The sequence below is a fragment of the Pleuronectes platessa genome, chromosome 1, assembly GCF_947347685.1.
Source record: "Pleuronectes platessa chromosome 1, fPlePla1.1, whole genome shotgun sequence".
NCBI lineage: Eukaryota > Metazoa > Chordata > Actinopteri > Pleuronectiformes > Pleuronectidae > Pleuronectes > Pleuronectes platessa.
The window spans coordinates 10,319,154-10,391,242 of NC_070626.1; the positions used below are offsets into that span (position 1 = coordinate 10,319,154).

Genomic DNA, 72,089 nt, shown 5'->3' on the forward strand with positions numbered 1-72,089 from the left:
TACTTTGGGGATTTAATAAAAATGTATATTTGGCAAATTATATAAAATGTTTTTTCTGGTATGTAACTTAAAAGTACCTCTTTAATGGTAGGATCATTTCTCTCCCTCATCTTCCTCGTGGTACGTGGATGATGGTAGTGGGCTCAACCCGGCTTCTCTTTCTCTCCAGGCTGCCCTTCCTGCTCTTCATCAAGCAAAACAAACTGTTCGGTCCAAGTTGTTGACGTTAATGAAACTCCTGTAGCTTCACTTTGATCCTCCTTGATTAAAAAACAGAACATAGCAATTGTTTTATAAAATGAATCGCAACTCCATAACATGAAAATATTGTCATATTGCATACTATACATTAAACCAAATTGATCTGATATTGTGGAGTAATGGTAGACAAATACACTCCTTATTAATCTAAAGCATTCATAAATCAAATTCATGTTTATATTTATATTGTAGCGTCCCTCAATGATGAGCTAAGCGTCTTGAACTGGTTTTCAACAACCATGTATTCACCTCCCAGGTAGCACAGGCTAATGTGGGCTGAAGCATGTGGCTAACAATGGCGTATTAGCTGATGAACAGCGTCCATAGTGTGGATTGACGGACTCTCTCCGCACTCGGACTGTAAACCTAGATCGTAACGATCTTTAAAAACAATAAACTACTTACCTGACAGAAGGAAGATGACATCGTGGTCTTCCAAGCGCTCCGTGTTTATGACGCAGCCCCGAGTTAAAAGGACTGGTTGTTTACAAATAGGGTTTTTACGACAGCCACACGTCATGTCCGCTCGCGCACTCGGTCCGGTCGCGCACTCGGTCCGGTCCGGTCCGCTCGCGCACTCGGTCCGCTCGCGCACTCGGTCCGGCCTCGGTATGAGCAGACTCGCAGGATCCTTCTCATTAGAGATCTAATCTAGCCTCAAATATTACTATTATATAACAAGAATAACATTCACGATCACTGAAGGACACCACGCAGGGACTGTGATTTAAACACCAAGCCGTGGTGGCATGGCAACCGTCATAGCAACGATAAAAACATGCGTGATAACTATTAAAATATTTATCATAAGCACGAACTGGCTGAAGACTGTGGAAGCAAAGAGCACATTTCTCGCTAGAAATGGTGTCAGAATGTATTTTTATGCCCAAACTAAGTTACAAAATTATATTTTATCTGAAAAAACAGGGAATCTCCGCCATCTTTTCCTCTCCGCAGACGGGAGCTTGAGAGTCACGTGACCTGAGAACACGCCAATGCAAAACAATGGGAGGACTAAATGTTACCATCTCACAATCTGAGAGGCCAGATTGTGAGATGGTAACGTCGTTCCAAGTGGACCAACGTTGCCATTGAACGTTTTCTGATGAGACTGGGTTGTTGGTTATGTGACTGGCGTAGTTTAACTGTGGTCGATCAGTGATGAATGCAACAGTGAAAGATGAGGCATAAAATTACACAGTGTATACTGAGGCAGGCAGCCAGCTGTGGGTTTCGTACAAAAGGTTGGAAAATGTCATGAGCTGTGTCTTGGTGTAGCAATAACAGGCAGTAGCATGGCACAAACAGAAGCATGAATAATGTATTTACATGTGCACATCACCCCCACCCTGCACAAGCACACACATGCATGCGCAAACAAACACGCACGCAAAACAAATCACGTCAAATAAATGCTTGATTATAATGTATGAAATGTTTCTGATCAGTCAGCTGAAAAACTAATTTCATTTTCTCATTAGAGGTCTCTGCCTGAGGCTCGTTCTCATGTCAGTGTTTATTACTCTGAAAACAGAAAATTAAAATCATCAGCTTGGTCAGTATCAGCGCCGTGAATCACTATTTACGACTGAGAGGGAGAAAGAGGGAGAGACAGAGAGAGGGAGAAAAAAATATTAAAGACTGGACAACAATTGGAGGAATACATCTCATTTTACTGCGGCGGGGGATTTATAGCCCACATGACCTTTCCCTCTCCAGAGATTTGTTGCAATGCAGTCATCCATCATGTTTCTAATTTGGCATAAGGTACAGTAGGTTAGTGAACAGTTTCCATTAGGTTAGTGAGTAGGTTTTGGCAGTTTAATGAATGGGTTTCAGTGGAGAAGTGATAATATAATATGGAGGATCAGAGTTTTCCTTTTATGGCTTGAAGTGATGTTAAATATGTTTAAATCTGTTCATTATAACATAATAATCATAATACATACAGAGTTTAACTTCAGTCATTGACAATGTAACCAAACCACATTATATTTATCACAAAGCAAGAGCAGCACACACTAGATGCATTTAAACTAATATTTTACTATATTTTTCCAGAATAATATATAAAATAATCAAGGAGAATACATTGGTCTGTTGTATAAGATTTACATATATATATATCTACTTCAATCAATCTATTGATTTTAATACTGTATCAAAGGATTACATGTTAACTAACAGACAAACCAACAAATGGCAGCCGTGCACACATCAACCCAACAGTCCCTTACATTCAGTAAAGCTGCACTACACATGTTACACACTTGTATCAGCTCCCTAAATGTGCCTGAACCTATTTATCAAGATCCACTAATTATTTATCTGGAAAAACTGGAAAAATTTTGAAAAACGCTCCAAAGAGAGGGGGGAAAACGTAATCTTGTTTAAGGACGTAATTATCAACTGACTCTGCACCTCTCAGCTCTGGGTGACGTTTAAGCATTGTTCAGCTCACTGATTTGGTTTTGTAGCCAACTACTATGGTTCAATTTCTCCGCTGAGCTGTTTCAAGCAAGATAGATCCAGATATTTCCTGAGGGAAACACAGTTGTGAGTTGGTGGAGTCCGAACAAAGCTAGAAGAAGAGAGAGTATTGAATTTAGATTTGCCAGGTGGATGGAAACACTCTCACTGTTACAGATTTATTCACAGATTCACCGAAGCTAACAAACCTTGGCTGGTGTTTTCCTTCCTTCATTACTACTGGAGCACTTTATCACAATAAAAAACCAAGTCAGTTAAACTTCAGGGATATCAATCTGTCCATTTAGGAAGCACAAGTATTTGTGAATCATTTTCACCTGCTTTGGTGCAAATGAAAGTGACAACAGGTTCAATGGAGAGACAAAGCAAGACAACCCCCAAAAAGGGAACCGTTTTGCTTCTGGTGGCCTCAGACAATTTCTCTGTCCTTATCCGTCCTGACTGATTCTTCTCTAGTCTTGCATTCTGCTACTGTCCTTGTCACTACTGCTAGCATGAAAAGGTACCTACAGCCCAATCAGGTTGCACAGGTAGTCCAGGTTCTCCAGGATTGCACATACATACGTGTGGTCACAAGCAGGTTTGCTGTGTCTCCCAGCACAATCTCAAGAGCATGGAGGAGTATCCAAGAAGCCGGTTGTTACACAAGGAGAGTTGAACAGGGCCGTAGACGGGCATCAACCCAGCAGCAGGACCTGTATCTGCTGCTTGGTTAATGCCAGAGCCCTACAAAATGACCTCCAGCAGATTAGGGTGTGCAGGTTTCTGACCAACTGTCAGAAACAGATTCCATGAGGGTGGCATGAGGCCCGATGTCCTCTAGTGGGACCTGTGCTCACAACCCAGCACCGTGCAGCTCGATTGGCATTTGCCAGAGAACACCAGAATTGACAGGTCCCCCATTGGCCCCCTGTTCTCTTCACAGATGAGAGCAGGTTCCCACTGAGCACATGTGACAGGCGTGAAAGGGTCTGGAGAAGCTGTGGTGAATTTTATGCTGCTTGTAACATCAACCGGCATGACCGGTTCGGTGATGGGTCAGTGATGGTTTGCACAGACCTCCATGTCTTAGCCAACGGGACCTTGACTGCTGTTAGGTACCTGGATGAAATGCGAGACCTTACATTGCAGTACCCGGGTTCCTCCTGGTGCAGGACAATGCCCGGCCTCATGTAGCCAGAGTGTGTAGACATAGGCATTGATGCCATTTAATGACCCTCACATTCCCCTGACCTTAATCCAATTGAGCACCTGTGGGACTTTATGTATCGGTGCATCCGACGCCACCAAGTTCCTCCACACAGACTGTGCAGGAGCTCTCTGATGCCCTGATCCAGGTCTGAGAGGAGATCCCCCAGGACACCACCGACTCATCGGGAGCATGCCCAGATGTTGTTGGGAGAGCCTACAGGCACACGGACGCCATACACACCTGATGAAATTCATGCAAGTATGATCAGCCTGTGATTTCATTATTTTACTTTGACTTTCGGTGTGGTTTTGAATCCAGTCTTCAATGGGTTGATGATTTTAGATTCTATTGACCATTGTGACGTAATTTAGTTCTCAACAAATTATCCAATGTTCATCAGTAAAGATTTTCAACTGGAATGATTTATCCATCAAGATCTGATGTGTGATTTAGGTGTTACCTTAATTTTTTTGAGCAGTGTCCATAACACCAATAGTTACAACATAGACCCACATCTCACAGGCACATGGCTCCCTCTGTCTGGATATTTTTTGGTACAGTTATTGCAAATCCCCTTCAGTGTGAAATGATTTCTGATATGATTAAATAAAGATCAAACCATTTGCTTCTCTCTTGAGGGTTAGGCCATACTCACTATTTGTTTTTAATAAGGTTCAATTGACTTCACACACCTGTGTCTCATGACTATTTTAAAGTCTAGGATGAAAATAGTTAGCATCATTATCATTTGTGAGAAACTGAATATTATGGAGCAAATACTGTGTTAGAGAATTTAAGAAATACCCCAGCACATTTAAACAACACTGTTATTTATTTTGCTCGGTAGAGATTTAGCCCTGACTGCCAGGCTGCAAAATTAACATTTATAAATAAATGAATCAAATGAGCCACTTCTAAATCATTTGAGTTAGAGAATTTAAAAGAATCCTGCTTCTCTGTACTGAGGGATGCATCTGCAATGTGCTACCCAGAATACACTGGGGGCCTGATGTACAATCATTACTGGTAGTTTGGTTTCTTAATGTGAATTCAAAAAATCAAACTCAATCAGTTTCTTCTGCTGAACGTATATGTTGAACAGTGCTCGGGATAATGGTGTTATTATTGGAAAAATATTATTATAAAATATTTAACATGAGATTAGTTACATATGAAATTAACTATTAATCAAATTTATACTGTATATGTCTGGATTATAACATGAGGTAGAAAAAGAAAGAAGTTCCTAATTGTACGATTTGTACCTTTGACCACTAGGGTTCTACCAATCAAAACAATAACATAAGGCCTAGTTTGTTCACGTTGTGAAGCAGCTTGGGATCATGGGAGTTGTTGTCTACTGTAAATCTTACACTAATCAGGTGCAAATCATGATCAAGTATTAATGTTTTATTCATATTATGCAGCAAACGCAATGAACAATCACGATTCATTACGAGCGACCAATACGAACATTAGAAGGAAAAAAAACAAGCATGTGGCTAACTGGCTAGCAGTGTGATTTTACTTCGTCATGCATTGTTTGTCCCGTAAGCTAAAGAAGATATGACGCAATTAAAAAGGGACCATAATGAAATGTCCTGCTACCTTGAAGAAAAGTTGTTTGAAGATTGTCAGAAACATTTAGGATAATGTAAGTACATATGTCACCACACTATATAACATATGTTGTGTTGTTTTCAGCCATTTTAAGGATGACTTATTACATATTATTTATTTAACGTGATCATAGCATCTCTTTATTTCACTGCCTCATAACTTGGTGAATCTGCAGCCTCCTCTACGACGACACAATATCCATTTTCACATTACGTTTCCTCTTTATAGCAGCAGAGTTCAACTCTGATTAGGCCAACATCTGGTCGGAGCACATCTGCTCTAACTGTTGTCTACAGGGATACATCAACGTTTTTTTCCTCATCTCATAAACTAAAAAAAACAATGGGAATTGAAATTGAAACATTCACAGGTATAACCAAGTGCAATGTCACAGTCGTCCTGCCAACGCTGATTATTATGAATCCACTGATGTTGGTAAAATAAAGACAAGACTTAAAATACCTCTCTTATGCATGTCAAGGGTTTAAGCTTTAACTTGTTTTACAAATTCCTCCGACGTGATCATTACAACACACGCAGAAAGTATTTCACTGAGACTCAATAAGCCTGTGATTTGTAGGGGTCTTTGTGTATGGAGGTGCAGTCAGCCAAACCTGTCTATAAACAGACTTTATTCCACATCACAGAAACATGTGTCCTGACCTTTCCGCCAAGACCTTTCATTTATTTTCTAATACACTTCCCCTTGTGAGTTACTCTGTTCTCATAGTCATAGAAAAGGTCAAAGCAAGAACTCATGTCAGATGTCTGCCTGCTGAATAAGCTGTGTCACCTTTAATTTCTCCAGAATCAGATCTCACCACATTGCCAAACCTCATTTGATTATACTATGTGTTCAGTGGCCATGCTGTATTAGGGTATAGTGATTGTGCTGTATGAATATGAAATTAGGAGGGTAATAACAAATGTGCATTCATTTTCTATTTACAGGTCTCCATATCTTGTAAATGCAACTGTAGGATTCTCCTGTATAAGTGGTATTGTATTTTGAGCATTAAGAGTGTTCACCTTGATAAATTAATAAAACCTCAAAAATATAATTAATATAATGTATGATATTTAACAGACTTTATAACTGTATCATTGCAATAAGAAGGCACTAAATATTGTGTGTGTGTCAGTCTCCATGTCTTTCAGTGTGTGAAACATAAAAGAACTGCCGAGTGGTGCATCTTTCCTGCAGACCCCTTTCATCCAAACACACAGACGTTCCTTTAATAACCAAAAAAGAATGAGGGGACGTGATTACCCATTAATCAACAGTGTCACCGCAGCCTCATTTATATTGTTACGGAGTGAAATTCTGAATTTAGGACATTGTGAAGAAGTGACCCCCTTGTGCATGTGAGCAGCCTCTGAGAGGGGAGGTCGGTGGGCGGAGCACGTCACGGCGATGTTGATCGATGATGCTGCCTTGGATTATGAACACAGAATTAGCACATTAGTACTTGTATGATAAATAGACCAACCTCTGGCTAGTCCCCAAATCACCTCAAAGAGCAGTGAGACAAATTGACTGAACCCACAAGCTTAAGCTAAATTTCAGCTGGCCGGCGATGTGTGTGCTCAGCTCGTCCTGGTTACCCAACCGTCCACAGCGTCTAGTTAAGCAGTAACAGAGCCTAAAAGCGAGGATTGATCTAACTACATAAACAGCAGTTAAATCAGCAACTTTAACAATTAATTTAGCTGTAAGTGGATGGGGTCATGACTGGTTCAACATTGGTAGAATGTGACCTTTATTGTTTCACTGTTAACCAACAAGTCACTTTGAGATCTTAAGGAATGGATTTAAATGCTTCCACAGCTTATTTGCTGCATGTGTTGCAACGGTCACTTTTGTTCAAAATACATACAACATGTGTTGGAGTCATGGTAACCTCATGTCGTTCTGTACCAGCTGCTGAGGGAGGAGCTTTATCAAGCTAGCTAGCTAATAATATACCAATCAACATATTACAAAGCAAAATACTGCTTCAAAACTCACTCAACATCCAGTCAGTGTATTAACAAAACACAGATAAAAGGACAAAGTGAACATTTCCAAAAGTTAAAGCGCTGACATGCTCTTAACGTAGCGCCCCCTTCTGGACTCTGCATCACTGATCAATTACGAGCAAAGGCTGAACAAATAAATCACATATTAAAAGTGATTATAGGGAACAGGTGTTCTATTTTTTATTTTAACCCTGATAATCCATTTCTAACAATTTGGCATTGTATCATTTTTATGATAGATTTTACAGTCACATAATTCATCACTTGTTTATGATGAATTGCATTTCCTCCCAATGACTGTTTCTAATAACTGTTGAAAATAAAATCAATCGGTCTCGCGGACATTTTTTTATCCAAACAATCTCCAGCTGCGTTCTTCACATGTGAAAGGCAAACTCTGTCCAGACCCAATTTTCCAGAGTTCATGTCTGAAACCAGCTTTAGTCTGAAACCTGACTGCAGTAGACCATGTAGGATGATTTATTTACTTTCCAGAATTTTACATGTATATTTTATAGAGACAGGTGAGTCTATTTTTTTAAACTCCTCCATATTCTTCAGCCAGGGAGAAAAACCCCAGATAGCTGTTCTTCATTCTCTTACCTGCCTGCACACTCGCAAAGTTTATGCATAGAAATATCTGACCTGTAGCGTGTGTATGTTACACAACACTGGTGCACATAATAAACATTTGGCTGTGCTGCCTTTTTAGGACTAAAAAGGCCGTAGGTGAGAACGTGCAGAGGGTAAGTGCAGACCCCTTGCACCCGGCAAGACCCCGGCCCAGCTCCTTCCCTCCCCTTTAGCTGGCCCCTTCACTCTCTGCAGGCGAGCGAACAAAGAGAGGACCCAAACAATGGATCACTCTGAGAACTGAATGGCTTTGCGGGTCAAGCACTACCCCCCCAGCCCCCCCAACCCCCACCCCCCAGCTCTTTGACAGAAACACAACCCACACTTGTTCTGCTGAGGAGAGGCTGACCCTCCCGGCTAAGAAATAATGAACGCTGCCTGGGCATTAAACTGATAAAACTACTGGGACTGGAATCATTTTGGCAGACAAATCACCTATAATGGCGCGAGGCTGGAGCCTGTCTTCTGTCCTGTCTGTCTCTCAACCCCTGCTTCATTACATGTCCACTGTACACTGTCCAGGCATCCACGCCACCGTGTTGAGCTTCTCGGTGGAGGCTGCCGCTCAGGACGTGACGTAGGGGGAGCAGCTGTCTAGGCAACGCTCATCTATAACTTCAATTTATGTTTGTTTTTATGTGCGAGGCTTCTCGATATCCCGTTGCCAACACAGAGGCCACGGATGAACAGCCAACTGAAAACATGTTGGAGAGTAATTTGTTAGTCAAATTGACTCATCAACTGCCATAGAAGCTTCTGTTTATAAATACAACCAGTATACACCTCACACAGCATCAGGGTCAGACCCAAGGATTTGCATGATTCACAGGCAAATTGCTTTTAAAAATCTTCTGCATCATTCATTATCCTCCTCATTCCTCTAATGTACCAACATCTGGAACATCAGATAATGCCACCTATAAGTCACTTCATTCAAGAGATGAATGTAATCGTAATTCCTGTAGTTGTCTGAAACTTCCTGTGCTCGCTCGCTCGTTTTACGGCAGAGAAAACACACCCAACCATCTGGCAGTTTGAGGTTAAGGAATTATTTTAATGTTATGAATTATGTGAAAATGCAATTAGATCCAGGTCTGCTTGTAGTCAGCATAAGGAACGATAAGATAAAACTTAATTATCCCCATGGGGACAGTGCAGGGTAAAATCATCATCATTTACTAGTCCCTCCCTCCTCTGCCTCCTCTTCTTCCTCTTCTCTAGCTTTGATGCCTCTCAGGTCGTCGTTTAACCGTCATGTTGTTGTATCAGGTGCGTTCCAGTCAGTTTTGTGTATATTGCTGCCGTGACATGGCTCAAACGGTGGTTTTGAGCAGCTGAAGTCTGGAGGCATCCAAGCTGTTCGGTCTTTCACCTTCGCTCGCCGACCCTCCCCCAGGTCAGCAGCCATACATTAGATCAAGCTAGGCCTCACGGGGTCGAGGACCGGTGCCAATCACGCCACAATGCAGCATAAAGAAGGGGAGGGTGAAAACGATAAAGCCTGCTGACGCAAGAACACATTTATTCTTCTATCCCTTATATTCCAGTTCATGTTTGTTTGGGTTTTTAAACTGGCTGTAGGTTGTCATAAAGAATTGTGTAGCTGTCGTAACGAGTCCGTTCATTGATGTTAGAAAATTGAGTAGCAACAAAGTTGTTTTTAGTCAAATTTATTTAAGTAATGTACATAACTATTTGTTTTTTACTTGAACATTTCTATTTCAAAGTATGTTGCTTAATTTATTTGACTGACACTTTGCTCATCAATATTTTACACACAGAAAACATGGTACCTTTTATGTTTTATTTTCTTAATGTAAATGTTGTTAATGTAAATAAATACATCATTAATAATGCTAATGTGTCATGTTTGATCAGGTTTTGGTAGAACAAGCAATAAATCAAAAATTCTTCACTATATTCTGCATCTGCATGAACAAACGTAAACTTCAAAATGATTAGTTACAGCATCAGAATCAGAATCACAATCAGGTTTATCAACATAATAATATTTTGATGCCAAAAGGTATTTACAGTAAAAGTATATAGTTCCTGTCTTTGTATTACCTGCAGTAGCCATACACTATGAACAGACTCTATGGCTCAATTTATCTGTATAAAATATATTTATTCCGTCAGATTTCACTTTTCTAGTTACATTTAATTATTTCCTGAGTTTGTTTGAAGTATGATATTACCAGATGTCCTTAGTCAGTACTTCTACATCTGTATGTAAATTAATATGTTTTGGGCAAAACATGCAATTCCAACAAGTGTGATGGGCACTATTTCCCCCACAATTTTTTTGCAGCCACATAACAATCCAGAAATCAGTCCTCAGGTTGATAATCTCAAGAGCCTCAACATGATAACCTTTTAATACCAACAGGTATTTACAGTATATAGCACAGTAGCAGTATATAGTCTGTGGGTGACCTGTGTATTACCTGCAGCAGCTGAACAGATTGTATGGCTCATATACTGGTGCCTCTGAGAGGTGACTGTGTAAAAGAATCATCCTCAGCTTGAATCTATTATCACCTGATCCTGCACTGGTTTCTCGTCTTCCAGCCCCACACACTCAATCGCCTCACGTTTAACCCTTTCCTCCTCACCTCTAGAGTAAATGTTTTCCTTCGCCCCCACTCAAATGAGTAATTTTCAGTGGGAAACTTGTCTCTAACCTTTTCCGACTCCCTTTTGTTTGGCTTTTGTTTGGCAACAGCTGTTATCATGGATTTCTTTCTTTCTTTTTTTTCTTTTTTTTTTGGTCAGCTGTGATTGCTCCGGGCAAAACAGGAGCAGATGGTGTTTTGCTATGCATGAATGGAGCGTTAGAGGAGTTGGACTGAATAGGCCAAGTTTTGAATGGTGTCTACACAGCACCTGCCTCTTGTAGCAGCAGGGACATCCTAGTGGCATGATCTGTCTTGGCTTCGCTGGCATCGTCGGGGATGAAAGAAAGGAACGAAGGGGGGACCTCGTTGGGCTCCGTCCATATTTATTGATTTTCCTGCAAGTAGTGGCATAATGTGGTGTACAGTCAGTTTGAGTTAATTGGATGTGACACAGCGTGCACGTGTAATCTATCACTCTGGTCTCCCGGTACACTTTATCAGTTTGGTTGCCATAGAAACATGTTGGCTCTGTAATAGCCTATATTAACAGGCTAAGTGAGTTGCAATAAAAGACAATTTCGGAGTCGGGATCCTCTGCCGAACACGAAGCCTATAAAATAAATCGGAAAAGTGGCGGCGGGGGGGAAGAGCGAGCTGCGGTTTACACTCTCAAACCAAACAAAGTCCTAAATAAAAAGAAACTGCTTTCGTTTCCATGCAACGCAGCGACATCTGTCAACCTCTGGGGCATGATGATCTGTCACAATAAAGAAAGCTTGCACAAATCACTGACAGCTTTTTCCCCTTCAAATCGACTGTATAACTCATCAGAGAGTAAATGCTCCAGATGCATTTGTTCTGCTAAACACTGACAATGCACAATAACAGACTGAGCTAGCCGCAACAATCTGAAAAAAACCAGCGCCTCATATGCTCCCTGATGTTATTGTGATGGTGATAAACTGTTTTTCTTTGGGCTTCAGATGTTTATGCCACAACCTTTATGACGCTGACAGCAGAATTATGGGGGTTTGCTTATTGTCCCTCAGTTTAGCCTGTGCTCGACTGTTTGTTACATAATACATTCAAGAAAATCTGTGCTATCAGCATGAATCTAATGATCCATCAAGATAATGGTTGGTAAGTTGTTTCTGAAAAGCTTTTTAATTCTTATTTGTTAAACTTAAACACTGGTTTTAGATGTTATTATTTATATATTCTTTTACTTTTAAGGACTCAGATTTTACTATGTGTTTCATACTCTATGATGTATTTGGATTGTGTGTGTGTGTGTATTTTCTTAGTCCATGTTTAGGTGAGCTCGCCAAGACAAATTCTAATTAACTCGTAATGTTGACAAGACTATAAAGTATTAAATTAATTAAAGTTAAGTTGAAATCCTCTTCTAGTCCCGATAGCCTTTAATAAATAGAGTCTGAAAAGAAAAGAAAAAAGCTTGTGTCTGGCCCCTCGCAGGACTGTACCAAACATCATTGGCTGCCTGAAGCATTGACGATAGTCAGAAGTTAGAGAGCAGGTCACTGCTTCTAGCAGTTGTCAGTCAGTGCACGTTAATTTGTTTTTGTGGGCGTAGCTTTGAGAGGACTGATGGGAGGGGGCGGGATGTATCAGTTGCAAGTGTAGCCTGCTCTTGCTAACTTTTCCAGGATTACCAACCCGAGCTTTAAGCACCTTTAAAATCATTAAAATGCTGACACCTCAATGTGACATCGTCAACTTCGCAGCAGTTTCTTCTGAAGGTGTGAGATTCAAACTTGGATCTAAAACATGAGGCAACAGCAGATCTTTGTTCGTTTCTATACTGATTATGAGAACATATTATTATTCATTGTCATAAACATCTGCCTGCACCTCTCCCTCTGGCTGTGTTTTATACGTGTATGTGGCGTATATATGAGAAGAAGATTGTATCAGAGTTGATTTAGCCGAGTGGTGCACAGGTCAAAAGACAGACCGGACTCACCATATAACAGCATTCAACCAGAGGGGGATAAGCCAAAGGGCTGAATCAGTGTCACCAAGGCAACCTCACTGCACGGGTATCCAAGGTAAAGGCCAAAAAGACGAAGAGGAAACATGTGATTATTTCCACTGGAGCTCATCATTTCTGTGGAAAAGCCTTATCATCGTAGTCATTTCCACCCTCTTTAATTAAGAGCCATTTTAACGTCCCAACTCACAGGTTTAGATAAGATTATCAGAGCACTTGTGAAAGGGTATAATAATATTTATACTAGTCCCCTGAATATGCCATTGACTTTTGCTCAGAGGCATCGTCTGTGGCACCGCTTTAGTCTGGTGGGTCAAAAGTTCTCTAAACAAGCGTTACCATTGGTCAGGGATGTCAACGGTCCAACCAGCCCTACAGCCCCCAAACAAAGTTCACCATTCATCTCAGGGGTCAATAGTTCCCCCTCATGAAGCTCATCATGGCAAGGTCAGGAATTCCTTAAAACGCGTTTGACTAGAGGCCTGTAAACAGGGCTTGGCATTGGACTTGTAGGTTCAGCTGTCTCTGCCCTGGACCAGGTCTTATCACAGAAAAAAGGCCTGTTGTGAATTTTTTTTATTCTTTCTCTCTTAAGGGAGACAGAGTTTAGTGTCGGAGCAGAGTGGCAGCTCCTGCATCTGTGAGCTGAGAGTCCAGACTGTGAGATTGGCCGCGGCGTGGGTCTGATGGTCAGATGGTCAGTGTCAGCAGGGCCTTTGTTAGACTCACATTGTATCTGTGCACCGGACGGGAAAACAACAAAAGAGCCAAATAAATCATTAGAAAAAAAAAAAGTAGCGAATCCCCCATAGCCTCCAGATCTGACTCCTTAGTCATCGTTGGCACGGCGCCGAGTGACTGACCTCGGTTGGGAGGAGGGAGGACAATTAGGTCACCTCGTGATTGCATTACTCAAATGACATATTAATGTCATAGTGCCCTTCATGCATTTCATCAGCGCTACTTAATGATGAGGACAGAGAGAAAGAAAGACGAGCATGGCTCATATTGATTGCTTCATGCCTCTATGATCATATTGCACTGTGGAAAAAAAATATTTATATTGCTGATACAAGTGTACAGCAGCAAGCAGGTGAAATTTATTTATTCACCTATTCAAATTAAACTTCACTCCATTATAGACGCTGCAGTGTATTATCTTAGTGAATTGTGTGTGTGTGTACAGCAATGTTTTGAAAATATCCGTAACCTTTTTATTGCGGAGTCCCATAACTCCAACCCTGGCTGAGAGATATTTGTACACACAGTGACCGCAGTACTGAGGGGTTATGGAATAACAAGGAGCTCCATGCATTATTAATGGGCTCTGCTGTGAATCTGTTCAGAATAATAACAGCCATTTCCCAGAGCCTCATTACTGTGTGTTTTTAAAGCATGTGTTTGGTATCCATGGACACCCCGCTCTCACATTCTCCTCTTCTCCCCTCGTATTGAGATTCAGGTCATGCGCGGCACTTGCTGTTTTTAATTTTCATTTCATCATAAGCACTTTAAGACTGTTGCCAGCACTTATTTGCAGTTTTTCCTGCAGACCTCTTCACTCGGGCTACTGACAGGACAGATGCTGCAATTAATCAAGGCAGAGAAATGGGCATGCTTTCCACACCCGGAGCTGATGAGCCAATTGCAGCAGCGGCGTCGGCATCAGGCCTGGGCCCTGAATTACCAAATGCTTATTCGAGAAATGGACTAATTGAAAACAAACTAAAATTTAAAAATTCTATCAAGCTGCTATCACAGAAGCGCAGGAGCAGATTCTCGGTGCTAATTTGTAACTAACATTAACTCATGTCTCAGCTGCATGGGGAAAAAGGGGAAAAAAGAAACTAAGGCCCTTCTTTGGCCAGTGGATTCACAGCCTATTGTGAAGATATGATAATTATTGTTTGCTTGCCTTCCCTCCCCCGCTCACCATATTATTCAAGGGAGCTCAGCAAACCCCTGGGGACGTCTTGGAAATGAAGCGATTTTAAAGGGAGTAAGAAAGAAGCAGAATCCAGTGCACTGGTGTGTGAGAAGGGGACTGTTATTGAGACAAGTACCAGTTACACGCTGACCTTGTCCAGTATCAACACTGTTTCCTTTTCTTTTACACAAGTTTTAATGGACTTCCATTCAAATCACTGATAAACAGCACACATGAGAATAATGCCAACATTAATGCTCTTATGTCCCTGCAAAGTATTTCCTTCTACACTCTTAGATTTACTCCAATGAAACACACATTTTATTTTGTGTATGTCTGAAAGAACCGAGTGGTATGAATATTTATCAGTTTGATTTTCAATAGCTTAACAAGGAGATGTCGAAACCTTTTAAAAGAATATGGCTTCAATATCTTTTGAAATAAACTGATTCCTTCAAATAAATATTTGTGATTGATAGTTTAATTTTGAACAGCGACACAAAGAAATATATACTTCATACAAAATTATGGCTACTATCATATTAGAGATGGAACGTCTCTGGATTCCACTTCATGGCCCAGCAAAAAATAAAACCCCTAAACATTTAGTGAATTTTTCCCCCGACGTTGGCGGAAAAAACACATTTTCTAGAGCTCTGTACCAATAAGCATTTATTCTATGGACATTTTCCAGAAGCAGTTGGGTTTGTAAGCAAAAGTACAAAGAAAATGAATCGCTGCTATTGTAACTCATAAAAAAGTATAAAAGAGCAGAAATGCACTATGTGATATAGCAATCCACAGGTCGTTTAACAATGTTTTAATTAAAGCCTCACATATTAAAACTTTACAACAGGTGATATGAAAAATGTACAACATTTTCAGTTTTTTTTTCAGGGACTTCTGTACAGCTGGCAAAAATACCTCCGATGCCTCTTTAGTTGGCTTTGGCAGTGCAACAAACTGGCTCTGCTAGTTTTTTCTTTTTTAAACAATGACAGTATCAAGGAGCAGAGTAAAAATACATCAATCCCCAAACCATCTTCCTTGATCCAGAAATTTGTATTTACCATAAAATATCCCCTTTTTTACACAAAATAAAAACATAACTTAATTGTTAAACATCTGAAGTAAAAACAAATAGATTAAAGATGTTTTTTTTTTATGGGGGGGTGCCAGTTATACGCTTTGGGGCAAATCACCTGCAGGGTAGATTACTGGATAAAGGAGGTCTCGTCTCTCCCCACTCTACAAAACATGTACAGCAGATTACAGCTACAGTTTGATGATGTGATTACATAAATGATTTATGGCAGTCTCTGACTCAGTCTGTTCAGTCCTTCATATTTTCAGTTCCCCTTTTTCTTCACAACACTGTCTGTGTGTGCATCATTCGTCTGAATGTGTTCTAACACCACCGGGTCCCGACGCCTGACTATTTTGATGATTTCCTCTATGCTGTTGTTGCTCAGTTACGTCTGTAAGAGTTGATTGTTAAGAGAGGAAGGTTGGAGTGAAGAAAGTCTCATTATATACTGGCCAGTGTGGGGACAAAGACGTGATGTGTGGGTTCACTGGTTTCCACCTGTGAGTCACTAAGTCCAGGCGACAGCTGATAAAAATCCTTTTGTGTAAACGCATGCAAAATGTACTTTTGCTGCGATGAGCTGACGACTCTGGCCTCATAAATAAAGCTTTATTGTTAAATAAAACAGCGAAAGACGCACGTCTTCCAACATATTGTGTGCCTAGTCAGTTTAAATTGACAACTGAGAGACCTCACAAACAAACAAATAAACAATCGCTGGGCGCTCGCCCCAAACAAGCTTCTGTCACAGCTCAGCCTATTTTATAGACAAAACCCCAGCTAACATGTTTTACTTCCTGTACACGCATGTGCATATCCGTCTATAACAATGGACAAGTTCTTTGTATAACATTCTAAATCTTACACACTTCTTAAGTGCAACTTAGAAAAGCAACGTGGAATGATGCTTTTATTTTTATTCCTGTTCTTTGAGATAGGATTTCCATTTGGCTCAGTAAATGCTGACCTGGGACAGGACCTGAGCGTGGGCCTGGATTTGGGAGGGGTGTGGTTGCTGCTGTGGGGCGGGCTGGGGGCTGCCGAGCGACGCAGACCCTGCCACTGAATGTGGTGTGCCAGGGGAATGCTGGGGTGGGGAACACTGGGACTGGTGCTGTTGTTGCTGATGCTGCTGGAGATGTTGAATCTGCTGATGATGCATTTGATGCTGCAACTGCATCTGCTGCATCTGCATCTGCTGCTGCTGCTGCTGCTGCTGCTGCTGTTGTTGCTGCTGCTGTTGTTGTTGATGCTGCTGTTGTTGCTGCTGCTGCTGTTGCTGCTGCTGAATGTGGTGCTGCTGCAGCTGCTGCTGGAGGTGGTGTTGGAAATGCTGATGCTGCATCTGTTGCTGGATTTGCTGGTGATGCATCTGCTGCTGCTGCATCTGATGGTGCTGAAGGTGCTGCTGCATCTGCTGCTGCTGTTGCTGCTGCTGGATGTGCTGCATCGCATGCTGCTGCACCGGTTGCATGGGCGGGCTCATCTGAGCTGTGGACTGGGCACCTGCCACCATGCCCCCTCCGGCACCCATCTGGCCAAGCTGCTGCGGTGACATCCCGGAGGACATGTTTGGGTGGGAAACTGTTACGGAGGTCACAATCTGATTTCCCCCCAGTCTCATCTGCAGAGGCTTTGGGGCTATGGCCCTTGGAAGTGCTAGTTGGAGGGCCTGGGATACTGCTGACATGGAGGGGTGGTGGTTTAAGGGTGAAGGCATCACCAGGCCTGGAGACAGGCTGGTGGAGGCCAGGGTCTGCTGCACAGAGCGGATCGTCTGAGCCTCCGCTGACTCTGCTGCGGCCTGGATGAAGAAAGAAATATATTTAGACATAGACAATATTTACAAGGTCAACATTTTCACATCTGAAGAATGCAAATCCATATACAAGTACACTGGGCTTTTTGTAGACCTGAGGTTGCATCTGTCATTACAAAAGAACTTTCTACAAATGCATAAACAACAAACTCTTGAAATTTACAAATTTTTCAGGTGAAAAAAAGCAGCAGTTTCTCACCTTGGAAACCAGGCTAGCACGATACGCTGCGAGGGCCTTTAAATATTCTTTCTTGGCAGCTTCTGTTTTGCTTTTGTAAACCTGGAAATTACAAAAAGATACGTGTGAATAGACAAATACAGGTTCTTTCCTATTTACTAAGACAACATATACGCTACACACAGTATTTAGTTATATAGTTTGCATAAACATAAATACACAATTGTATTTTGTATCACTGTTCAACTGGTCTGAAGAACAAAAATGTATAATACCTGCTTCTGCTCCTCTCCCAGACCGTCCCACATGGACGCCACGATCTTGGAAACCTCTCCGAAGGTGGCGTTGGGATTCTGTCCCTTGATGGCGGCCTGCGTGTCTCTGAAGAACAGGGCATAGGCCGACACCGGCTTCTGAGGCTCATTGGGATCCTTCTTCTTCTTCTTCTTAGGAGTCTTGGGCTTCTTTACGGGATCTATGGGAGCCGGTCGTTTCTCACCAATGACCTGCAATAAAAGACCATTTTTAGATACGATTTCTTTTTTTTAATATTGGGTCATTACCATACAGATAAGTCCTCTTCCTCACCCTGTTGCCGTCATCCTGGTCATCTTCGTTTATGGAGCTGGAGGGCGACGGCGTGGCAGACTTGCTGGCCGGCGGAGACGGGGAGGTGTGGGTGATGTTGGGTCCCCCCATGTTTAGGCTCAACTGTGCGTTAAGTTGGGATTGGTTGATGGTGGTCAGCTGATTCCGTGATATCATGCCGTTGGTGCTGTTCATGTTGATGATGGACTTCATCACCATGGCTGGGTTTTGTGGGTACTGGCGGAGGTGGCCTGGCCCCATGTTCTGTGATACAAATGCAAAGAGAGAAACTAATCAAATAAGGAACATACACACAGTTAGGAACATACACACAGGTCTGATCAGCCTGTGGTGGTCTTGCCTTAGCAGAGGGTGTATGTGATTAAAAAGGCAGAAACACTGATGATGCAATGGTATACGACTGATGATGAGTCCCTTACATCTTCTAGTGGTCGCCAACATATACTGGTATATGCTTTCACACCGCTGCACAAAGATTCCTCTGTGCTCACTATGACAGCCTGCTGCCCTGTGTACCAAGATCATGGAGCTGTATCCCTTTACCAGGGAGGAAATCGGGTCAGTGGATTCGTTGGATTGTTATGTGGCAGATCACATGTCACAACGTCCTGGGTCTTAAATGTCTCTATTACAGGCCATGATAAATTATCTTGACACCCGAGGAGCCAGCTTTATAAGCCAGTAATAGATGGCTGCACAGCTCAGTTGATTCATTTCAAAACTCTATTGTATGGAAATCTGTGACAGTTTTGACTGGCCGCTCCCTGGAGGGGAGAAGTGGACTCACTTCTCCCTGCACTGTGGCACATAACTTCAAATTCCACTATACAGTCACCGTTCTGTATGTATACACCTACATGTCAGTTCAGTTTGAGGTGGCCACCAGCCTATATGCTTTGGTGTAATGCAACTTTAAAGTTAGAATTGTGAAAGAGGAACCTTTCATAAATCATGTTTGACCAGCTAAGAGTGGAAAGAAATACTTCTATATAATCAAATCCATAAATCAACCAGTTGAAGGTATGAAGCTTTAAGAGCTTTGGACGGGTCCCCTCCCCTCTACTGTCGAGGGTAAAATGTAATAACAATTTCTAAATCTCTTGCACTTTTATCCTGGTAAATAAACATTAAGTTCTCCAAAAGACTCTTAGAGAAGGTGTAGAAAATGTGTTTGCATTGATTGTGGCACGGATGAAATTACGAAGCCTGCCAGCTCCCCAGAGGGAAGACTGATCAGAGAGCCCACAGAGCTGACATGGAACAGAGGAAGGGGACGTGAACACAACAGAAAAGGTGATTTGTTCTCCCTGGATACATCCATCTGGTATTCAGCAGCACAAACTCAATCTCTCCCAACATCAACACATCATAAACCCACTCACCTGGCTTTATTGAAAGAACCTTATGAATGCCCGTCTTCCTAAACAATATTGGAACACTGTTTCAGACAGAAACATATTGGATCTACAATCCATTCTCTCTCATATGCCATGTCTACTGCTTATCATAAACACAATCTATGAAGTGAGAACAGATTCACATTTCATGTGCAAGGAAGATTCTGCGGAAAAAAGGTGAAATGGGAAATCGAAGACATATTGTGATTCTTCAAAAAAAAGAGAAAAGGATGCTTTCTGTTTTCTCACAAATAAAAGCTGCGATAAACAAGCCTGTGACCAAATGACACATATCTGCAACCAGCCACGTTCCAATTGCTATTGTCATCTTCATTACCGCGAACACGGTGGCTCGCAGTTTGCCCTCTGCTCGCTGTGAACATCAAAGACGCACACACTGAGCTCATTAGTCGTGGCCATCTGTATAATCACACTTCTGCCCAATCCCACAGATGCAGTTTCGACTTAGAGAAATGGCCCGTGCTGCCATTTTGTTTGGAATATGATGATTTCTGTTAAATGTTCTTTGGATGTAAAAAAAATAAATATGCACTGATGATCAGAGTCAATCTTAAAAAAACATCACATCAAATCCAACAGCAAGCTAAATGTTTTATTTCACCACTTATCACTGCAGTAACTGGAGTGGCACCACTTTTTTGCCCCTCATGTTACAGAATAGTCAGTGAAACGCCAGCATTAGCACGTCTGATTCGTATGACAAGATAATGGCTAAATTGTAAATAACAGCCTTGATTGTGAATATGAATCCGGCGCTAGGATGTTTATTTATGTCCCTCTGCCGTCTCATTTGCATTTTGATTGCAGCATTGTCAGCAGTCACAGCAGACATCCAAGCAGATATTTTGATAGTGATCGTAAATCTGCAAGTAAGTCCTTATCTTGAGTACACAGTGGCCAGATGTGCCCTCCCCAGTCAGGATTGTGTGTGTGTGTGTGTGTGTGTGTGTGTGTGTGTGTGTGTGTGTGTCTTTGTGTTCGCACGTCAAACACTAACAAGCTGAAAACTACTCTGCAATCAATAAAGGTCTCTTTTTGTGCAATATTCCCCATCGTGTTGCGTTTAATGTCAAAGCTGAAATAGCTGTCTTCAACAAAATGTTGTTAACCGCACAAGAAGTAAAAAAGAGGAAGAAATGTGCTTGTTTTGTGCTTTATTGTCGGCTCTACATGTCCACATGTAGTCACATAAAGCATTTTGAAAAGATGAGAAAAGACGACTAACAATGTGTGAAACCTTTTGCACTACAAAACGCAGACCAATGAACACAGCGGCTGGGCTCCGAATTCAGCATTATGCAGCCACCGAGTGATACAAATCTCAACACCGTTAGAAACCAGTCTGTTCTTTAAGATATTGGAAATCAGAATTTTTGGGGGGCGAATTTATGAACAGTGGCACTATGCACTAAGCTGTAACAGGCTGAAAAGAATGTTAACAAGTTCAATTTCCATTCAATCAATGCTCGGGCTCTTGGAAATGTTCCATGGCAGGAGAGGGGTAAAATCATCTATATGGTAATTATAAGGATGAATCCCCCAGTAACTTTCGCCAGCATGAAAGGTCAGTCCTATTAAAGATAGTTTATCAGCACTCTGCACATATTCCTTTACTCGGTTCTAAACGGGTACATCATTTTTTATTTTTTTCTCCCTCCATTTTCTGCAACCTGCTGAAGTCTGTGCTTAAGCCAAATGAGAAAAATGGAATTGTGAATGCCGGTAAAGGCTATAATAGCATGAAGATAAATTGTTTTTCTTTCCCCTGCCCCTGTCTCAGTCAAACACACTTCTCTCTCTTTCCCCCTCTGTGGCGTGCAAACTCAGTACATCTATCTCGCCAACCTCTAACCCCCCACTTATAAACAAATCTCTCTCCCGTTCTCCCCCACCCCTCAGAATGTGAGGCCACGAGGTTCCCTCCCCTCGGTCCACTGCAGCCGCTGACCCACACCTCTTTCAGCCATTTCTCCTGATGCATTACGGGTATTTAAAACTTGTCCAACATGACATCATTTCATTTTCGGAGCTGCCCGAGAAAAGTAAATTACAGAATCAATCATGCAGAAGGTCAAGCTGAGTCTTCATTACAAGCATTGCATGCCTGCATGAATATCTTTCATTTCTGACTGACCCAATATGTCACAATGGTTGTCAGTCCAGGGAGAAAAGAAGAAAGAAATGAAGCGAGAGGGAAAAAATCCACTCTCTTAAATTGATGTACAACTCATGTCAGTGCTTCTTGGCTTGGAAGGGAGATAAGAGGGAAGTGAAGAAAAAACATGCTTTCTGCAAGAGTGCTCACATTTTCCATTTGATTCAGGATATAGTGGTTTGTGACCAGTCAAAACCGAGGGCATTATACTCACTGGTAATCTCCACTATATCAAAGCATATCAAATCATGTGAACAACAAACTGCAAATGGCTTTTTCAGCCTCACTTTCATCTCCTTGCATGGTGCATGCCGCCCAAACGCTGTTCTGTGTTTGACATTAGCATATCTTTGCTGCTGTAAAGCTAATGACATGTGAAGCTGCCATGTTTGTAATGAAAAATATATAATGTGTCACCTCATTTCAGTAAACCTAATAAGACAGCAGGGCTCGTATCTCCTTAATATTGATTTCAACGTGTAATACAACTGGTTGACGACTGCAGGTTTCGAATCCAATCACGGAGGACACGGAGCTCACTGCATCCTTACATGTGTCGAGAAAAAAAAAACTAAAAAGTGGCGAAGGCACCAGGTGTTTTTTGAAATAGAAGCTAGAGACCCTCGCTGTGCAGCGCGGAGAAAATCGAGGCGAGATTGTGAATAAAGCATTACAGGCAGCTCTAACTCCAGTACTATTTGGCACTATTGAGACTCAATCACAGATCAGGAGGACACATGCTGGGAGACAAAAATGAGAGTCAGAAGCTTGTTAGGAGAGCAGATTAAATAAATAATGACTTCAGATTCAGGGCTTGCCAGGCCCGTTGCAGTTGAGAAAATGTACTTCTCTTTGTAGGAGCCCAGCATCTGTGGCCAATTTGCCAGACATACGCTGAACGTTATAGGGGGACAGGAATTAGCAGAACACTTGGCAGCGCAATGACATGGAAGAAGCTTTTGAAAACAGCCCAGGTATATTCACTGGTTGGGTTTCTCATTAAGTTCTGATAAGAGAAAGGAAATCAGGACAAGTGTTTGGGAAATATGAGCGTGGCTTGATGAAAAATGTAATTGCAATAGTGCACAGATTATTTGTTTGCCCCTGCAGCCATAACAAATAACACAGAATGTAATCATGTATATAAGGTTGTCATCCCTTTATCAGTGCGCTGACAAAATGACAAAACACCCCTCTTAGGGCCTCCGTAAATCATTGTCTCTGTCTATAGAATGTGCTGCAAAAAATGCACTGTTACTTATCTCATTTAAAAAGTTGCGTTCTCTTTTCAAGATAAACCTGCAGATGAATAGAATTTCTAGAGCCATTGTCGCAAGACTTTTGGGGATCAATCCCATTTACGGGAAAAATGAAGGGCCACCACGAGCCCTCCCGCGGTACAATGTGCGATGACTGATAACGAGTGAGTGGTGTGCCAACGACAATGCCACAAGGCAAGGAGCAGAAACCCATATTCTCTCCCTCAGTTTTTAATAGAGTCTCTGCACAATCAGAGACATGAGCCATGCAAATGGTGTTAAAGAGGAATAATGTTTGAGAATCAAATCTAATCCTCCAGCAAGTCGTGAGAAAAGTCGGGAATGTAATTGTGTCAAGGTTCTGTTTCTTCCAGATGTAGAAAGCTTAACTGACCATGAAATGAAAATTCTTTAGGCAAAAGCCTTGTGGGGCTCACTTACTGTATGCGGCAGAGATATTTTAAAAGCTGCAATTATTTTACATGCCAGGAGCACGGGAGCAGGAAAAAGAGCTGTAAAATGTTATAGCCTGTTCCCATATGGAATGTAAATAAATATCTCTAATATCAGGGTGATTCAACAAATGTGTTACAGAAAAGGGAGGTAAATGAATAAATGTGTGAACTCCTTTATTCACACAGTTATAATGATCACCTCTTATGAGCTTCGTGGTTCACCAAGCAAATTCAACATCACTATCATCATCTCTCCGCTCATACCTTTGTCCTCTTCGTTTCTTTTCTCCTAAATGAATCTTCTGTTTTTCTAATAGCTCTGTAAGACAACTAGTCAGCCAGTGACATTTCCATTTTTCCTCTTCAATGCCTCCATGATTGTGGCATTTGAAAATGCCTTTCCAACCCAGAGACAACAATCTCACAATCTATGGCACATAACAGTATCAACATAAAGAGAGTGATTACTTTGTCTACTGCTCCGTGTTTGACTATCTGTCTATCAAGCCAGCAGCGCAAATTTCCTGTCCATTCTAAAGTGTATTTTTTGGCAAATCAAACTGTTCCTGATGCGTTTGGACCTCTCGTACACACCCCAACAGTGTTTTAAGGCATGGAAACCTCTTTCAATGTATACATTTGCTTTGTGTTTCTATAGCACTTTGGGCCATGCACCAGAAAGGTCTTAGAAACAGATATCAAATAAATACAGGCAAAGATATAAGTAAAACATTTATGAGCTACCCATCGTTGTAGTGGACTTCATTGCTACCTACTGGTATGTTTGTCGAAAGATACAAATACATACAAAATACAGGGCGAATCCAGAGGCCTCATGAGACATTGGAAAGAACCATGCATCAGCATCTACAGCATCGAAAAAAAAGGACTTCCTCGGACATCATGAATTAAATATGAGCATGTGAAATGGTGGCACTTTTGGGGGTCCCATTTTCACTGTCCTTCTGCGGCCGAATGTGCTCCAACACCTGTGATCTATTCACATCTGCTCGACTTACAGAGGAAGATCAGCCACGCTATATGTGCTTTTTGCTTAAAAAAAAAATACTCACAGTAAGTAACATGATATCATGACATTTACTCAATGTGATCATATACCTTCTGTGAAGTAAACAAGGCCAGATGCTGTGCCAGATGCACTGACAACAGGAGGCATACACAAACTGTGAAGGGGACATCATGGTTCAGCAAAAAGGCTAATTTAAGGACTTAATGCTTCTGGCATCAGGGGTCTCTAGTAGTATATACTTATGTATCATATCTTTGAGTTTGGTTCCCACATCTGGAGCTGCAGCTAAGAGCAGGACCCATGCTGGTGCTGTGCAAGTGCAGGATTTTGTGTGTTGACAAATGAGGATTTCTCTAGTCGCAGGGAATAGATAGACTTCTTGATTTATTAGTTGTATAAATGCATGGGACTGCTCACCACAGGTTGCTCGGCATTGACAGACATGCCTTCCTGGTCCATCATGTTGCGTGAGATGGTAATGGAGGGCAGGTCCAGGCTCTGAGGAGGGAACTGGGGGATTAATGGACCCCTGTGTGGACCCGGGGGCTCCGGCATCCCTGGGAAAGGTGAGTCCACATCCGATAGACCCAGACTAGACTCGGTCTCTGGTGGAGGTGTAATGGGAGGAATTTCAAACTCCTCGTCACCCAAACTGGGCGTATGGAAAGTCTGAAAAGAAGGAAGGAAAAGGAAAGTCATGAAATCCACAAACACAGTGCATTCACTGAGGTGGGCCTTATGCAACATGCCGGAAGGAAACCTGTGGGGATTAAATCAGGCAACTTTGTTTAAGAGAGGGAATGTTTCAGTGGAGTGGTAATACACTGTGTTGAAGTGCACTAAGATGTAACATTTACCAAACCTATTAAAGTACACTTTGGGTAAAAAGAAGAGAAAAAAGGCAAGTGCGAAAGAGGACGTCAAAAGCAAAAATATCAAGCAGCAATCACAGGAGAGGGAGGATACATGATAAAAGCCCTTAATCTTTGGGATGGAAGATGTTTGGTTGAAGTGCAGTGAAAATACACGTCACAGGGAGATGGGTTTAAAGAACATTTTCAAAGATTATTACGCTTGGCCAGAAGTGTTTCTTTTTGTTCCCCTTGCTTGCACCCTTAAATCTGCTCATCAAACAGCCTAATCCTTCTGCCTTTCGAATTAAAGCTTTTGGTCACACTTAATTTGCTTATGTGCCTTCTTGGAGATGGGACTGTTCACCTACTTGGGTCTTGTCATCAGTACATTGCATGAAGCCAGACTCTGGAAAGTCAATACATTCATATCTTCACAATGACCACACAAATGTGTCCACGTAAAATGCAGTCCAAAACAGGGCCAAGCAGCGGGGGCGCCGGGCTCGGCTGCTGCTGCTTAGTCACTGAAAACCTCTTCAAAGCACATAGGTCTCTTACTAAATGTGATATGGTTTGAACTGCTAGCACAGCTTGGCATTCTGCTTGAAAGCATAGTGGTATAGTGCTAAAAAAAAATCATACTAAACACCCAGCGCTGTTGAAAATCCTGTTAGAAGCAGAGACAGAACGCAGCTTTGCTTCGGGACTGTTTCAGGTTGATGTCAAACAATGCTTCCTTGTCTTCATATCACTTTTACAGCAGTGTTTAAGTCTTGCTTCTGGCGACCTCATCAGCAGTTTCTCACTCTTAACAAAATTTGACAACATTACAGCACATGCAAAGCAGCATAGTCTGGCTTGTCACGTCGAAAATCAAACTCCTTCCCCAGCAGAGGTGAGGTTCTTCAAGTCTCAAAGGAAACTACACTCAACAACAGAGCTAACCCGGCCTGTCTCCTTCAGCTCTCTCTCTGTCTCCGCTAGTGGATTGAATAACAGAAGGGAGACAACGGAGGGAATATGCCAACACAGCCCTTGATTAGGGAGTATTAATGTTCTTCTTGCTTGCTTTAGCACACAGACACTTGAAACTAATTCATTGCCTAGTCAGGGCAGCTGTCTTGACAAGGGCTGATGAATTCCTGTGGCAGAGGCAGCTAATAGAGTTTTCATTCCTCCCTCTTCCTTCTCTCTTCCGGCTGCCTACCACTGTCTCACTTTTCAGTGCTTGTTTCGCAGCTAGAGAATCAGTTCTCCTTTCAGAAGGAGCTACGGTCATATTCATCACCCCTGGCCTCTGGCTCGAACAGTGCAGAATAAATCACGAGAACTCTCAGTAGGAACTATGTGCTCCAAGTCCTCTGTTGTCAAATTGTGCGACTCAAAAGCCTCTGGAACTTAGCTGACAATGATGCCTAAACAACAGCACGTGAATAAAAACCAAAGATTCTAATGTTAAGTTAACTAAATCAATCTGTCATTGATGTAGACATCAGGTAGCACATGAAAAGGATGCGGGCTCGTCCATCATCTCGATCTTCATTCATCTTTTTTTAAACTTCTCCTGTGGAGCAGGGTCAATCCCCACACCAGCCTTTAGCTCTACCATTCACTCTCCAAAAGTACCAGCCATGTCTCAGTCTCCTCTTGTTTAGTGCAGTCAGACAAACAGCAATTTGCCACATTTCCCACATGAGCCTATGCAGGGGTGCTTTCGAAGAGAAAAATATCACCACTATTTGCTGAAGTAGGTTTCCTGTAGTGTCGCACTGTCTAAGGTAAATCAGGTCAGAACCACTGTATATAGGTCACTGGATCCTATAGGCTGGTCAACCATGGCCTGTATTATAGAGCCAACCCAGAGATTTGAGACAAACGTCAAAGAGCAAGAAGGTTGGATGAGGTAAGCTCCACTTTTGTAGGAGAGAATCAGAAGCATTAGTGTGACCTTTAAGTGAAACACAGACATGTACTTGGAGAGGAGGAATGCTGGTTTAGGGGCCGATAAACAGTAGGCTACTGAAAGAGGAGGATAGAGGAAGAAAAACATCAAATCATCCAATCACTATCGCTTGTATGCTTTGCCTCTCTTTGTTAAAAACGATTCAAATTAACAATCTGCACCAGGGGCGCTGATAAAGGAGACATGGCGTTTGTGTCTCATTTGGGGGCACAGCATATGTCAGCAGTCAGCGAAGAAAAGGGCCTCTCCCCGGGGAAGAGGTGCCAGATTTTACTGGAACCCACAGAGTGTTACATTGTTGCACACTGTCTGGTGTCATTTCACATAAAGCCAGTCTAATTCTGCACCAGGAGCAGCTTAGGGGGCTCTGATCGGAGATTAAGAGATGCACAATCCACTTTCTTTGCATCAGCAGCCTGATTATCCATTTAAATTGTTCTGAAAAGCTCAGCAGAGCCAAGTGCCAAGCCAGATGCTGGATTGGGATGTGCAGGCATGTACAGAGAGAGAAAGAAAGCGAGTAGTATGTATGGGTATTTCCATTGGCAGCCACAGGGTTCAGTGGTATGAGGGCAAAGCAGAGGTGTAGCTGAGGTGAGACGTACTCATCATGAGTGGTCTGACCAGGTGTGTCCTCACTGCCTATAGGGGGTGGAATTAATCATGTCTTCAAAACGTGAAGTTACCAGTTAAAAACTGTCTCAGACTATAAATTGTCAGTTGCATGAAAATATTATTCTTTATAAGACTAGGATAAGGCTAATGCTAACATGGTGGCATGTAGCAGGTACATTTTGCAGGCTTAATATCCAGATGACTTGGCGACAGCTACAGCCTATCCAAGTGCAAGTTACATATGTTTACTACCAATTTCATGACATTCCATCCAATAGCCTATCCAAATCCATAAATATGAATCTTAATTCCAAATGCAAGAAGACCCATTCCTAGTAAGGATACAAATGATCCAGAAAAGCACAACTTTTGTGCAAAAGGTCTTAACCAGGTCTTATGGTAAACAGTACAAGTTGACTTATATAGAGTATGTAAACATTGTTGTAACTCTGTATACATGACACCTTCAAACAATGTTGACAATAATAAAAAAAAACACAAGGGGATATGTAAATCCCCCCCCCCCCCCGAAATTCTATCCCTTTCCTGCCATGATTCAATATGAGGACAAAGAGCATGAAAAGGCTTTTCAGGCAAGGTTCCCAGTCCTTCAATAAATGTAGTAATGCAATTCACAGATGCAATGACCAAGACTTGTTAAAGGCAGCAGTATGCAATTACTGCATATAATAGGCCTCAGAATCAATCGAGACAGGATTGAGGATCCAGTTTCAAATATCTAGACAGGCAGAGTGCAGCTTCTCAAATGACAACATCAACCATGGCACCCCTAATCAACATTATTTCAAATTTGGATCATTTGTAGTCCATTTCTACATATTTATAGTTCATTACACATCTCTAATTTGATTGGGAAAGTAAAGTGATACATCTGAGTGGAACACTATCTCACCATACAGTATCCTTTTCCCTGAGGAAAGCAGTCAAGCTTTCCCTGCTAGGATGTATGCTTTACCAGGCACTCCAAGGTCATCTTATCTCATCCTCTAAGTGCATAAGGTAAATGATACACCGGCCATCTAAACAGCAAATACAGGTCTGCTGTGTGGATGTGGAAGCATTCTACCTTGAGCAAAAGCACATTTTAAATGAATAATACTGTTCTGAGGGATATGAAAGTAAGCTTATATTACTTTGTAATTTGTATGGTTATAAGGCATTAAATGATGGCAAAAATAGTGAACATCAATCTACTTTTTCAAAGCCCCGAAGACAACCAAGCTAAAATAAATATTTCTATAAAAGACAACAAAGTGTAAGTGAAACTATGCAAGATTTGAGGAAAACAAATACCAATCCTTCATCTACCAAAAGAGGAGTTTAATTTATAAGCAATAAAACACACCCTTGGTCAATATAACATTCTGCTGATCAGGCTACATCCACGCTGACGTCTAGTCTATGCTTGCCATTCCTGTCCTAGCGAGCAGGGCTTCGGGGCAGAAATTATGTAATTTCCGCAGGCACGTAGCGTCGTTTTAGCTGGTCCTGCCACTCCCAACTTTTCGACTTGGCGCATGCTGCACGTGAAGTGCAACATAATGGATTGAGCTGGAGGCAAGAGTCTGTGAACAAGTTTTTCTCTACAGACATCTACATACACCTTATTAATGTAATCACAAAAGGCAGAGATAAATAAAAGGAAACAGAATGGTCATTAATGGTAAATAATGAATCCTCACTACTGTCATTAATGAGGGTGCATAGAGATTCTCTGATGGCTCCTGGAGGATTACAGAAACTGTTGGTAAAGACGAGTCTTTCTGCAGGAAACCAAAAAGCTTGAACAAGCCCGAAGTGGTGATCCTGGAGGAGGAAAGCTATTCTGTTTGTGTTTTCTCCTCTTCTTGCCTTTTTCCAGTGCCTCGGGCGCAAGTATAAAAGGGAAAGGCGTTGTGTTAGTGTCACAGTTGGTGCGCACGGACCAATCCATCAAGTATAACTGCAGCTTAATACTTTTTCGTTTTACTTTTTGCCACAACGATGCTGGGTATCCATGTTACTCCAAAGTTTCCAAACACCTGATACTTTTGGAAACGCTGCTGGTACCATTTTAGTTCATCGTATGTACAGGAGGAATATGCCATTGCATATCCTCTTTCATGTTGAACAACAGGTGATTTAAAAAAAGAAAAGGCAGCAGAGCTGTTGACTGTTGTTCTTGTTCATACCGGTCAAACTCTACCTGGTTGGATGTAGAACACTAAGAAACGGAAACACTGTAATAGGACGAACATGGAGGTTAAAATATTGTTGTGGTCAAACAGGTAAACCTGAAACTCTTATGTGACAGGGCAAATGCTGGTAAGCATTGTAGCTTGGCTAACAATTGTACCATGTGGGCTCAAACTCAGTGCACTAATCCAATTAAGTCTCAAAACTAATGATATTTTTTGACACACAAAATAAGACTGGGGTGTATCAATACAAAACATAAGAGTGTATCATCATAAACAGCACACAGTGCTTCTAACCCACTGGTTGTATTTGAAAACAATAGCTACCCAAATGTGGTGGCGTAAATTTAACCTTGCTGTCAAACCTAGCTTTTCATCATGGAGCCCTCATAAAGAAGACTTCCTTTCCCTTTGTACCCTCAGCCCAATGTAGTCACATGAAGTAGATCAATATAGCATTGCAGTGGAGATGATGTGAAACTTCACAACTCAAAGAGGAAGCCACTTTAATCTTACTTTAGCTCAGGTTGCACCAAACAACACTTTGTACACTCCATCGCATGAAAATCTGAATCCACACTTTAAACTTCTTCTCCTTCCAAGCACAATACCATCTGTGCCTTAACACTGGACACAGTTGTTCCTTTTGATAAAATGCAAATGAGCTGGGCTGTTTTTATCAAGGAGTTTCCCCCTCACCCATACACCCCCTCACCCATCCCCCCTTCCCCTGACTGCCACAGTGGGCCCTCACAGCTGGGGGCTGAATGCTCTCCAAGCAGCTTGTGTCGGCGTGGTCCCCGCTGCACTGGGCCTCAGCAGCCCATAGATACAGAGGATGCGTCCACTCAGCGTAAATGTGGGGGGAAATTAAACTCCTTCCATAACACTCTGTGGCTTTGTGAAGCGGCCACTTTATGAACATGAGGTCAGACACACTCTCAACACTACTGAGCCTGAACATCACTGTTGCAATCCCGACTGGCATGAATGAAAAAATAATGACGTTAACAATGACATCTAGGATAGAAGTTTGGAGCGGTGCAGTGATGCTTTTGCTGTGGGTTTTGAAACCACATTAATCTCCTGTGCTAAACTGGATGAGTTTGAACCACAGAGGATGATGGGTATTTTTGGTGCACTTGTCTCTAATGACAGGGCTGCAGAGTGGGTGGAAGAGGGAATAAAACAAGTAAATTTAGCAAACTGTTAGGACTACTATGGCTCGCAGAGGCGGATATTTACCTCCAGCGAAACATCTATTCCCTTCTTTTATTTTAATGCAACAGTACAGCACAGAGTTATTACAGCAAATCCGCAGCCAGAGATTGTTGGTGACATTTCATTTTGTGTAAGTGCCAGCATAAAGAGTGGCTCAGAGAGTGACAGAACCACAGAATCTCTTAAGGCTCCTTCATTATGTCTTTAAAAAAAAGAACAGGATGAAAACAGATGTTTATATCCTCGGCTTCCTGAGATATCACTTTATCTCGTTGAGCACAGTCGAGACAGTCAGGGCACATCAGCGTCAGCTCTCAGAAGTTACTATGAGACAATATAGGGTGAGCCTATATCTCATCTTTTTGTAAGCTGAGAGCTTTGTGGGGGTCTCAGGGCGAGTTGCATTTCAACAGGCAGCATTTCAGGTAATAAAAATAATGTTGCTGATAATAAAAGTGGAGGAATTTCAATCAGAGTCCGATTATGGATATTTCTGAGGGCTTTACAGTGTGAAACAAAGGGATTACACTTCATGATATTGGTTTTTCCATTCAAAGGTAAATTTCCTTAAAAAGCCTATCCCCAACAACATGAATAAAAGTGCAAGTTCTTTATATACACAAGTCTAACTAAATGAAAAATGGGCCATATGTATTACTATACATGCAAATGAGACACTGTACTTGGCTATATTTACATTGCAAAGGATGAGAATGAGAATTTTATTATGGAAAAAATGTGAAGTATACTCACATCACCAGCAGCGAGCAGCGCACCGTTTGCCTCCGCCATGTTCATGTAGTTGTTGTTATTCTGGAACTGCAAATGAGAAAAAAGAAAAACACACAATCAGCCACTGGTGTCCAAATAACATCCTTTGCAATTGAAGCCCTTCATAATAGACACCTGTCACTCAAACAGATACTGTCATATTTGGCTCGGAATGTTTACACGCTGAGTTAACACCTTTTCTCTCAGTGCACCGCCACTCTGCCATTATTGGGACATGACGAGAGGCATGTGAGAGGCCCCGGCCAATTCGAACCGGCGTAATGAGAATCTGGTCTGTCTATTCAGCCCTTATGGGATGGCAATTAAGGATATGTTTGCATCACAAAGCCAAGTATCAAGATGCAGTGGCAGGTTATTAACTTCAAGTAACCTATGGGAGTGGAGTGATACCGAGGGGAAATAAGGAGGTGGAGTGTTTTTATTGTGGGTGGAGTTTGGATTAAGAATAAGTGTAACTTTTTTTACATTTATCCATGATTACGAGGGATCCGATTGTGTTAGGGGTTCATACTGTTTAGTACAACAATGAAATACAAGTATTTACCTGTTAATATCAGAATTGATAGAAGAGTAATAACGGTGTAAAACAAAAAGGGTAGCTGAGAAATAGTGCGTGTCACACTGTAGGACAGCTGATAAGCTATTAAAACCCTGTACCTTGATAAGAAATAACATGTTTTCACAACATCTCTCCCCGCCCCCCTCAACCCACACATAGCCTGCTGGCAAAATGGCAGCCACTTCCTTTCTTCGGAGACACAGCCACGCTGACAGGTAGGAACAATGGGACATAGAATGAAGAATTATGGGCTAGCAGCTGGGCCCAGGAGCACAATGCACCTCTCTGTGAGTGAGGAGTGCAAAAACCCAGCCTACACGGCTCGGAGGAGAAAGAATCGCGGCAAATTCGTGTCTTCGTGAGGTTCCACCGAGAACGCTCCTTGTTTTCAACAAAGCTTTGCAGTAATCTCTTTTCTGTGTTTATTACAAAGTCACTCTCTTAAAATATTATGAGCGATGAGGAACGCCAATAACAAAGAGAGGAGGGGGAGAAAAAGCTGTTTCTTATCTGAGCAGAAGCAAACAATAGTGGAAACAAATTAAGATCAGAGTGAACTGAGAAGTACATTAATATATTTTCTAGCCTTTTGTGTTTTTTTTCCCTTTTCTCCTTTTCTTCTGAGTGGTTAGTATGAGAATGTAATTACCGAAAGAGCTGCTGCTAATCAACCGCGAATGGTATCCATTAATTAGTCTATGCCCTGGAGAGAGAGTGGGAGAATCAGCAGCAATGTTAACAGTGTTACGCACCAATGAGAAGGGGAGCCACAAGCTCTGCTAGCCGTTGCTGAAGCAGGTGGTTTGTGCTGTCTAGGCCTCTGGTGCCATCTTACCTGGAGCTGCCCCACTAAACTATATCTGACTCTGCGCCGGTGTTAACATGTTTGCACAAAACACTCACACAAATGTATAAAGACAAGCACACACACACACAAGGGACTCACAGGCGTCAAGTGAGAAACATCTGTCAATAGCTAGTCCTCCTTCACTTCCCAGCTGTGTGTAACTTTGAGACATGACCAGGCTGGGTTACATCAGCCACTCGGCTGGTAATTAACCTTATGCCAGGCTTATCTTGGAAGTGTTACCCCCCCTTCTTTTAGATAACAAATTGAAGTCTCAGAGATATCCCTCTCTATTCAAGCACTAGGAACATTGTTCTGATGGTGGGGGGAGATAGGGCTTCATTCAGTGCTGTCTCTGTTCCTTCTACCTGTCGTCTCTGGATGAGAATAAATATTTTAAAGAGAGCTCTCCATTGTAAATACCTGATAATTTGGGGATATCCCTAAAGAATACAGAGATGTGTAATTCTCCAAAAAATATGCCTAAAGTATAAATATATAAAGTGTCCCATATCACTAATAGGTCAGACACCAACTTGTATTGCAACTTATGCGGCGAAAAAAACAAAGGTTCATGGTTATGTATTACACAACAATGTCAAAGTTCAATGCGCAAAAAAGGTACAGTGTCAGCACTTAGATTGCCAAAATAAAAAAGAAATGAGCAACTTCACCCAGGTGTCATGTTACCTTCACTGCCAGAGGCGGTAAAAAACATGTGTCTACTGCAGAGTAATTTGACCGAGGAGTGAATGCCGATTAAATCCATTCCCACTGCAAAAGCCAGAAGTTAGAGTTAGTTGAAAATGGGCTTTAGAAAGGTTTCTGAGCTGAGTAGCTTCGTCTCAAACTTCTTGTTCGCAGTAATAGTCACACATTTTCAACTCAATTACTCGCCATGTTACGCATCACTGGTTAAAGTGGATGACAAGTTCAGGAGCATGCAAATGTTTATATATCAGGAAGAGATGTGTCATTAAAACAGAACCCCACATTAAGAGGTATAGCTGAATTACATACTGTAAACACGGAGACTGATCCGAGTCACATTAGCTTCATCAGAGAAAACACAATCCAGTTAAGTCCAAGTGCTAATTAGTAGTGTGAGACTCCCTGGGCTCGGTCTCTGTGAATCATGTTTTATTGTGTTTCCAGGGCCCTTTAAGAGCAGCTCCAAATCTCCTCTGAGAACTGTGACTAACATCCTAAGAAATGTCCCCAGCCACTGGTATCAATCTTCACCATTAAAAGCTGAACCATGTTGTGGCGCAGCCCGGGCTGGAGGCCTCGGTGGACATCCAGGGCAGGGAGAGGAGGCTGTTATTGTTATTCCCCCAATTCATTTTTTGGGGGAGGGGGGAGAAAGGCATTTGCACTCATGTTGGTGGCAGTGCCCATTGAGTCAAATGCCAGATGAAATTAAGAATGATTGGAGGGACCGCGCAGCTGACGGTAAAGAACCGCACTAAAATGGGTCAGCGCAGACAATGAAGGCTCTGTAATTAAAATGATGTGACTAGCAAGAGAAGAGCTGTGTGAGGGGCCAAACAACCGTGTCTACGTGGAGACGCATTTTTGATACAGATTTAGGAATAATTGTGGAAACTTTAGGACTGGAAACCACATGATTTATGAAAGATAAAAGCTCCTGAAACACATTAAAGTAGTATTACATGTCTTATACAGCACAGTAGCAGTATCCCCGGCAGCAATGTTACAGTCAGGAAACTGGCATCTCACTTCTTCACATTTCCCAAAAAACTACCATACACTTCTAGAAGGGAAATCAATGGGGAACCATGAAAAATTCAGCTTTAAATTGCTTTAGGAGGCTTTTATTAACAGAGTGTTCACAGTTTAAGGTGCTCTGTAATATGAGTCGCAATAAGAGCCAGACGTGTCTACATGGCAGAGCAAACAGTGGGCACTCTGTGTTTTTATTTCTCTTTCTGCACCACCAGCACATTTCTTCAATAACTGTTTAACAGGAGAGAATTAAGAGCTTACATGGACGCTGATCCTGAACTGAAAAGACTCCACTGTCTGTGTAATCGCAGGCAAGCAGAAAACCAAGCAACGTTGCATGTGAATGGGCATGAATATGAATTTCTGCATTTTTCTGTAAAATGCACAGCCGTGCCTTTTCTGAGTCTAGGGTACTCTTACAATCACAACTTAAACAACAAGCATCAGCATGCACTGCCCTTTTTTCTTTTTTTTCTGACACAAATGTAATTTTGATGCTTTATTTTTTTTTCTTCCTCTCACATTTGAAATCCCATCTCAGGAATATTTGTATGAAAGAATGTCCAGCGGGAAATAAGGTGTTTTACAGCTATTATAGCAAACAAAATTATTTCAACCTCAGGGCGAACACAATATTGCACCACCATGACCCCATCCCACCCCGAGTATGATGGAGTTACCGCACCGATCCTATCAGTAAACATGAACTGGAAAACCAAGATCCACAGGATACATGCTGCCATCCCTGCATGCATACAAATAGGAAAACATGCACTGGTTTATTGTTTTTCATCTAAATATTGAATAATGCTTTGTAAATGTTCATTAAATGGATATTACACACGGAATGACTTTATTAAAAAAAGGTGATTCAAAGAGATTTGTTAATGTGTGTTAAAATTCTGTTTCAAGGGACTGCTCTTTGGATTTATGGTGCAATCAAAAAGTCACAATACCAGTGCTGTCTATCAGCAGGTAACCAAATTGGGCACATTCTTTCTCCCCACTAATTCAATCGAGCGCCCAAGCTTTTCCAGAAACATATCAACTGCTGACAAGCGATTTTACAGTTCAGCTTGAGCTCAGTAATCACAGCCTAGCATGTGTTCTCTGGAACATGACACTTGTGCTAATATGGTCTCCAGTGCTCTCCATAAAACACAGCAAAAACACCACAGATAAAGCTCAACCTGCAATCCTGAGAAAAAACCCACAGTAATTTGCTATGTATTATTTTATGCAATTTCCTTTAAAGCTTGGCCCACCTCCAAGTTTAAGCCTTGCTCCTTTGCGAGGGAGATTGGAGACTCAAAAAACCAGGAACGGGTTTTTTTCCCGGCAATTGTGGTTGGCCCTGTTAAAGCCTCTGGAAAAGTTATCTTTCTGACTCCTGAGGTCCTCCTCACCAAATACATGCTCATTTACAACCCAATTCAGCATAAACACTCTGTAGCTGCCTCTCTGGTGATCACAAGGCCTATTCACACCCAGCAGGCCGCTGTGCATGCAGCGCAAAGCTGACATATATAGATATATTCCCTCCTATATGTGCAGTAGTCAATTTGTAAGGCGACTCTACAACACAGCATGTCCGCACAGTCGGCTCGCAAGCTGTGTTCTGATCTGGAGGCCAAATCGATTGGTAATTCAGTTTAAAGCTGAAATCATTACTCCCCCAGCCCAGCACCGTCTTCCACCATTAGGACTGCTAGTCCTCAACTACACAAGGTAGCATTGAGGGGGAAGTTTATTGTAAGCATCTCACTCTTCCTTTGCCTCTCAGTGTGAGTACCTTCACAGTCGTGCAGAGTATCCAGCTTTAGGAAAAGTGCAAGTCTTATCTGGGATATGAATCAAGCTGATGACAGTTGTGTTCAGGTTGTGTGCTGATGTATCTCTTCTCTAACACCACACTGACCACTGTGGTCCGAGCTGTTGTCATCACAGCTTGCTTTGCTATAGTAAATATAAACCTGAAGGAACAGTTTAAGCCCATGTGGAGCAGTCATCCAGGTATGTGTTACACTCTGCACTTTAACACCTGCCTTGTTTGGTCTGTACCATCTGACTTTTCAGTTTAATCTAAGCGCAAATAACAGGTGTAAAAAGTGCCGAAGACCACGGTCTATACCAACAGACCAAAATTTGGTTGGACACAAAGATTTGGCCTTGGTTCTAATCACACTCAACTAGTTTATTTTGTCTGCAGTGTGAGAACACTTTTTTGAACACTTCAGACATTCAGAACAATTGCAGGAAGTTGAGACATCATTAAACAATAAAAGAAAAAAAGATTCGTAAGTGGCTTGCAGGATTGCTTGTAGTCTTCAACTTCAACGATGATGTTGCTTTTTGTTCGCATGATATTACAAATTTCACGAAAAGAAACGGTTATTTTATTTTTTCAGAATGCACAGAAAACTCAGCAAAAACGACAGCCAAGCTGACAACACGCCAACGTCAAATAAATACAATGTGATTGGTAGAGGTATTACACATGGGTGATGACCGCAGGACAAACAAAATTCTTCCATGCGCTCCATAAATTGCAATGTAAAACAAAAACTAACCAGACAAAATGTAAACAATGAAACTAAGACCTAATCCTTGATTCGGATCATGGCCCAGGTTTCTAGTTGTGAAAACGCCCAGAGGGAGGACATCTTACTTGAGAAGATGTCCTCACTAAGGTCTCTAAAAATTGAGGGCTGGGCGTTACAGAGAGAGGCTGTCATGATCAAACCTTAAAGCAGAGCCTCTTTTCTTCAAATTACACTACAGCATACAGGAATACTACAACACCCTCAGTATGAAACTAACTCTGCATATCAAACCAAAATGACAAGCTTAACTATAAAAATAAAGGAAAACCTTAAGCGATTTCACAGTTCAGCAAATATATATTGTGGTTTTTTCCAAGTCTCCCAGTCATTATAGCAGTGTTGAAAGACAGTTAAAGGGCACCAAGCACTCAGAATATTCCTCTGGGCTAAATTTGCATTCAGCACTGACATTGTGTTTAAGAAAGATAACATGGAGACGGAAATAGACCATGATGAAACAACATTAGTAAAACCTTCCTTTTAAAAGTGTTTGCAAATAAGATTAGTTGAGTTCACTGCATTAAGCCATACATAGAAAAGCTGCCAATCAAATTATGGGAATTTTGAAAACTACCTCATGTTTGACAATGTGTCTCTTCAATTGAATGTGTGTTTAAGCCTTTCAGATGAAATATTAGCCAAAAATCCCAAATTGAAAACCTCATGATAGCACCACATGGAAGACCATTAGAAGTCATGGCAATTCTCCCAATAGTTGTTCTGCTATTCCAGTTTGCAGGGCTACACTGCTATCATGGCTAAAAATAAACCACTCTTATTTGAACTGTACTTTCCCCATTTTTTTATTCCTTCATTACCATCAAGATTATATTTTAACCCAAACATCTGTGTCATTGTGTTTTATGCATAAATGTTTATTTGGGAGAAAACTTCATGACAATACAGTATCACATTAACACTATAATTCTGTAGCATCCAACGCCTGCTTGTTACACAATGGACCATAAATACACTGAGGTTCACCATAGCTACTGTTTTCTCTAAGGCCTAAGACTTGCAAATGCTGCCAAAACAAAGATGGTCTCAGAATTTGTCATAATGGACCCATAGTCTGAGCCCAGTAGTCTCAATAATATGCAGGTCAAGTTTGCTCTGTACTCTCAAGAGCAAATCCTAAAAGAATGCACAAGCTAAATGGGGTGCCATCTTTGATCTGGCGGGGTGCAAAGCCATTGGCCCAGAGCCACAAAGGGGCTTAGAAGATGGAGAGGGCCTCAGAACCACAGTTGAGTTTTCTCACAATGGCTTCTATTGCACGGACACACAGTTCTAGAGGAAACAACATGGAAAGGCCCGGCTTGGTGGTATAGTCTTGCTTTTGCTGCTAAGCCATGTCTCAAGACTTTTTACTAGTAGCAGCTTTGAAGCAACTCCTACTCAAGATGGTATCAAAGGTGAGGATTTGAACGAAGCTTCCTCTGCTTTGCTTGCCACTCTGCTACAACAGAGCACGAGGCTGCTGTGGGGTTGAGGAGGCTAGCAACTAAAAATGACAAGGTGTCCAACAGAAGAAGGAACAGCTTTCTGTCACAAGAAATGGGTTTGTTTTCGGTGGCACTAATGTTCATGGTTGTAGGGCTTCTCTTGGTTTGTCGGGCGCCTATGAGCTCTGGGACTTGGAATCACATAAAGCTCTGTTGAAAGCTGCTGGGAGTAGAGTCCTCTCTTATTGCTGTAGCAGCAGAGATGCATTTTTCTATTCCCTGTGTGCCGTTACTGGCTAATACACTCATTATAACCAGCTTTGAAAATGTGCAGTCAAGAGCTTTTAGTGATGGACTCAACACGGTCCTCTATTTCTTATCAAGTAATGGCAGGAGATGGGGTGATTTTGTAAATAAAAACAACGTTATGTGACGCATTTATAGAGCAGGAAGAAAAGCCCAAAGTACAGAGGCCTAAAACATCAATGTATTCAGTCCAGTAAAGCCTTAAAAAAGACATTGCTACCTTAATTCAATGGAACTTGATATTGATTAACATTATTAGAAATCCACTACTTGTAAAATGGTCTGTGCCATTAAAAGACTAATGTATTTAATAAAACCTAGATTTTTTTTATAGTGTACCTTAAAACATTTACAGCCATTTGAAGCATTCTGCCGTTTCAATCCACTAATAGATGTTAAAACCTTCCTGCATGTGCTGTCACAGTACTTCCAAGGTTTGTCTTTTCTGTTATTCTTACCTTAAGTCCACAGTAAGCACAAACCGACCAGTTGTTCAATCTCTATAAATCTGAAAAACACAAACTGCTGAGCGGTGACTCATATATCAGTCTATTATATACTACAGGGCTGACTGTATTAAACAAATGGCTGGGCCTGCAGCTGGAAAAGAGAGGCAATATAGAGAGAGCAGAGGTTATTGTCTAATTTAAATCTTGGCTTCTTTCCCAGAGCTGTACCACATTCCAATTTGTGACTGTGTTGCTTGGCGCTACTGACAGAGGTCCGGCTGCAAATACTCTCGGGCTCCTCTCCAGAAATGTGTCTCCAAACTGACAATCAACAAGTTGGCAGAGATTACCGGAATGACTGGGGCAAATTAGGTGAAATAATGGAAATGCACAGATATGGATATAGGGCTTTGTGCTGTGTCTGCACGTGCCTTTTTTTAATCTCCCACTGTGGTTGCGATAATGCATCTATAATCATTATGACTGGATGTGCAGCAACACAGGCTCATCAAGAACTGAGGCAAACTGTTTCTGTAATGTCTTTCAGTTCCATAATGAAAAAGCAGCTGGAAAAGACATCTGTGAAAATATAGTAGTTACCTAATGGTTGAGCGGGCTCTTAGAAGCAATTAGCTATTTCAAGCATCTCCTTGGCATACTATTGTCCGTTCATCTGCTAGACTGACAGCACACCAGGACATCATTAGCAAACCTGACGGCTGTCGAGTCGCAGACATTGTTTTTCTGGTGAGAGCAGCCATCAGGCTAAGTGCTCCGCTAATGTTTTTAACAGTAGTTAAACTCAAAATGTCACTTTAACATTTCCTACTTCAAAAGCACTGTGAGATTAAGACACCAGCTTTGAATAATTACAAACTCTAAGCTTCAACTCTGATTCCATATCATTGCGCTGACATTTAAAGAGATTGGGAACAAAGACACACTACACATCTTTTCGTCATAATGCAAAAATCATTCCTTTCGTCTTTGTAGAAATGACAGGTTGCAGATCAAATGCAGTTAGGAACCTGGAGGTCTGCCGTGTGTTCAAGTGGTGCTTTTAAGCGAACAAGGTAAGTTAGCAAAGTATGTTGGAAGATAAAACTGTAAAGAGCTCGATGCAAGAATCTTTTCTGCTGATGACACTTTTACTCAAGACTGGAACTTAACATTATCACTATCAGGCAAAACCAGTGAAATTCCATTTGTCTTACAAAACTTGCATGTGCAATATATGCACAGTGTCAACACAGGAATAAAACAAAAGAGTGTCAATCAAAAGCAGAATGGCACTCAGAGCGCATACCTCCACCAAGGACAAACAAACCTACACACGTCAGTCTAGCTGGTACAGTGGAAAATAAAAGGAAATAGTCTGATAACATAAATTATGTATTTGCTATTTTCAAACCGCTCTTGTTATTATGCAGTTTCATTATTTCAATGTTTAATATAAGCATTTTCAAATGCAGCTGATGCTGTATGCACAGTTTCTTTCTATTAATGAAATGTGCATGTAGTGTAATAAGTGTAGAATGAAGGTACGTTTTGTGTACTTTTTTCTTCACCAGATCACCAGACAAAATCTGTTTTTTAACAACAAGATCCATACAATGTTTCATGAGACATGGATGAAATGTTCTAAGAATGCGATATATATGCTAATATATGTTAAAACAATAATTCCTGGATCTGACCCTTTAACCTGATCCAAAATTTAATTGGTTCTACGTCCACACCCCCCACCCCCTCCGAGTGTGGTACAAATCGGTTCAGTAGTTTTTGCATAATCCTGCTGACAAACAAACAAGACATGGGTGAAAAAATCACCTCCTTGGCAGAGGTAATAATTCGTAAAATGTACAAAGTGGCTCGTCTTTGGAGTTTTGACAGGTTCCTCCAATGTTACTGCAGATGAAAGAATGTACAAACAAATAACCCTGAATCTGTCTACGCTCACAATTGAAAACAATTGTGTATGTTGGATTTGTACAACCCTCCTTTACAGCTGTATTGATTGCTGTCTTTTAACCATAGCGCCCTCTAAAACACTTCTATCCCATCTTTCTAGTGCGTGCAGCAAAAAAAAAGGGGGGGTCACTGACATTTTCTGTATTTGAGCCTTGACCTCTATTTTTAGGATCATGCTGTGAGCTTCGCCACTAAAATAAATGAGTGCAGGGCACAGTCTGCTCTGCTCTCCACACCTTCCCATGTACATGTTTTCCCATCACTCTTCATTAAGCTCATTCTTGACCCGTCTGTCTGACTCTCTGCCAATACCTACAATTTGCAGAGCATCAGATAGTGGAGCACGAATCTCCTGGTATCTTGTTGTGTATATGTACGAAGGTGATTGGTAACTAAATTAAAATAATTGTTTTCAACACTTAAACCTTTTACGGCCTAAAATACATATAAATAAAAACTATATATATAAATATATAAGGTGCATTCAGTCAATAAACCATCAGAGACAAATATCACTAATCCAATTAATCAATATGTAAACAACGCATGTGATGAGAAAATCGGTGACTTCAACAGGGGGCACTGTGCTGTAAAAACTGACTGAGAAACAGACTTCCCACTGTCAACTTGTCATCAGCTAATTTACCTGCAGCCGGGGGGGGGGAGATTCACCAGACGCATGGGGAGAGTTAATCTTTTCATTCAACTCGCTGAAGAGATCGACCCAATTAGCTCGCCACATTGACTGACAGCCCCTTGTGTTTGCTTTGCCTAACTCAAACTTCTCCCCATCTTCTTAAATCAGGAGTCATGCAGTTTATGCTGGCTTCAGCTAAAGGCTGCAGAAGTTATTGGAGGATACTGTACAATACTGAAATAATCATGATGTCTTTATTCAAATCTGTTGAGTTTGAAATATTCACCACTGCAATTTGCTGTGACTGATGAGCCAGTGGAAGGCTTGCTTGGGGATAGCTCTCCAGAGCTCTGTAATTGAGCGGATTTGACTTGAGAGAGTTTTTTTTTTTCTGCTGATAACTACACACATTCCCTTTTTAATGTACTTTTCTTTTTTTAGCCTCTCCTAAGAGTCAGTGCACATCAGAATTATGATGCTTGCTGAAACAGCTGTATAAAGTGCTACATGTAGGACAGTTTATATTTCAATTGCTGTCCCTGAAATGTGCTTCGGCATCGTGTTTCCTCCAGTGATTTACCACAATGTCTCTGGCTGTAGCCCAGAGAACATTCTATGTTGGTTCGCACTGTTGACTGCAGAACTGTCAGATCTAGAAGCTCAAAGATCAGGGAGAACAACGGCCCAGAATACTGCCACCGTGGCCTCTGACATCCCACAATACAAACAGCATACAGCATGTTGATGCAAATAGTAATTTTGAATTACAGGATGTTAAGTCTTAAAAATGCTATAGAGGCATTTTGCAAACTTTTACATGGATTTCATCATTTGGCATCTTTTAGATCTAAGTGGTGGGGAGAGTTATTTTGAAAATCAAAGCAGAGTTTTGTTGGAACAGCCGTCGTCAATCTGGTATGAGCAGTAGCTTGTGGTGGTTTATTGAAAATACAGCAGGACGATTTGGCCAAACAATATATCAAAAATAAATATGATATTACTCAAAATAAATAATTATGATGATAAAAGTCATAATCTTATTTATTATAAGTTCAAAGACTTATTTTTGCTTACAAGTAAAAGTTATGGTTCTAAACTATTCTTCATGAGACAAATACCTGACAGCAAAACATTTGACAAATCTGAGATAGATGAATTATGTGGGATACCTCCTCACTGTGCATTGTTATAGTGCTATTGATGGAAATTCAGATTTAGGTAGATATTGCTTGATTTTGTTGTTATTCTTACATTTGTTTTAACATCTAGCATAATTTTATATATACTGTATACTGGTAGGTTTTGACCTGTGACAATATCAAGTATGGATAGATGCTGTAGCTGGCACATAAATGTGAGGGATTACAAGGCTTAAAGGGGATGATAAACAATTCACTTAAAAGGCTAAGCCATCAAATTGTCTTTAATAATGAGCTGTTCATTATTACCATGTGTGGATAATTATGAGATTAATACATCAATCCTGGTTTTGGCAGGTTCTGCCGCCAGGAGAGGCTGAATTCACCACAGTCCCTGTGTCACTGAGAACCGTTTTTCATTCTCTCACATTAAATCTCATTTTATTTGGTATAGAAAACAAAGTCAGATGCTGTTATTATTCTCCAAAACACAACACTAATGCTCGGGGGCATGATTTGTCATTGTTATTCAGTGCTCACTCACCTACACTTAAAACATGATCCTTCTGGATTTTAATTAAGCACCGAGGTACCTCCCAGGGGGTTCTGACTTGGCAAAGGAAACTTCTTTGATTTATGTACTACTTTGTTGTCCCTGCTTAAAGCTTGCCTGTTATGGGAGACTGTGCTGATGATGGATTTAAGAACAGGGCAATTATTCTTATTTGTTAATTAGTTTCTGTTAGGGATGTATCCCTCTGAAAATATGAATACCAACCGATAGAAACGCTGAGGATAGAGCTGTCATCTTTCTAGCTCATGACAACCCAACAAAAAACCAGTGAGTATGTTATAGGACTGGGTAAACTGGGATGCAGATTCATAACAATTCACTCCTGCATCACTGAAAGCTGATAAGAGTGTGAATGCCAGAAGCATAATTCGTCGATTTGGATGCACCCCTACCACCCATGCAGCAGAACATCCCACAAATCAGCAAAATACTTTTAAAGGACACTACACTTTCGCATTTCGACAGCAAATGTATTCAAACACAATAGATTGGCTGCTAAATTACAGCAAACATTATTGTAACTCCAAATCCATGAGCAGAAGTGTGCATATTTACCAATTATCAATCTGCCTCTGAGAAAGAAAATGTGATGTTATTACAATAGAATATTGCGTATCAGGGCCCAAGGCGAAACGATGAACAACATAAAGAAAATAACATGGCCGTTTGTTGCTAAATAGTTGGAGTGGGTTGTACACTAACTAAAAGATTGGTGGGTCGATCCCCTGCCTCCTCCAGTCTGTATTCCTACGTGTCCTTGGGCAACATACTGAGCTCCTAAATGCGCTTGAGGCAAGTGCCGAAAGTGCATTAATGGTATATAGAAAAAGAGTATGGAAGCGCAGTCTGAATGTGTGAAGCGTTAAAAGTGGTTGGTGCAGTACATTTACCATTCATAATCTAAAAGTACACATACAAGAATGTGTAGTCAGAGCTTTTTACAGATCGATGAACATGCTGTGATCGTTATACTTGTTTACCAGAGCTAATATTGTTGCTTCTCTTTCTAAATGCGTATTACTTACTCAGTAATTGTATAGCGTGGATAGCAGCCAGTTTTCAATATAAAATGTAAAGTACCGGCAAGAGTATAATCCAGACTACCCAGGTGTACAATATACTGCTGTTTTTAATAACAGGCTGCCTGCACTGCAATAAAAGATGACAAATACTCACTTGTGATGAGATAATGTGCTAAGACTATTTTCTTTCTTTGTAAAACCTGGTTATAAAAGTCCCTATAGCTGTAGATATCATTACGGTGTCAATCTAAGGACTGAAGTTTCCTCCACTTGTCATTCATTAATGACAAAATAAAAAGATCTAAATCATTCTTCTCACTTAGCTTCTTCATCATGGCCTGCTATGCAAAGTATCCACATCAACGATGTCCAGAGCAGCAACGGGAGACACATCCCATGAAAAGAGTTCTAAGAGATGGTCAGCCACAGTTGACACAAAAACGGTTTCAGAGGCGGACCTTGTACGTGGGCTGCTCTCCTAGATGCATATCAGAAGCTAATGGACTCTCCGAAATACGGGGGTGCTGCGGGATCGCTACGATTAGCTCGTGGAACTGCTGAAGGTCACCACCGCTGAGCTGAGCAGCCACAAGCCTTCATAAAACCATGCAGCGTATCATTATTTTCAAAGTGTTTCATTATGGACGGTTAACCTTGGCTAACTCCGACCTAACACTTTAATCAGCTGCCTGTAATGCCTTTGAAACAGTGTAATCATTCAGCTTCTCGTCTTGTTTATCAGCGGGAGACACACAAACGTAAGGTAGACTATTAAATAAAGAGTCTCTCTCAAGGCTGCTCAGGTATGTGAAAAGTTACACCATGAGTCAGAATCTCCACAGATGAGGAAGTGGATCAGTTTTCTTGAAAGGAATGCCATTTGAAATAATCGTCAGGGGCTGTTCGGCCGGGGAAACCCTGCCAGTGCTCACAGACCTTGATCTTACATCTACTGCTGCCATCCCGCACTCTGACCTCAAGAGAAAAACCACAAGCCAGAAAGAAACACACACACACAATAAACAAGGCTGTGCTGTGAACGAGCCTTGAATTTCACTCGTGAAAATATCAGAGGTTGCCTCAAATATTTCATGGACCTCATTCACAATAGAAGCTGATGTTTCAGGGACTGAACGTTTATTATGTGGAGGTTTTACTGAGGTCATGTCAATTGTTCCTTTTTATTACATGACTTTACAAAAACTAGAGAGATAAATAAAAAACGTGAAATGTAACGGAAAATCTGAGAATAGGGATAGTTGGGTCACTTTCAACAGTTGGGTAATTATTAGTGCTAAATATTGGATTTGCTATATCAGGGTGCTATTGTGTAAAACGCACTAAACTGCAAGAAGAGATGTTTTTTTTTGCTAAAGCAAATTGGACTTTCAAATTTAACATACTAACTGCACATGCAATGCCAGATTGGGACTGGATTTTGGTTCCTTGTCGTAGTAATTATGGGCAAACGACTGTTATAAGACTGATGTAATGAGTTAATAGTGTTTCAAATTGTTTATTCTACAAAACATCTTTCCTCAACAGATTCCAGTCCAGACAACTAAAGTGTGAGCTATGTTTTTATTGTTGTGGTTAGACAAGTCAGAGTTGTTGGTCAGGAGATAATGATGATAATAATAATAATCCTCTCAGATCAATACTGAACGGGCCAGTACCTCCTGCCTCATGCTTGCAAAAGTCATGCATGCTCAAGTGTGCAGTCCACACAAATACAGAAGTACTTCAAGGTGAGATATTGTATAGGTGACTTTGCAGAGAAAGGCAGTAAATTACAGAACAGAAATAATAAAGACAACATACATTGTATGACATAGGTTTCTAAGGAGATACGCGCTTCCCCAGGGACTTAGCTCTACAGTGAGAAAATCCTCCATCAGTGTGCTGTTTTAAGATCTTGATATCATTCAAACTGAGCATAAACTATAGCAGTAAATATTTTGTTATAGTGCCAGAGAATATTGCTTTTGTCTAAGGCAAATATTTCAAACGATTAATTCAAACTGTGGCAGGGTTAGATGGCTATGAAGATCAACAGCGTTCATTTATTATTATATAATCAGCCAGAATGTTGAAAGCATAAAAAGTAGACTTACCACAAGCTACGAAATTGTGAAACAATCTAACATGCAATGTTAAACGATTCCAAATGCGACTACCCATGATCCTCAGGGGAAATAGCTGCGTCTCGGATTGGTGCAGCTCCTCATTACCATGGAAATGTATACATCAATCTATTCTAGAAAAAACTGTTACTTAATTAAAGGACGCCATGTTTTTATTGTGTGAAAAAGGGTTATAATGAAAGTTAGTCTTCCTGGAACCCTGCAACAGGTTTCTCCAACATTCCGCCTACTTCACCATTTAAATGAGAGTTATTTACCACCCATTTTTTTTTAGCTCTTTGTCCAAGAGGTGTGAGGGATATTTGCACACCTGCTACTATTGTCAGGTCATTTTAGTACAACTTGGTAACAAGCTGCATTATGGGAATGTGTGATGTAGGCGGGGACCGGTGAAAAGGGGAATTACTCAATGTGTAACATAAAACACACCAAACACAGACACACACACTAACATATACAGCCCATAATGAGATAGTGAATCAGAAATTCAGATTCAAACTGATACATGAACAATGGCTGGAACAGTGACTAATATTTATATGAATCATAAATCAAACCATAAAAGCATAAAATGAAACCTAAATCCGAAAATATTTCTAGTTTGGTTGACAGGACTAATTTATGTGTTACAGGAATAATAACTTCATTCTGCATTTACCCAATTGGAAGCCGACTTAAACGAATATGACAAACTGCTGGAGGAAGAAGTCTGATATAAAAAGAGAGAAGCAGTGAATTCAACTAGTCAGCTGCAGGAAATATCAGCCTTAACTGTGTGAGAGAAGGAGGAACATTCGTCAGTGGCCCGTGCTTCTTGAAAAGAGCCAAGGGCTTAAGTCAAGTTAAAAGGAAAACAGCAGAATGTTTTGATACAGCTCTGTGAGCCCATTAAGAGAATTGGACATTAGATCTATGAAACATGGAATGGGTGCCTCTCTGGAAAGCTTTAAAAATGAATGTGCCTTAACAGCGAGGCTAACCACTAAAGGGACACAACACTTATTGAATCAGCCAACCAGGAGTGATTGACTGGTCCTTTTGAAAACTGCCTAATTCACGGTAAAAGCGGCTTTCTGGCTTCCCCCTGCCTTTTAATAAGTCAGCAAGGGTGAGGCTGTCAAAGATGTACTGAGCCAAAACCAGATTAAAACAGTTTATCATGGTGGAAATAAAAAAGATCTTGTTTGATTCAAAGGAGCACAGTATTCACACAGAAAATAAGACTTTCTCAGAGAGGAGCTCAGTCCTTGTGTGACTCATGGTTTTGTTCATCTACTCTATTTTGGAGAAAAGTAGCAACAATGCAGAGTAATTTTAATTTATTGACGACAGATTGTATTGCACTATACATCTCAACTCCACTGTTAATCTGATGATCGGAAAATGGGACAAAAAAAAGAAAGCGTGAAGACAAACCAATGATCGGTTACAGTGCACTTAAATAGCTGTTCAACTCCTTCCGGACTACACCTGGAAAAGAATGTACGACTTTGGATGTCAAAACAAACAGTTTTTTCTCAGGCAGTAACAAGGCGTGATGGATTGTGTAGCGACATTGTGTACATGATCAAAATCCTATAACAAATGTGTCTCTCCTGTGCATTCATCCTCTTTGCATCCCTGAAAGAGATGTTATCTCAAACAACCATGTAGCTGCACATTTTCCAGAAAGAGAAGGTTGCTTCAGTTCACTGGGGACCAACACAGTACAGGGTTAAAAAACAAGCCTAACACACATGGTGGACCCTCTGTATAAATACATCCAACCTGTAGGCATTCAATTCTCTATATTTGGGCCCTAATTTGTCCCTGGTCATGAGATCAGAACCTAAGGCACAGGACCGACTTGTTCTTGGTCTGCTGCCATGTCAGATGGACACGTGACGCCCAGTGTTTCCTCAAAACACACCGGTTGTGGAACAATTTTAGAGTGTGTGGTCTGCCCTAAATGAACCACGCTGAGTAAGGCACAAGAAGTAATGAAGAAGATTTATGAGCAGCGATGGCAGGATTACAGAGGGTCTTTACGAGTGCTGATCTGGGTAATGGACTATGTCTGCATACGATTTCAGATCCTCATTGTCATATCCATCTCATAAACAAAGCAGGCAAACTGGTCGTGTGTTTCTCACAGGTTCAGACGGTGGTAAAACAGGCCCAATTGAACTCATACGAATCATGGTGCTTGTGCACATGCATAAATGACATGTCAACACCTTAACAGGATCAGCAGAGTGATGAATGACAGCTGTGATAGCGTGGTGCCACAGGAATCGGAAGAGAATGCTGCGTTCACATCAAACTCGAAGCGAATGTTCACCTTAGGTTACCCGTGCAAGTTTGGCTCCAGGATAATTTGCTTATTCGAGCGAGTTTCATTCTCAATGCTGTTCAAGTTCAACTTAAACTCGAGCAGGTGAAGTGAATGATGTAAATTTTGCATCTATGCATCGCATTATTTGTGTTATTTGCGCCGCCTCACACAAGTGGCATGAAATGCATTTGGGTCTTTACATTGACTTTGTATGTAATCTCATCTTGCAAAACGTTTACTTTGCGTTGGATGTGAACGCAGCATTAGACTCAATAGAACAAAGCTTTTACAGGTCTAGTTTGGGTCTCCTCTTCAGAAATTGAAAATCACTGTGAAGCCCTAAAATGCCAGTTTTCACCTATTATGCCTCTGTCACTGATTTGGGTAAAATCATAACAACCATCATTAACTATGTTCACAGGAAATCTATGTTACGACACATTACAGGAAGTGCAGAGCTGTGCATTAAAACAAGGTAAGCATCTGCTCAGTAGAGAGAAACATGTAGACAGAGCCGTGATTCTTAGTTGCAGGAAAACTCAGAGTTACAGTGTGTGCATGTGTGTGTTCTAGTGAGTGAACTAAAAATAACACACTCTAATCTGGGTGGGAAAATTAGGTGTTTAACAAATCTCCTGACAGGCTACAACTAAGAGGCTCAGCAAAACACGTCAGCTATTCACTTTTAGGACATTTGAACATTTAACATGCACCTTGGAGTCATATCCATCACCTGATGAGTTTGACAAAGCAGGCAGCCTCTGAGGTTAAACACACACACACACACACACACGCGTTCAGTTGTGTTTGGATATGTTTAGAATGTGTGTGATGAAATGGCACCAGCTGTGTACACTGGAAAGATGCACAAGGCCCCCTGGTTGAGCAGAGGCTTAACCCCTTCCCTCCCAATGGAGCAGGAGGGACAGCAGGGAGAAAAGAAGCTTGGCCCACAATGTTTTGGACACAACCGTTTGCTGCTGTAGAAGTACGGAAACTCACTAAGATCAATGCCCCAGTTGCTTAAAACTTTGTTGTTTTTGGTTTCCGTACATATGCCGTACATGGTTTGGTTAGAGCCACATGAACCATGAACAGGTTAGTGTTACACCTCCACATTTTACAGGCTCCATAAAGTCGTCTGATAATTGCTGCTGCAGGGAATAACTAAATACATTTTGGTGCAGATCCAGGAATTTATCACTTTCTTTAACGTTGATGGAGAGGTCATTTCTTTTGTCATTTTCACTGATTTCCATGGGAATAATTCAAGGTTGAAATCTTGTATGAAGCAAAGCAGCAGTACATCTCACAATCCTCAACATCAGCATTGACACAGCAGCTAATGCTACATATGTTAGCAATTTTCCATCTTCAATGTGCTGTGAAGCTACTTGTCCACATGCCTCTGCTCAAGTGCCATTAATAAGCTGGGATGTTTGGTCGATTACCAACTGCAAAGAGTTACGATGACTAGAGGATGCTGGTGCAAGTTTTGCAAATAAACCTGAAGTGCTTGCACCGGCTTAGGAGAAGAGTTTGTATGTACATCTGTTGGTGATTTCAGTCTCTCTTTGACTGGAGGTAATGAAAGCCCACACTAAATGGATACTGTATCTGAAACATTATTAAACCTGAAGAAAAGACCAGATGGCCATAAATGTGGGAATAACACAGGGTCTCTTTCATGAAACCATTAAAGTCAATCAAATGTGACTTCAACAAATCCAGAAACCAATCAAATCCAAACAACTCCCTGTCTTTAGTTAATGCTGTGTCAGACTGAAGAGCTCACAACCAGAGAAAACACATCACTGGCATCACCAAAATAATACATTGCACAAATGACAGCTGCATGAACAAAAGCACACCGCTATATACACTGCATGGTTTTCATGCACACGGCTCTAATTTGTCCAGGTCATTATTTTGACATATATGTATCCATGTCACTTTAAGTTACCAATAACAGCCAGTATGAGTAAGGTCCTTAAGTGCAACTGATCCGTGCTCAACCTTAAGTCAAGATAGTTTAAGAGAGCTCTGGACCCTGCTGTGACAGCCCCGTCACCCACCTGAACACCCCTGCATTTAATGTTTAAAGATCACAGACATAAACCTTAATGTTTGCTTTAAGCAGAGTCGATAAAAAGAGCAGAGATTAATTCTGTCAGATTTCAGCAGAGCACTGACTTCTTGCTGAACATCAGTCGTCTGTGTGAAATTTGTGGTGTGTTTCTCTTCAGAACCCCCCCCCCCCCATCTCTGTGCCAAGAAACAGGCGGCTTCATTAGTCATGACTGCAGCACCTAATTAAGTTTGTGCCACTCGTTTGGATATTCTGTAAATTTAAAAGAATCTCTGATGTTTTCAAAGCGCCTCTGGGAACTTCTGTCTCTGTTGTCATTAAAATTGAACATTTCCTGTGCCAGCGTTTTTTTTTAGGTTTTCAAATCAAAACTGCGAATCTAGTGGAAATTGTTTTTTTCTCAAAAAGGTGCGGTGACAGCTTATAAATAGATGTAAGAAGTGGGGCTTTAGTTCCGTGGGACTTGTAAACATGCCACATCTTTTGGATGACTAACGGCTGCGCATTGTGCTACCTTTCAGCAAGTTGATTCAAATTAACTGGAGGCTTATTTGAAAGATGCATGCAAAACAACCTATTTGTTCACCATGGAAAGGCTTTGTCATTTGCATGAAACACATCCTTTATATCCTCCTGTCTCCCCAACACAACTGCTAAGAGATACTGGATAAGCACCTTCTTTCGCCACCCGTCCTCTCGCTCCCTCTAACTCCTTTTTGCATTGTGGCCAATTACTGTTGCAGTTGGAAAAATTTCGCTTGACCCGGGGAGTTTACGAGCGGGAATAAAATTGCACTCTGACACCGATTCAAAGCAACGTAGTTAACATTTCTCAGGGCTGATGAAGACATGATGAAATTGGGCACATATGACAAGTTGGCCACTTGACAAAGAGCTGATGAAATAGTGAGAAACCTGGTAACTGTTTTGAACAGCATCAGATTGCAAGGGGCTGAATAATTTGGGAGGGGGTGGTGTGTGTGTCTAGGTGTGTGTGTGCGAGGGAGAAGGGGTGGGGGATGTAGGGGTACCATTGTTTAGACTTTTTTTTTTTCAAATAAGCATGTCGCTGTTGTGCTATTTTTCCCTGTCATAGTGATGTTCTCTCTCACACGGGAGTCAAGCTGCTGATGGATCACTGGCCAATAGTGTTACATCACTGACAAAAACATCACAAGCCATCAAATGGGTTTTACATAACCTCTGCCTCACAATTGAGACTTCCAAAAAACAACAAGAAACTCCGAAACCGCAGCGCTTGTATTCAGTCCTAACAAAGTGGATACACTAATAGTTACACTATGAATGCAGAAAGTATCAGCTCTGCAGCAACATTGTGTCGGGTGGCCGTTTTGGTTGGTCTGACGGGCTGAGGGTTTACTGATGCCATGTTTAAGATTAAGTGAACAACACAGCACAATGCTGACAATGAACGCATTCTTAACAGAGCAGATAGAGTCTGTTTGTCTTTGACTGCGAGTGTGTGTGTGAAGTTGAGAACTGATAATCAGAGAAAGCAGTGTCTGCAACACTGGAACACAGCAGCCCAGACTTACTAATACTGTCTAAATACTTAAAATAATAAAGTTGCCTCTAATATGCGAGAATGACTTGGATGTTATTTTGTGCACTTACAGAAATCTGCATGCAAATAGCAGTCACACGTGTCTGTAACACACTGTTTAACCACAATCATGTTGAGGGTCATGAAACTGGATCACAGCCGTGAAGAGCGGTTTGAGTTTACTTGACACCAGATTCTCTGCCTTGGACTTCCATCACATTTGAATGCTTGTTCAATGCAGGCTACTGATGCAATGACCCAGCAGTGTGTTGAACTGTGCAATCCAACATCGGCTCCTGTGCACGACTTGTCCTCTTCATCATACTGAACCAGTTGACGTGTGTACATACTCTCATGGTGTCTACTTTTAGAGGTGTTGCTCATTAAGTGTTAACTGCATATTCTCCCTGTTCCTTTCCACATGCTTATCGCACTGTGCAGTCAAGCCCTTCCACCACTATGCGTTTAGTCTTTTTCTGCCATTTACCAAGTCAAATTTTTTCTAGAGTGGAAATATTCCGGTCACACTCTGATTTATGTCCCATGGAATAATTTGACAGAGCCAATTATTTTACAACACTTCTACTTGTGATAGAATAACAGAAGAGAAATGTCTTAGAAATATACTCATTATGTATTCAAATATTTACACCATGCCCACACAAATGTGATGATCATTTTAATGGATGTATCTAGAAACTTTGAACAGACCCCCGAACGTCCTCGGACCCACCAATTAAAAACCAGTGCTTGAACTTATCTGTTCTTTGTATTGTTGTTACTGTCCTCATCACTATAGCTGTAGATCTATGTCTACGTAAGTACACTACAGTCGAGCTGGCTGTATGACAGTGGATCACTTCGCCACTGCACTAGCATTGTGTTGTGCTTTTCCTTTATTACACAGCCACAACAAAGTTTGTGGCAAAGCAGGGAAATGTCCCTTAACTTCAGCATCGGCGATCGGTCAACATGAGGCAGTGGACGGGAATCAGCATCTCGCTTGTTTTTGGGCTTCATGTCCAGCGGTAAAGTGTTGGATGAGGGAGCCGGGGTGCACGATGGTCTCACGCGCAAACACACAAACAAGAGGAGGCTTCCCGAAACTCACCTTGTTGAAGTTGTAGTAGCCCAAACAGTGGGCAAAATCCATGTTGGGCGGCTCTCCGGGGATAGTGTTCCCAGCAGCGGTCGGATAAAACCTTACATCCATGGTGAGTGTGCGAGTGTCGGAGCAGCTGGAGCCGGAGCCCGGTGACTTTCTGCCGTTTACAATCCAAGCGCACGGAGGAGAGACGGAGGAGGAGGCGGCGGTGCTGACCCCGGCTTCTGCTCTCTTTCGGGGGGGAAGGTAAACGAGACGAGCCGGAGGTCAAAGTTTGGATATTCCTCCTCTTCACGCCTGGTTCATGTCTGAGGGAGTCCACATGTACGGTGGACTGTGCCCGGCGCGCTGTCTGTCAGGGAGCTGCCGTGTATACAAAGGAGCCACGAGACCGGCGTCTGCGCGTGGGTCCACCTCCTTTTTTTTTTTTTTTTACCTCCCTCCTTCACATTCAGGAAGAATAAAAAAGAAATAGAACCACTTATGATAACGAGTGAGACAAAACCTCACGCGGGTACCGTCCGTATCCTCCGCGCTTCTCACAACTTCATCCCTCCAACTTAGTTCACTAGTTGACAAACTGTCAGTCCGCGCGAGCCCATCTGTTCGATGCCGCGTCTGTAGTTTCTGAACAAGCACAACAACAGTCCACAGATGGCGTAATGAGATAAAGTGGTACACACGCTGGTGTCCCTGTGCAGCCTTTAGCTCTGCCTGTCTGTACCATAGGTCTGTACCACAGGTCTGTACTGGTCTGTACTGATGAACAGCCAGGAATGTGTGGACAAGCCAGCCACGCCCCAAACACAACAAGCCCCGCCCACGAAAACACTGCATTTAAGTCCATGTGACAGGTTGGAGTAGGATCTTTAATTATTACCACGGCAGTCTGCGGTGTGTGTGTGTAGGTGCACATGTTGTTGTTGTTTTAAAAATATTCAATCAGTCCTTTGTGTATTTTGTTGTTGGGCTGTGTTTTGCTTTGGAGACAGAGGCACACAAATGTATGCTAGCTAATACCGAAAGTCTATACATCTTCCGCCGTGAACTAAAAACACACCTCTTCCGACTATACCTTGAATAAAAGTTTAACCTAACAATTTAGTAGCACTGAGATGGCAATTAATTATAGCACTTTGTAGTTTGGCTTTCTTGAAGAAATTGTACTTTCTTGGTTCTTGTTGTTCTAAGTTTGTACCCTCATGGTTGAATGCACTGATTGCAAGTCGCTTTGGATAAAAGCGTCAGCTAAATGAAATGTAATGTACTGTAATCTAATACACAAGGGGCTCAAACTCAGAATTTCCAGCCCCCAGAATCAAAGGTTGCAACCGTAACACCCCCTCAAGTCAGAATTTCAACTTGAAAGGTCGGGGGAACCTCACCACCCCCGACTTTCGAAATCCAAGATAGACCCTCTGTATATCACTTGTAGTAAAAGCTGTAATCTTTACTGTTTATTTGCACTTCTGTCGTTAAATGTGTCCCACACATTAGAAATGTCCAATTACTGTCTGTGGATGTTTTACTACGGTGTTAAAATGCGTGAAATGTAGCATAATGCATTATTATGAACTGTTTTTGCTAACAATGGCTAGCTGGCTAACTTATACATTTTTCAACTGTTCCATTACACCTTGAAGATCGGCCGTTCTCGATTTCAGAGTTGGCTTAGGCTGTTTTACTGCTATCGACAAGCTAAGGCTAAGCTAATTATGCTAGCGTAATACAAGCACACTTGGTTAGGTAACAAGTGAATTCTATCACAGTCGTCTATAAGAGTTAAGCTATTTGACTGCTTCAACCATAGACTGAATAAATAAAGATGGACGACTCCTCCTACTATCCGTAAAAGAAGCAAAACTATCTCAGATACGAGCGCTGCCTTTTTACGCATTTTGAGCCAGAGTCTGCTCAGTAGCAATCTGGGGATGAAACCATGGTAGTGAAAAATGAAAAAAAAGTGAGAATTGGAGTTAAACCCACTGTCCAGAGCAGTCACAGCAGGATCCAGAATTTCCCACTGACCATTTATATGACTTAAAGGCTCTGGGTGCACATTTCCCTGTTGCCACTAAATTATCATTGCCATCAGTCATGATTTTCTTTTTTGTGATGTGGATGCTGGGCTAGCTTGGTAATTGCTTGCTGGTGTTGTTATGTTCAAAGATTAATGTAAAGCATCACCTGGGGTCCAGATCTCCATTTGACCGCATTAATCACACACATATAACTTTGATGTGAGCAACACTGTTTTCTTTCTGCTTACACTTTCTGCACCTTTACTTGATTTTTGTATATAATATATCCAGATGCACTACCCTTTCATGTGTAGTCACACAATGTAATCATCCAAATGCACTATAGTCAGGTCTTAATTTGTAAAATGATATGTTGTGGTGAGTTACCGTTTCTAGATTGAAGGGCTTTTTCATGTAACATCTCTCTCCACAAACCTGAAATCAGCCCCGGCAACACCCCTGTTTGAGAACCCGTACAAAAATAATGGTCAGATGCAATAATAGGCTATTTATGTGGAGGTGGTGGTGACCCTGAGAAAACAAAACACCCTGTTCCTGTTATACGAGCTGTAGTTTTTTAAATGTGAACCTCCTTGATATGAATACACATGTGTGTTTTAAACAGGTCATATTGTGGTGGTGATTCAACGCGACGAGATTCATACAATACCACTTGTGCATCCCTGGATGCATGACACAACCCTGTGCACTTCACCACTTGACTATAAATGCCCGCGGTGTATATGCAGTGTGCGTACAATGCAGTTCTCCCAATGCATGTCTCAGACAAGTTTGTGAAAGTGTTACTTCTAGGTGGCTGCTGGAGACTGTTATTTCCAGACTATCAGATCAGAGATATTATTTTTCTGTTGAAGTACTTCACAGCATTGGAGGAGAATATGTGCACACCAGGGATCTATAGAAGCCCACCTACTTTAAGAACGTCTCATCAGGTGTACAGGAAGCTGTACTGTATGTATGAATAAAAGAAGTAAAAATAGTTTGTTGTTTACTGGTTGATAGGTTGGTGTAATAGGAAAATCATAAAGGAATAGAAATCAGGGCTTTGAAAGTAAAAGTGTGTTCAGTAAACAAATATTGACAGTGTTAAAGGGCATAATTATGATTTGTCTAGAGATTTCAGAAACATGATATTTTTCATTCAAGATAAAATATGTAACAATTCTTCATTAAAATGTCTAAAAACAATCAGACCTTTGTTTTTTCTGGGTTGCGTCAGACAGGTTTGGTGGTTAAGACAACAACTCCCATGATCCCACGCTGCTTCACGGTGTCATCACCAGGTCTTATCATTTCGATTGAGGGACCCCTAAGGGACAAAGTTACATATTTAGTTTTGAATGGAAATCATGCAATAAATAAAAACATATGCCTGTATTGTAGTGAAAGATAATGAGGACATTTTATATATAATGTGACTAATAGACAGGATGAAGGGTTCATTAGCTGAAATTTAAAGTGACAATCCACCCAGAGTCTATACGAAGCGTAACCTCTTTCACTGCAGACATTTTGATTTCGCATAGTGGGAAAACTACAGGTGTAATTAATAACATTAATAATGGCCTTGTCATATTAAAGTGTTCCAGTAAGACAGCATGCACAATACCAATACCAGGGAACATGCACTCCGAAATGGAACACAGCCATAATTAATGCCATTAATTACACGTGTGCTTTCCCGCCCCGTGACATGTCAAAAGTGTAATAAAGTAACAGGTTATCATTTCCATGTACATTGTGAATCTCTATCACGAATACAAAAAGAGGCACAAATAGAGAAGTGGTGCATTTACTGCTCACAGCAGTCCTGTTTGTGCAGTGAGCACACAAAAACAGATTTTTCATTCACCTGTCACAGTCAGCTCTCTAGACTGGAAAGAAGAGGTCAGAATAAACATGAAAATCAATGCTACCGGCCATGAGGATACATCAGCAAAGCTTTGCTGTTGTATCATATTTGTCTGTAAATTGTCTGAATTGTTTTTTATTTACCATTAAATCTCTGCTTTGAAATATGTCAAAATGTGTTCTGTGTATTCTGTTGAATGGTGTGTTCCGTTTTAATGAACATCAACGACTATGTAATATGAACCTTTCTCCCTTTTGCATGCTCCAGCTTCAGCAGTGTCACATCTTATTCACTGTCCGTGGGGAGAACCGAGCTCTGTAGTTTGAAATAATAACTTAATAGGATGCACTCAGATGTAATCCCGATGCATTTAAATTGCTTGTCAAACTGTAACCAGAGATTGAGGGTCATTTATTTATAATGTTATGATATATTGAATGTTAAGGTGTTAAACTTTGACTAGTTTACCCCATGAATTAAATATTTGTATACTGATAAGATTTAACAAAAATTAGATCTAGGGTTTAAAATTACAACACTTTTAGCTTAAATGCTTTGTACTCTGGATGAACTTTTACTTTATTCAATATAAAAAAATCTCAGACCCAACTTCTACTTGTTTTGTTCCTTTTCAGTTGGTGAGTTGGAGGTCATATAGCTCCTGTCCTTCAACTATGGGGATTATTACTGAAAGTCCTCAGATATATAATAGAAAAGGGTCACATGTGCCCTTATGACTATTTATTTATTTCATCTCTGAATTCAGCTTTGTAAGATAATTCTACTTTACACACTGACTAATATATAACATATATACTAGACATAACACAAGGAGCTATATTTGTTTTATTTTGAAAAAATATACAGTATTTCTTTACATATTCAGACAATATATATGTTCATCTTTCCTTCTGCATTATGGTGATTTTCAAAACTGACACTATGCAAGTGGGAAGTGTGTTGGCATGTAATATACGCAAGCTTAATCAATGACATACAGTGCTAAACTGTGCTATGCTGTGCTGGAGGAGATAATCCTCATTTGAACACTCTCCAGTGCTCACTTAGAGATGGTCAACAATCCATGATAGTGGCCAAGAAATCTACTTTGTAATTATGGACACATTGATGCATATGCAAAACATTTTTCGTCATGTTCCCGTTTGATAGTGGCTCTTGCATGCATAACTAAGCAATGCCTTCATATACTACACACACTGAAACGCCCACCCAATCAAATCTCATTCACTCTTGCACATGCAGACACATAAAAAACCCTACGCACTCTCCCACACAACACATATCAGATATGCAGGCTCCAATACATCCCCAATCCAGCCCAGTTATTGCATGCTTGGATTTCAATACGACAAGAGTGCCGTGTGTGTAGTTTGGTCGGTGTTGTTATTTATTCCTGTTTTTAATGTTGTTTGGCTGTGCAGCAAGGGAGTGGAATTAATTTCCTTTCTGATGGTTGCGTATCAGTGTCTCAGCCAGATGAATTATGCTTTCCTACCATATGTCATTTCCTCTCAGCCTGGCAGCTCTGGAACCATTTGGTAACGTGAAAACAAATTATCTTCTGCTGGCTCCTACTCACATTCAATTAAAGTGGTACAGAGTAATTATATGCATGTACAAATGAGTAATAAATGCAAAAATAATTAATTAACAAAATAATCTTTATTTACTGTACAACCCATCCTCATTTTAAGGGTGTGATGCTGTCATTGTTACGACACCTGCACAAATAATAGTTTTCTGATGTTCGTCACTGATGAAGTTCTGCCAAAGGGAATTTTGCATAACAAAAGTCTGATTTACGATCACATATTTATTTCTTTTAAATCAAATTTAAAGTCAGACAAAGGTACCTGTCATGTTCAGCGTTTGTATTATTGCTGTCACCATCACCTGAAATAAGAAAAGCGGCGTTTTATTTACAAGCATTATATGTAGATTTGTTATCTTTAAATTGCATAATGAGAATAAATCAACAACAAACATATAGGAAGTGATTGCTACAAAAACAGTTGGTTACTGTATACTAAATGTATTTTAGTATAATAATGAAAAATACTGAAGTTGAAGTGAGAAATGCCACTAGTAAAAGAATAGTAGTAAAATGGAAGAACTAAAAGAAGTTTGAGAAGTAGCTGAAGTTTCAGTTTGATTGTAACTACTGAATAAAGTTGACATGTTAACTGATTTAACTGTGTATAAAGCTGAAGTATCAGTTAAAGTATTAGAAGGAGAAGAATATTCAGATAAACAATAAGGCCATAAAATTCCTCATTCTTAAAACCAAAACTATCTCTGGCCACACAAGCGTTCTGACCTTGGATCAGTTCTAATCCCTGTCCATACTAACATGCCTGAAAACACACATCATGTAACTACTCACGAACACTGTGTGTGTGTTGGTGTAAACAGGAAGATATGCTGGAGAAAGGACTTGCTCGTCAATAACCTTGTGTCCTATGCATGTTAGCAGTTGCATCATTGTAAAATGCAGAATGTAATAGCACAACAGCTGTTAGCAAAAACAACAGGATCAGTAATGTTGGTAATTGATATTCCATTTTGCGCTCTACACTATTAGCAGAGGCTAGTGCTGGGTGATTTCTTCCGTAAGGTTGGGGGGGCATGTGATAGGAGCCTTACGAATCAGCAAAGGCTGCTTCGTGACCGAAAAGACCCAATCAGCAAGCAGTGTCAACATCATTGTTTCCAAACATCTTAGTTTCTGCCCCTCAAGACTAAAACACAGCTCAGGAGTTTTCAAACTAAAATGTGGCCAGCAGTGTTTCCAAACTTCTCAGTTTTAGAGGCCCTTAAATTCCAGAGTAGTGTGGACACAAGGCGTATCAGAGTTGATGCGTTTTCATGCAAAAAGTTAGTAGCGTGGATGTAGCCTAGGTTCAAGAAAGTTAACTGTTTACAGTTAGACTAGTTCTTTTATCACAAATCCAGATAATATTTTGGTTAATCCCTAAAAAGAGCTATTTATATATGCATGCAGATAAATTAAAAAGCTGATGCATTTCAGTAAATGTGGTCCAACTCTTTTGCTTTCCACACAGACTGTTTACCTGCGGGCCACCAAAGCCTCCAACGAGATTGGTCAAACTAGAAAAGGAAGCCAGTAGAATTCCAGCCCTCACATCTTGTCCCTAGCCTACGGATTCTACATATTCACATGGAGAATATGTTCATCGAGATGAGCTGAAGTGTAGCCACTGAAAGCAATGAACTCTTAAAATGAGAGATGAAAGCAGTTGAAGTGTCGGCTGAATGTCACTGGAGCTAGTTGAAGCCAAGTGACTGGTCATGTACATGAGAAAATTCTTGGTTGGTGGAAATGCTTAATTTGTTCCTCCTTTTAATATGCTGCTCGTGAATTAATGATAAATACTCTGACCTGGGAAAGCTCAACATCTGTTTCACTTGAAAACCATTTTTAAGTTGTCGTTTGAAATCTGAACTGTGCTGACAGCATTAGTACTAACTTTACCTTGACGTGCATTGGCCTTGGAAATTCCCTTGCCGTTAAGTGATAAATGAACATCATCTATAATGAGACTTTTTGTTTCATAGAAAAACATGATTCCTATGTTTTCCTTGTAAAGATGTTAATAATACAATTTATCAAGCGATAAGATGTCCAGCTTGTCCAGAAGTATGAGACAACCTAGGTGGAGCAAAATGTTATTGACTTCAGAGTGTGAAGCGTTCTCTGCTCAGACAAACATCATACATGCCATTAGAGGACAAAAATGAGCATAGTAGAAAGACTTCAGGGTCGTTTCTGTTGGAGTGTTAAAGAACTGCCACTCTACTGAGACTTAAACACACACACACTCATCAGTGACACATTTTAGTCTGACACTCACTCAGAGATAGACAGTGGCCTGCAGCTAGACACTGAAAACATGAGGGGATAACACACTCCAAACCTCACAGCAAATCATTATGCAATTCACTTACAACTTCTGCCATTGTTCTGAAGACATGCCCCATAGAAAATATGATAATTATTGTGGAGGTCAGTAATATCCACATTTAATTTTAAAGAATTTCAAAGGCTGGAGAAATAAAACCTAATCAATGCTGTTACTACAGTGATAATCAGTTTAGAAGGTCAGAGAACATGTCTCTCTGTAGAGAATGCATTTTTGGCCTTGAGTCAACTACACATCAGCTATATCCTTCCGTCGCCCTTGCGGAAGATACACTCTTACTCAAGCACGTTTTTATGGTTGATCAAATTCATTTACAAAAGGGCAACATTTTGGGTGAATTATATTCTTTATTAGTTCACAGAAATGACATAAAAGTGCAGTGATCAATCAAATCCTGCCAGTTGTTTTAGACGAAGTACCCCAAGGCTTTGGAGCATGCAAACACACAGTCTAATGCAATTCAATACAACTGCTCTGGCATAAACTCGACTTTTATGATGCCTACAGGAATATGTAATTGATTTTTACACATTTCTGACAATGTCACCACTGAACATAATGAGCTTTTTAAAGATAGATGGTATGGTGGTTGTATTGCATATGATTGTGTATATAAACTGAAACTGAGTATATATATATATATATATATAATTTGCACATGTGTGTGTGTGAGTGTGCAGTGGTTTTTAATAGAATTTAGACCCCTTCACATTTTGAACACTTTACTTTGTTGTAGATTTCATTTTAAAAGTCATTCCTATTAATCTACTCTCAATAACATGATTTTTTTGCAATATAATATATCTCATTATTTCGGATGTTCAACTCAGTAATTTTTCAAAAAACCCTCTTTGCAGCAATCAAGCTTGCACACTTGGATTTGGACAGTTTAACCCATTCTACCTGACATCCTCTCGCGTACCATTAGAATGAATGGGAATCATCTTTGAACTGCCATCTTTAAATGCCTATATAGATGTTCTTGTCTGATCAGACCAGACAATCTTCGTCCATGTGCAAAAGACTCCTTAAAATACTGTTGATAAACTTCAAGTGGGCTGTCATAAGGGGCTTCCATGGAGCCACTCTACCACGAGGGCCAGATTGATTGAGTTTGCTGTGATGATCATGTTTCCAACAGGTTTTCCCATCTCTGCAGAGGACTTTTGAAGCTGTGCTTGAAAGAGACTGTTCATTTCTTGGTCACTTCCCTGATCAAGGCCCTACTTTGGCCTGGTGACAGAGATTGGCCAAAAAGCATAATTTACTCCAGGACAAGGCCAGCTGGTTCAAACATTTCCCTTATTGACACTGCAGAATTTTATCACAGAGGTCGACAATAAACAAACATCCCTTGGACACATGGTACCTTATAAATACACGTGTGGGTGTGTATGTTTCTAAACTATGCTGCAATATTTTATATTTTTTATAATCAATGTATCAATGTAGGTAACAAATATACTCTAAAAATGATAAAATGCAGGGTCATAATTCTGACCCATCATATCAGGAATCTGTTTGCTTCATCACAGATCCCTGCAACCAAACTGAGACACTACTGGATGTGAGTCTGCTGCATAATACAAACAGCATCTTGTAATATCTCAACCTGCCATGGCTTCCGCCCCCACCGCCCACGCTCACCCTTATTACCTCCCTCCAACCAATGTGTTTGTGTTTTATGCCGAGCTCTTGGGGCCCATTACCTGCAGTATATTACTCTTATCAGCAGTGATAAGGGAGGTTAGACATTGAAGGTAAACTAGTTTCTTTTTACTATTGAATCACATGTTTTCATATCATGGACATGTGAAAATGTTCAGAGACTGTTGGTACCAAATATTATCTGCAAAACATGAGTAGATTTAATGTTTTGATTTCTAACTTCCTACTTGATATTCATTACGTGTAAGCATGCCAATTTGCAAAGACGAGTTAATCAGGAAATAAATGTGGTTATTCTCTTCATGAGTTGCACAGATAATTAAATGATTTGCTTCTGTCCCAAATAAACCAAGAATAAATAACATCTTTGCATTAGGAGGGAGAAAAAAAAGAACCTTTTTGTAGCTGGATTGACCGCTGGCTTTTATTACAAGTCTTGCACCTTTGTGGACCAATAAGAAACGAGGACTACGTACTGACAAATCTGCAGGACACTTCATTATATTATTCTCAATTAAAACCTGTCCTCAGCTGCATTAGTCATCTTAGCACTCGTCATTCATACTAATTAGCAGTTGCCTTCCGCGCCTCATGCTGCAAGAGGATATTTCAATATCCTATTAAGTGATTCCAAGATATGTCCTTGATTGACGTTTCTGCAAACCTACAAAGTAATTACATTATATGCCTCAATTATTGTCTTATAAATAAAAAATTTCTTTTAATTTGTGTTAAATGTATGTACATCAGGACAGTGTAAGGCAAAAAAAAGCAACATAAAGAAATGTCAGGTTAATAAATTAATGAGTAAAGCCTTTAAACATACTGTACATGTATATACATAAACAGGAAGTAAGTAAATGCATCAAAATAACAAATCATATATTGTTCTATGAGGCTACATGACCTGCAAAATACAACCTAATTAAAAAGCAGCCATCAAAGGTACATAATGACTTAAAGGAAATCGCAAAAGTCCACATTTTTTCCCACTTACTACAATTCCCAGTTCCCTACAGTTACTTCATGTCTGTATTTTGTTTGGCACATTTGCAGAGAGGGGATGAGGTCTGTGCTTCACTTCAATTACTGACTTGCTGATTTAAAGCCACATTAAGCCATTAATGGCTCTTCATGCTGGGCAGCAACTACAGCACACAGATGAGCGTCCTGATTTTGTGTCCACCTCATGGTCAGCAGATTTTATTAGGAACAATTTTCTAGAGAAGATTTTTAAAGGCTGTCTGCAACAAGAGTTTCCCTTTCCACCTATTGCACTGGGATAGCAGGTATCAAAGATACACATGTTTGGTAAATAAAATGAAATGCCACTAGGAGTAACAGGGGGAATTATAAGCACATGTGGCATTTTTTGTTATCCAGATAAACTGACCTGCAAAATTTGCAGTACTTAAATGTACGTCATTATTCTTTCAATATCGATGGTAATGTAACAAATATCATTCAGTACTTTTGGGTCTCATTTAGTTTTTTATTTGACTGAATGGTAGAATAATCAGAACAATACATTTCATGGCTTCTCCTTTAAAAACAGAGAGAATTCCAAAAACACATTAATAACTGTGTGGTTTGGCAGAACATCTGTTACTTTAGAAAGCTTTGCTCGTAAAAAAATATAATAAATGTGTCCAACACAAATTCTTAATGGTCCAGTGTAATGAGTTTTGCTTTTATAATGAACGTCTTATGCGTTATGATTAATAGTTGCAGGCTGTTATTTGTAGAATGCAATCTGTTATTCTATTACATGTCAGGGTAAACTTATTTTTGTTTGCCATAGATGAAGCAGCTCTTTGTTTTGGTTCACATGTAAATTACAGTGTTCACAAGGTAACAATCGACTTATCACACAAAGAAAAGGGAAGTTATCACCTGTCTCACAGATTATTAACTATTTTCCGGACAGTGTAAGCATCAAAACACCAGGAAGGTCTAGAAAATGAATCATACAATTTCTTTCTTCATCGGAATCAATCAAGGCACATTATCGTGGGTTTGCATATCATTTACATTTGAGCAGATTGTTAGTCGTCTCCCTAACTGTGGTTGGTTTCAGCTGTTTGTTAATCTTACTTTATTATTTAGGTATAAAATAAGGTATAATTCAAACTCAATATTCTGTATCTTTGTGTAGACATGTTTCTACATGAGCTGTATGTGCTGCACTACCATTAAAGAGAGTTAGGACTGAACTGGGAACATAAAAAGCATCAAAGATCTTTTTGTGCTGTGCTGCAATAATATAAGACAGATTTCTTCCATTGCAGGAAGTTATTTTTGCAGAGTGACATTTGGTGTCTTCCAGTAATTTTTTATGGCTTCGAAAGTGGACAGTGGAAAGACAGAATCAAGTAATCTGTAAGAGAGAGGAGTGATGACAGATAACAAAATCATAAAAGTCATTACATTAATTGCACTGCTGTGTCTTATAAAGCTATCAAAACTACTTTTGAGCTCTAGCTTCAGTCTACCATATTTTTTAACAGTTTCTATTGCAGTTACTGACTGGCCCTATGACCCGATAGCAAAACACTGAATGGTAGGGGAAGCAATTTGGAAATGACTGTTGATATTCAAAATCAACACCAAAACATATACACCTCCCGCTTCCTGGTCCTTCAGCAGCTCCACCCTCCAATATTCATGCTAAATGATTTTAGGCATAACTTCGTGTGAGATAGCTGTAGTAGCAAACACGCATTTCCAGTGGCTAATAGTAGTGGTTACGTCCTGGAACAGTAACAGTAAGTGGTAGAGACGATATCTGAGGCCACTTTTTTAAGGTCGTTCTCACATCCCTTGACAGTAGAAGGCAAAGGAATGATTACATCATTTGAATTTAGATTTAACAGGTAATGTTTAACAGAAAATAAGTGCACTGTTATATATAGATTTACTATCGCCATGGAAATTGCTACTACCGGGTGTTTGTTTCCCAAATACAGAGTGAGGGCTTTGTATTTAAATGAGAGTTTTTTCCAACGTACACACACAGAACGAACAGCTAGCAGCACTGTGAGAAAATATTAGTAGTATTTGAAAAAAAATTGTTGCTGATTAAAATCACTTAACCACATTTAAAGATTAATCAAACTCACACATATCAGGCCTCATTCCACACTTTTATACTGCCGTTCTATATTAATTATATACCAATATTATATATTAATTATATACTGTATAATTTTAAACTAAAATAATATTTGGGCTTTTTCCTCTTCAATCCCGTTCAGTCTTTTTCATGGTGTGACTGTTTTGACAGATGCCCTGGATGCTCACTTGCAACAACCTATGCAGTACAAGCAGGCACAATAACATGAGCAACAGGACGCTACAGAGAACCATTAAAGATAATTTCACTATAGATATTCATGATCCCAACAGGAGGAGTTGTTCTGCCTTTGTGATCCCTTGCATTTAACACGAGCACCACTGGCAGGTTGACATTTTTTAAGCTTTTAGTTTATTATCTTGACCAGTGTTGGATGGATTGCCATACAGTACAGATATTCAAGGTTCCCAGAGGATGAATCCTTACGACTTTGATCATCAGGACTTTTCCTCAGTTTTTACTTCATTCTTTGAGTGCCATGTTAAATTATTGAACACTTAAATCTGAAACTGCTTCTTCTCGGAAAGGTTTCTAAAGTCACAACTGATAATGATGCTACTCACAGTTGGTTTTCAAGGTTCGGTTCAGTCAATTTTAAGAGAACCGAGTCTTTACGAGGGTCAGTTTTGAAAAGAGCTGCTCACAGCAGTAGGTTGTTCTTAACAGAGATGCAGCTTTAGTACTTCTCTGAATAGAAGAATCCTCAGGAAACACATTCAGTTCCTAGAACGTTCCAGTTCCAGTTTCAAGCAGAGGGAGGTTGTTGTACATAGCTCTTTTTTGCTTTACATATAAATGTTTTTGTGTTTTAGACAAATTCACAGTGTTTGTTCATAATGCAGAGATTTACTTTGTCCGTCATTTATTTCAACAAAAATAAGAGTTTTTTTCTAGATTTCTCTTGGAGAGGACAACATTTGGAATCTACTAGTTTTTTCCTGACAATCACCATGATGCATGTCAGCAGTGACTCGTATCGGCTACGATTGTGCTTCGTCCAGACCAAGACCTTGACCTGACAGGTATACAAACAAAAGGGAACACCCTAAAGAACATGCTACTATTTTTAGTTTTCTTTATTATTATTATTATTATTATTATTATTATTACAGGGGGTTGATATATCTGAACTGTGTGGCTGGCTTTATACAGACAAGTAGTGTGAGGTTCCTCACCACTGCTCTATAGCACCATAACTAAGTTTACATACATGGTTTTAAATTAAACTAATCTTGGTGAATTTGTACTTTTGTTAATCATTAGGTCATATTTTTTACTTTTTCAATGTTTTGGTTAACAAACAAATATTTGCAAAGTTGTACTTGAGTGCATTTTGATAACTAGAAAATGTTAGTATGCTAACAATATAAACTAAACATGATAAATATAGCTGCGCCATAAGCTTTACTTAAATAAATGGGAATTGTGGCCTCCATTAAAAAGTAAAAAAAGAACTCAACATACATGAACTTGTCCTTAACATAGGTTTTACAAGCTAAGGTAGCCCTTGATATTGTCCCAGGATGTCAGGTCAATATTGGCATTGTGTTACCAAACACATCTCTAGTCATCCCGAACATTTACTCTACTTTGTTAATGCCAAGCTGAGGGAGAGATGTATTAAAAATATATGTCCTTTAATCATAGTAATAATGCTGATACCTCTGAAGCATCAAAGACAGGTTATTCTGCTTGATCCGATGTGACCATTCTCTAATGCCTGTCACTGGCCATATTCTTATGTTTATATCATGGGTTTGTAAGAATCCTCATGAATATTTATGCCCAGTGCAACTGAATGCTCAGCATGAAATGAAATACTGCGCTGCTTGAGGGTTGTTTGCCTTCAGACACAAATCTAAGTCTACATATTGCCCATTGCATACAAATAGAAGTGCTACAGGCCTGAACCTGCAGGCTACTTCAATCTACTAGTCTGGTCATATTGAGGACACTAGTTCATTTGGGTATGTGCACAGATTGTATCTAAGAAACCTAAGAAACAGTTTTTCTTTTTATTTCTTCAAGATTTATAATTTGAATAATATTTAAGGGAACTGTTAAACAGAGTACTTGTATAACTCCAAAACTATTTTTGGAGATTCATGTCTGTTGCCTGACAATCACATCATGCTCTGAGCACCAAGATGGACATACTGAATGGGCACTATGACCACAGCATCATTTTCCAGCTACATTAAAATAACTGCATTTTCTCTTCCATGGTCCAATAACTGAAGAAAGGATCTTGATTTGTTTTCCCCTATGGCTGCAAATCTCATTTTTATAGCACAAGATATTATGTGCAAACCAATTCCAAATCCACTTTTCCAGTCTACTTTTCCATTATCACAATAAAATCGTGGCTCGATTTTATGATAGCTGAATGCTGAAATACATTAAAATGGGCCTGAGAATAGCCTTGCCCTCTTGGCCGTTGTCTTATGAATTAAATGTCAACACAGGTGTAAAACAAAATGTAACCTCATATTCTGCTGAATATAAATGTGCCATTTGCTGATATAGATGAGCCTGGAAGAGAAAGAGGCTCATCTCAGCGCTCATAAATTAACCAGGGGCTGTCCGCTCTTGAGTGACACATCTTTGATTTGTAGCAGGCAGTTAATTTCAATCCAAATCCACCGTGCAGTTATTTCTCGCAGCATATTTCTTGCTGGACGGCCACGTGGAGGCAGAGAGGAACACACCGCTGTCAAATAAATGGCTAATGTAAACCAAAACAAACACCACACAACTATAGACCATCGTTTAAATAAATGGGGAGAAGTCAGACAGTTAACTCCTAAAACTAATAGATGATGGTGCCTGGTGACAACCCAATTTAATGATTTCCACCAGTGATATTTTTCCAGGGTAATTGATTTCCACAGTGTAATCATGTCTGGACAAATGCAGTGTTTTCACTAGAGCGCTGTAATAAGTTGTGTGAAACGAGGCTCAGGAGGGCAGCCGGCTTGGACAGGAGAGAAGCAGAGGGGTGGCTGGATCCAAGCCATGACCCCTCTACTGTCTCTCTCCAAAACTGTCATTTCCATTAGTGTAGAGACTCAGGGCCTTGACAAAGTCTCTCATCCCTTCCAACTCTATTTGATTGGACAAGCACTGAACTGTGTCGTTAAACTCTTCACAAATGGTTGCGTTTTCTGAGGCATGAATAGCTCCACAGTGCCGGTAAATGAAATCAGCATAAAGTATATAATGGAGATATTTCTCATAATGGTGTACCTTTCATTGGAATGTGAAATTGTAAAGTAGTTGTGGAATCCTATACCTGGAGCTTGTCCAATATGGGGTTTTGAGTGTTGGAATTTCGATTTGAAATAATGAGGGCTCTAAGATCCTCTTTCTATATGGAGCATGTGGACCATAAGGCGAGCATATGCCACTGATAGTGAAAGAGACGTTACTGTACATGTGCCTGCACAACGTACGCCTGGCTATTCCTTAAGATATTCATTTTACCTCAGTTCAATTAAAAAGCAACTTTTCATTCTGGCAGGAGCTTTACATAAAATGTTTAAATCCAACTATGCATTGGAGATTTTATGTAATTTAGGGTTATAATGATTATCCATATTATTGCGTTGCTGCTTTGGATGAAATCAGCAATTACAATTCTCAATTCACGCGAAATAAAAGCCTTTCAAAAAGCAATGGAATAAAAGCTATTGCCTGCAAGACAAAGGACTGAGGAAACAAGACAAGAAAAAACAGCAAAATTGAAGCGAGGAGAAGACAAGAGAAGAGAGGGGAAGGTTTACAAAGGATGAAATGCTCTCTACAGACAATCCATTTACTCCCAAACACACCTTGGGTTATTGAGAACGATAACAATGCAGTGACGGCCTTTTGTATTGCGGTGCACAGACACATGTTTCTTCTAGCCTGACATAATTGCCATTCTTCCTCTATTTTCTATCTGGGCAACATCAATCTCTGTTGCCAGTCTGTCAGAATTGTCAGCGGCACAGAGCAAAGTCAGGCTGCTAGTATTGCAGGTTTGTGAAGTGCCAGAGCTAAGCACAAGCCTAGGATCAGAGAAAACACAAACAGCTCAGTAAAAAGACTCTGTCCTGCTCTTTACATCATATGTCACAACATAGATTTGGTGAAAAAACTCTGACTTCAGTACCATACAGGCTGACAGTAACAAATTGATTCTTGTTTTCTTTGCGATTTTCTAATATCCCATCAATAACGTCTAATGGGATGGCAAAACCAGTGACCATGAGACAGTGAATATGGGGTGCTACAGAATTAATGATGATATACACACATTAAATATAAGAGTGCATGAAGGAATCATACTGGAAATCATCAAGTGTGAGTTTGTGCAGTCGGCAAAAGTACAAAAAATGGAGCGAATACCCTGTGTACTGTGAACATAGACTAATCACTGTTTCAAAAAAAATGTCACAACTTTGGGATGAAAAAGATTGTTTGAGGAGAGAAGCAATATTTCACTGGGTGAAA

The 72,089-nt window shown here is 40.6% G+C and overlaps 1 protein-coding gene and 1 long non-coding RNA gene across 3 annotated transcripts in view; both read right to left on the reverse strand.

Annotated features, from left to right (window-relative positions):
* The window catches only part of LOC128440329 (uncharacterized), a 2,199-nt gene extending 1,414 nt beyond the window's left edge, over positions 1-785 (reverse strand). For both annotated transcript variants that reach the window (XR_008338515.1, XR_008338514.1), the window contains exons 1-2: positions 667-785; positions 78-260 (exon numbers count right to left, since the gene is read on the reverse strand). This is a non-coding gene — a long non-coding RNA (uncharacterized LOC128440329). The remainder of the gene's footprint in view (positions 1-77; positions 261-666) is intronic.
* Positions 786-15,234: 14,449 nt separating this feature from the next.
* tox3 (TOX high mobility group box family member 3) lies at positions 15,235-55,694 on the reverse strand. The gene is made up of 7 exons (XM_053427501.1): positions 54,945-55,694; positions 32,386-32,451; positions 25,199-25,450; positions 18,444-18,707; positions 18,131-18,361; positions 17,877-17,957; positions 15,235-17,662 (listed from the first exon to the last, which is right to left on the reverse strand). Exons 1-7 carry the CDS (start codon positions 55,044-55,046, stop codon positions 16,811-16,813), a joined length of 1,848 nt encoding a protein of 615 aa, XP_053283476.1. The 5' UTR covers positions 55,047-55,694; the 3' UTR covers positions 15,235-16,810.
* Positions 55,695-72,089: the final 16,395 nt, after the last annotated feature.

Bases quoted from the DNA above. Each gene is read 5' to 3' on its own strand.
- tox3 (XM_053427501.1), bottom strand. From the start codon at position 55,046: ATGGATGTAAGGTTTTATCCGACCGCTGCTGGGAACACTATCCCCGGA. The intron at 32,452-54,944 runs GTGAGTTTCGGG...TCTCATTTGCAG, and splicing joins GCTACTACAACTTCAACAAG to TTCCAGAATAACAACAACTA. The intron at 18,708-25,198 runs GTGAGCAGTCCC...TTTGTATCACAG, and splicing joins TCAATGCCGAGCAACCTGTG to AACATGGGGCCAGGCCACCT.